This window comes from Mus musculus, chromosome 1 (assembly GCF_000001635.26).
Source record: "Mus musculus strain C57BL/6J chromosome 1, GRCm38.p6 C57BL/6J".
In the NCBI taxonomy this organism is placed as follows: Eukaryota; Metazoa; Chordata; class Mammalia; order Rodentia; family Muridae; genus Mus; species Mus musculus.
Genome location: NC_000067.6, coordinates 159,974,631 through 160,046,079, shown reverse-complemented (window position 1 = coordinate 160,046,079; position 71,449 = coordinate 159,974,631). Strand labels below are relative to the sequence as shown.

Sequence of the window (71,449 nt, the reverse complement as noted above, 5' to 3'; positions counted from 1 at the left end):
TTCTGTAGGCAAAATGTTGACAGTGCCCGAAATGTTGTTTTGTAATGGGCCTCTTTCCTAGAACGGTGTCATGGGTATAGAAGGGGAGGCAGAATTTCAGAAGAAGGGAGGTACCAGGCCAAGGGAAGACATATCAGACTAAGTGGTTGATAGATCTGAATTTTAGCTCAAAGCTAGGAGAGACCCTTGCAAAACTATCCTACCCATAACTATAGAATGTGAAAATTTAATTAAAAAAAATTACAAAACACAAACAAACCAGACACAGCTGCGTTTAACGCAGCAGTACCTTTCAGTTGCAGGGCTCTTTAGGTGGCGTTGATAAACTTTGTAAAAGGGTTAAGAACAAGATGCACCCGTGTCCATTTAAGACTTGTTCTTGGTCCCCAACAATACTTCAGAATGAAGATTCCCTAAAATTAGCTCCAGGTTCTCTCTCTCTTTCCAATGGTGGATGTAGCATAAAGGCTTTGGCAGGCAGGAGCTTGGAGTGGCTTGGGTGCTGCATTCCTAGCCTTCCTCATTGAGCAGACTGGGCAGAGCAGGCCTGCGGATTCTCATGGCTGGCTGGCTGGTGTTCATTAGGGCAAGCACTAGTCTTTGCTTTGGGTTCCCTTTCAGATAGGCAGGACTGGTGTTGAAAACAACAGCTATCCGGCTATCATTTACTTAACTACTGTTACACAAATCATTCCTACATAGCCCTTCAAAACAGGACCTGCTGTGTTTTCCAATCCACCTTTCTGGGTGGGAAGAAGATCAAGGACCATTTAGAGAGTTGGGAAAGTTCAGGAAAAAAAATGTGTCACACAAACTCTCTAGAGACTCAGAATGGCATACAGATCTCACTCCACCCCTTGGCTCCAGGCCACATTTTCAGTCTGGTAAGTCTTTTAGCCCCATTGAAATTATAGTTTCTTTTAGAATGAGTTTGTTTGTTTGTTTGGTTTTGTTTTGTTTTTAAATCCCAGAGGGTATGATTTTAGGAGCATCTCAAATACTGACTTTGCCCGTTTAGACAATGTCCATCTGGTCCTTTTCAAATGGCTCCTACCTGCAGCTGGTGTCAACTGGAGCTGAGAACTCCACCCCAAACTCCAGAGGAGCCCATGTGTCAGGCCAGGAGCAGAGAGAAGGTGAGAGACCTCTAGGAGGAAAGAATGAAAGCAACTGTGCAAACGGCTTCTTAGAAATAACCCCTTTATCTCACTTCTCTCAGGGGCGGATTCACTCTTCTATGGGAAAGTCCCCTTCCACAGCGGGGCAGCTCCCAAACTTATTTTGAAAACAACAGCACAAAGCGATACAGAAAGTTTTGAAACTCACCTTTGGGTCCGTTGGAAGGCTTCCCGCCGGCGGGACCGCTGGCTCTGTTCCGGTGCTCTGAAGTGACTTGGGCACAAGGGTGAGGTCTGGGTCCCTGCTCCTGCCTCTCCCTCCCACTGCCAGGTCCCGGGAGAGAGGCGGCGCTGCCGGTCAGTGGGTGCCACCAGTGTGATGTGGAGGAAAGCGCCCCCTGCGTCCCTGGCTGAGGTTTCACCGCACCCAGCTCTGCTACTGAGGTCAGGAACGCAACTTCCTGAATCTGACTGGCTGGCTCTGTCTCTCCTCAGCCCAACTCCTACCTTAAACTAGGAGGCACACGCCACAGCACACGCAGCGCGGGTGTCCTTCCTCCGGGTCTCCCGGCCAGTGTCCCCACTCCGCCCCACTGTGACGTTCTTTTGCCCCTCCGCCCCGAGCACGCCTCCTTCAGGACGCCAGAGCCAACTTTGCTCACAGACGCGCCAGTGTTCCCAGAGACGTGGGGTGTAAACTCCCAACCCTGGCCTAAGGAAAAAATAACAGCCCCGTGCTGTGGAATAAAGTCACCTTCCAGGAAAAGGGCTGGGGTGTCTAAAGGGAGAGCAATCCCCGGTGCCTCGTGACAAGGTATCTTTGTGTGTGCGCTCCATGGGAGTTACCTGGAGATGTTAGGAGCGCAGGAGGCAGGGACAACTAACTTCAAAAGTTCTCCCTTTTCATTTTATTTACTCCTTGTGAGCTTATATTCAGATCTCTTGTTTGTCTAACTCCGCCCCCAAATGTAAAGGTGGGGTGGTAGAGAGCTTGCTCAGTGCCTCCAAGGCTTCTGCAGGGAAGTTGGGAAGGTGTGATAGGCAGAAGCGGCTGTGGAGTATCTAGGGGCTTCCCCGGAATGACCTTGAGAGATCTTGCCATGATAAAGACCGGAGGTTCTACTCATTGGATTGTAGGTGTCAGGAGGGTGCGCAGCTGGTGCTTGCTTTCCAGTGGCTGGGCCTGAGCCATAGGGTCCTTCGGCCTTTGGGTGCCTGAATTAAAATGATTGGTGAAGCTAACTGTCACAACCGGGAAACAAGAGAGTTCCGGTTTACTCAAGAGAAGCCAGCTGGCTCTGGGTTGAAAGGCCAAAGAGAAAACCCAGCATTCATCCAGAAATGCCAAGGATAGTTGGTCCTGTAGTCTTCTTCCAAAGGCAGATTAAGTAGAGGTTTTCCCCCAGAAATCCCACAGAGAGAACTCGATCTAGATCTGTTGTTGTTCCTTTGAAACCGAGTCTCACTATATAGCCCCGGCAGGCCTGGAACTCACAATGTAGAAACAGGTTGGCCTCACAGAAATTTGCTGGGTTTAAGGACGTGTTTCACTATGCCCTACATAGATCTAGATTTGAATGATAATAAGAAGAGTGGTCCAAGTGATCTGTTGTGGGGGTGGGGTTGGGGGTGGGAGTAGTACGGTTAAGTGGGTAGGGCAGGGGGACGATCAGGCTCTGAAAGAAGACAGTTTTAGCAAGAGACAGCTATAGATGGATTCCACCAACAATTTAGTGGTGGATGGAAGGCTTCCATTGTGTGTCAAATCTGAAGCAGGGGTCTAGGGTCTAATGGACCAGGGAGCTGGAGGAAGACAGGCTTGGGGAATGACAGGAAACCTTAAGTGCAAACCCGGTGCGGTGATTGGAGACCGAGTCTCCCCCAGGACCTACACCGGACCTGTGTGAGATGTAATTTGCCCCCTTCCCCTGAGGATGGGGAGTAACTTTCTTCTGCAAGGTCATTGCTAATGTATAGTGGAGTTGAGATCTGAGTCTGAGTAGTTCTATCTAGTCCAGCCTATCCCTCATCACCATATCATCATCAGGAGAGAGAGTGGCTTCTATGGACAACTTCTGGGTTAACACCTGCTGAGCAGGGGGGAAGACAGTGGAAAATACTTTCCTGAACAACTTTATGGACAGGCTAGGCTGATGGTCACAATGCTTTCCAGAAACAACAACAACACAGAGAAATGAAGAACCTAAGGCAGTCACCATGAGCTCAGCACTTCAAAAACCAGATGCTTATCTGTAGGGCGGCATCCCAATGTTGTCTTAGTCCACAGGAAGACAGATCCAGAAAAAGTCTAGAACCTATCAAGTAGCAGCGACGTTGTGGCAGTCAAATCAGGGACTTACTAGATGACAAGATGCTTGGTAGGCTGTTATTGAGTTGCCAAGGCTACAGGGTCTATTGATGTTTTAACGTAATGAGTGAGCATCTGGCCAGCAGGTTTTCCTTTGGGGTGAATGACGCATCCCTTATGAGAAAACAAGTTAGAGCACCCACCTACTGTGTCTCCCCTTTGGCGGTGAAGTCTCAACTTATATGAACTCATGAATGGCCCCAGGCAACCACGGTGCTGGTGCAGTCTTTAAAAGCTTTCTTGTTTGAGGTAAGGATCTTTGAAGGTAGTCAAGAGGTGAGTGGACTCTAAGTGGAGTGAAATGGAGCGTTGACACATCTAATTAAGAAACAGAAAGCCCCCAAATAGCAGATTTGTGAACCAGGACTGAAAATTTAAAACCTTTTTGTGGGTGACCACCCCTCACTGGCTTTAGCACCTGAAGAGCTCTGGTTCCATATTAAGAGTGTTAAGGACAAAACCTGTGGGTTCCCTCTCTGCTGGTGTGGGAACTGACAGGGTATTAAACATCACGTTTTAGCCTGTGTTGAAGGTGAAGACTAACTGCACTCATTCTCTCTTTGTGCTGTCCTATTTCTGACAGGTCAATGGCAGTGTTGGCCAGGACGGATTCATCTGTGCAAGCCATCTGTGGGAGACAGTTTCCCATTAGGTCATACACCCTGAGTGCAGAAATCAGAATAGTGTTGTGCGGCAACAACAAAAGGGGGTGGCTTTTTCAGTGTGGGAAATATTTAACAGAGAATATTACGTTATTATCACCTAAAACAGGTGCATTCTTGCCTGCAATGCTCTACGAGGCTCGGGCATGTCCAGCCACTTACCACTGCGACACAATAATGCCGTCTACAACATTTGCACAGAGACTGAAATAAAAACACCTACACCTCTCAGTGTTTTAAGGCAGTTTATGATTTTGTGCTAGTCTGCATGTAGAGCTACCCTTGGCTACATATGGGAGCAGTTCCTGAGTTGGAGAGGCTTGGGAGAAACGAAAGCAGGGGTACCGGAAGAAGGCAGAAGGGCTGCTGGCCAGACAAAGGCTGTTAGGGGAAATGGCGAAACCCTAAGATGAGCACAGACTTGTTCTTCAGATCCTGAAATGCAGCAGCCTCTGAGAAAGGCAAGTTCAGGACAAGTTGGTGGGAATACTCCTTCACACAGTGGATAATGAATTTGTGGAATGGATTATCTCCCAGAGGTGGCTAAAGCTGGCAACGTAAGTGGATTTCGGAAAGCTTTGGACAGAGGTGTGAATGACAGAACTATAAAAGAGAGATGAGGAAAGCTGAGTAGACCTAGTGCTTGGGAGTTCAAGGTGGACCCACAGTATGGACCTCTAGTCTTTGTAGCCAAGCAATCCTAGCCTCCCAAGAGCTAGGATTTAAGCCAATGGGTGGTCCCAACACTCCCACCCCGTCTTACTGTCTCTGTAGCCTCTGTTTCCTATAGGCAACAAGACTGTTCTTTTTTTTTTTTACCTAAGTCTTATTCATTTAAAGCATGTTGTTCTTTCATTTTGCCTATCAGCTTCTGAAAAGATTTTGAATATGCCTCCAGACTCTTCATTATATGGATTTCTGGCAATCATACTTCTATCAGACTTTCCTTCTAAATTTTCAAATTTGGACACAAATGACTCGAATTTTGAAAGCTCCTCTGAAGAAAAACACTAAGGATAGACTTTTCTCAGGAATAGTTCCTGGTGTGACATACAATGTGTCCTCAGTGCTACATGGAGGATTCTGGGCAAAAATCTTGTTTTATTGCCACTGTGCCAAATCGTGACATTGGCGCTGGAGGGGGAGTTAAGGAAACTCTTGGTCCTCTCATCTAATTAACCCATTGCCCCCCCCCAGTGTTTCCCCCACAGTCCACCACCCCTGTGTTCCATGTACCTTCTTTAGTGTTTCTATATGTTATAGGAAACAGCTCTCGGCCCCACCTCCTGGAGAATAAGGGTGACTCCGAGGGGGTGGTTTTTGTATTTCAGGGAACTAAGGGGCTCAGTTTTCATTCCCAGTGTCTGGTTCATAGTAGCCCAGTGCTGTTTTCAAAGTAGTTCTACAGCAAGATGGCCAGCCTTTGTGAGTGGGCTGCCCGGCTGCCTGGAGCCCTTTGCAGAATTGAGCGTTGGCTTTGTTAATGTAAACAGCAGGTTTCTGGATTCCATTCTCATGTTGGGCATACCAGAGCAGGAGAGCCCACAGAGCTCTCATGTTGTCCCTTTTCCCGGTTTCCTTTGTCACCTGCTCTTCTTGTGGATGACTTTAATTATTGATTTATTGAGTGAGTCCACTGTATGCGGTCCCAACGCCTACACAGAGCAGGTAAAACATTTCTTGTCACTTTAGTGGAGAGATCCCTGGGAAACCCCAGCTTACTCTGCCCAGCTCATTCATTGTGGCATGAGGTTTCCTGAGACAAAAGCTGTTCAAGCCTCTTGCCCTGAGGGCCCATGAAATAGCCGAGGCTTTGAAATTTGCTTCCTTGACTACTGTAGTGACTCAGAACATCAATGTTGCCACAAACAAACTTCCTGTCCCCAGGCTGGCTCTTTCATAACAGGTAAAAGGAAGGGCTTGGAAGGAAAAAAAGAAAGAAAAAAAGAAAGAAAGAAAGAGAGAGAGAGAGGGAGAGAGAGAGAGAGAGAGGAAGGAAGGAAGGAAGGAAGGAAGGAAGGAAGGAAGAAAGGAAGAAGAAAGAGAAATGAGGAGAGAGCCCTCATTTACCAGGTTGTAGGAGTGAGTTTTAACTGCCGGTGATGTGTTGCTTTCTTTGTGCCAAGGTCTGTACTATGCGTCAGTAGAAAACTGTTTATAATGAAAGGTTACACTCTGTAATTTAGATTTAAGGGCAATGAGGCTGGAATACTCATAGAAATTTTCTTAATAAAGGTGGGTTGACCAAAATATAGAGCTACAAAAGAATCAGAAAATGCAGTGAGTGAGAGGCCGCTGGCTGGGTAAAAGCACGAACAAAGGTGGTGTTAAAATGGTTCAAACAAGGCAGGGCTCCCCCCGACCCCCACTGAAAAATTCAAGATTATGAAGGAAAAGCATTAGCAATAATTTTGCTACCCTGAAATAACTACTGCAGTATTTTGGTATAGGTTATTCTAGTCCCCTTATGAGGAGATTAGAGTTAGAATTTCTATGTAGGTAGTTAATGTCACTCCAGATTTTTGCTTATCATGAGGGGTAAATCTAGTGACTTGTTATAGCATTTATTTGAATGAAGAGAGACTGAATTCAGACACTTCAGTGGGTGAAAAGGACATCATATATTCTAGCTTTTGCCTTTATTTATCTATAACTTATTGATTGATTGAGTGTGTGTGTGTGTGTGTGTGTGTGTGTGTGTGTATGGCGTGGCACGTCACAGTCTGAGTGTGGAGGACAAAGGACATCTTGTGAGTCAGTTCTCTCCTTTCACCGTGTGGTCCTGGGTACACCAGCTGAGCCACGTCGCCAGTGCTAATTTCTGCTTTTAAGACCAAGTAATGAATACTATGAAGTTCCTTCACCAGTGAGGAATCTTCACACCGGAAGCACTTCACCCCTTCACACCGGAAGCACTTCACCCCTTCACACCGGAAGCACTTCACCCCGAGGCTGAACGAGTCCCTGGGGGGTGCTTTAGAGGAGCTGCTATATTTCAAGGGAGGATTCAGTGTGACTTCTTCCAACCCCCCAATTCTAGGATTTATGTTATTAGTTGTGGAAATTCACATTTACATAAATTATCACACCCTCTCCTCTTAAGATTTCATGGCAATTGGCTTATTTCATATGTGTAATTGAGCAACATGGTAAGTGTTACCGAGCAGTAGACATCAACTAACTTTGAAACACCAAGGCTAAGTCCCTCAGTTCCTTCTCTCTTCTCCCTTCCCCTCTCCCTTCCTTTCTTTTGTTTTTGAGACAGTGTTTTTCACTCTATAGCTCATGCTGACCTTGAACTTGTGTCTATTCTCCTGCCTCAGTCACTTAAGTGTTGGGATTACAGACACAACTCACCATCACTCAGCTTGCAAAATTCATATATATCAACACTACTATTTTGACATTGGAGACTTATCTTTCCACGGGGAACATTTCAGAAAAAATTCTGACAGAGTCTCTGTCATCCTAACTCCTAGCTCAGCTATGGTCTCTTCTAACACGATCTCTTTTGTCCTCCAAGACTGAGGTAGAAGCAGGTCTTTTGTATTCCCATGTTCTCCATGCTGGTCCACCATATAGCTACCCCACAGTAATGAAATTGGCCATGTATATATATATGTCCCCTACATTGAACTGTAAGACTGTAGGCAGGACAGTGTCTGGCAAATGGTAAGCTGCTTGGTAAATGTCAATGAATGAAGATCCTGGGCCACGAGGCTGAATCTAGGAAGCTTTAGAATCATTCTCTTCATATGGGCAAGTGTGAAAACCTTATTCACACACTTATAAATACGTTCCCAAAGCATGTGTTTCTTTTCTTCCTTAATATTGCTTTGGGGTTTGTGTTTCTGTGTCATTAGGAAACACCGAAAGTATAACTGGGACTGACCATGTGAAGGATACAAGTGGGAAAGGAAAATAGAAGCTATGGTTTGTTCAGGACCACTTGTTAGGAGCAAAGTAACAGAACAGGGATAGGGAGGCAGTTGTGGACAATATTAAAAAGTCTCTTCTGAAACCAGACGTGGTGCCCACTGTCTCTCAGACTGATGTACCATTAATGAGAAAGGACTTCCCTGCCTTTTCTTTGTATTGGAACACCCTTCTCTAGCATTCAGTCTCCTCCAGGGCTGCATCTCCAGTTAGCCTCAGTCTCCATTCAGCATTACCAATTATGAGAGTCCTGATGTTGTAAGATGTCAGCAGGCTGGGTCAGAAATGGCTGCTTCTACTGTACACAGGGAAGATGTTGGATCGGCGTGCCTGTGAGATCCACAGAGGTTCCACTGAGAGCCCGAGTGAGGAGGGAAAATATCTATCAGCATATTGTGCACTTGTTCAATGGAGTCACTAAGTAACCCAGTTTTCAGAAGCTCCTAAAAAACATGTGGGTGAAAGATTACTTCTATATATGGCCAGAGAACAGTCCGGTCGCAGGGCGAGCTTCCTGGTGGACATGCTCCAGTTTTTCCAGACCTGCAGACTCCAGAGACTTCCAGGCTGGACATTGGTTTCTGTGGTGTGCATAGAATGAGATTCAGCAATGGAAAACTTGGCTCTCAGCTTGACTGCCTCTATTTTCTTCATAATACTTCGCCTGCCCATACACACACACACACACACACACACACACACACACACACACACACACACACACACACACACAATCTTGCCTCTGCTCCCTTGGAATGCTACAGCTTAAAGCAAAGAATGACGCTCCCACAGCTGTGGCCCTGATAAAAATAGAAAGTGTGTTTATTTTTATGTTCATAAAACCCTTTTTCCTCCTCCTCCTCCTGCTGCTGCTGCTGCTGTTGTTATGAGTGGGACTCCCAGGCAGGAAGAGGAAGAGGATAGACTGACAAAGCTGGTCACCTGCCAGATTCTAGTCTCTCTCAGTCTCTCTCTGTGTGTGTCTATGTGTGAAATCTAGCCTTATATGGACCAAAGCACTAAGTAATCTATTTCTTTATGAGCTTTTTGGCTAGTAGGCATCTGCTCTGCAGAACTCGGGGGGAGTTCTTTGGTTTGGGAGTCAGCTGTCTGACTGTGCTTCTCTTTTAGGCTCAGCTACAATGGCCTGTCCATAGTAGAGGTGGAGCTAGAGGAAAAGGCCCTGAATTAAGAGGAAAGATACTTGTTTTTCTTAGGGTTCTGTTACTTTGCCCCTAACAAGTGGCCCTGACCAAACCATAGCTTCTATGTATCTTGGTTTCGCTGCCTATGGGTAGACGAGATGGTAGGTGCCCAAGGCTCAGTTGAAATTAGTGAGCATGAGACAATTCCTAGCAGGCCAAGGTGTCTGCGAATGAATTTTAAGTTCAACCCTCCTAAAGATGCTTAGGAAATAGAGATTTGCTTTTCTTTATAGGACTCCTGTGTATCCTTCCACAAAGAGTGACAAATGAGGTCTTCATAGGATGGTATCTTTTGATCACATTTGCTTCAAAATGTGCAAAACACAAGTTTGTACTGAAATACCTAAATGATGGTAGTTTAGGGTACTATTGCTGTGATGAAATACTATAACCAACCAACCAGCCAACCAACCAACCAACCAACCAACCAAACAAACAAACAAACAAACAAAAATCTTAGGAAGTAAAGGACTTGTTTGCTTTACATATCCTGAATCACAGTTCACTGAGGGAGTAATCCAAGTAGGAATTTAAACTGGGTGGGAAGTTGGAGGCAGGGGCTGATTCAGAGGCCATGGAGAGGTGCTGCTTACTGGCTTAGTCCTCCTAGCTTGCTTAGCCTGCTTTCTTATAGAATCCAGGATCATCAGCCTAAGAATGTGACACACTACCCATCATGGGCAAGGCCTTCCCACAATAATAACTTATTAAGAAAATATCCTACAGGCTTGCTTACAGCTTGATCTTATGAAGTCTCAGCTAAGGCTCCCTCCTCTCGGATGACTCTAGCTTGTGTCAAGTTGACATAAAAACTAGCCAGGACATATGGCCCAAGTGAACATAAAGAGTACTAGATTAGGATCTGGGAACTTGAGATAGGATGGTGCTTGCCTTTCTGTTAGTCTGGTGTGGACTCTAGAGGAAAGGTGGTTGTGTGTGCTTACCACTCTTCCCATTGCTAATAACGGGCTGTTCCAGCTGGAAGATATTTCTCCTTGTTCAGCCACCCAGAACACTGAGTTCATAGCACACACACAGTGTTGACACATGCTTTCTGGAGAGCGTTCTGGACGGCTGTCAGTGATTTCTTCCTTCTCTGAGATCTTAGCTGAGGGTGTGGCCATGTCAGCTATATCTTTGTCTTATTTCAAAACAATGTAGCTGGTTTTGCTTATATCTATATCTATATCTATATCTATATCTATATCTATATCTATATCTATATCTATATCTATCTATATCTATATATATCTGTCACACATTCTGGCAAATAATTTACATTAGATTCCAGTAATAATAGGTTTTGATCATAAATCACAAAATAATAGCTTTGGCTAATGGAAGCAGCAAATATTTAAATGAGGGCTTCTAACTTGTTTCCTTATTTAAAATTTATGTAATCTGGGCACCATGCATGATGATGTATGCCTTAAGTCCCAGCACTCAGGAAGCAGAGGCAGATGGATCTCTATGAATTTGAGGCCAGCCTGGTCTACAGAACAAGTAACAGGACAGCCAAGGTTACACACAGAAACACTCGCAAAGCAAAGCAAAGCAAAGCAAAGCAAAGCAAAGCAAAGCAAAGCAAAGCAAAGCAAAGCAAAGCAAAGCAAAGCAAAGCAAAGCAAAGCAAAGCAAAACAAAATTATGTTTAGATGGATTATTTCCCCCCACCTAATGTCCTATTTCCTTTTGATATTTTCTCAAGTTGTAAATGTACACAGTAAAGTAGGTATCTGTGACTTTATTGTACTAAGAGGCTATAGATACTTCTGAGACCAAACAGAAAGGTCCCGGACTCTACCACCAAAGCTTCCTTCTCTGGCTTGCACTGTTTCTACAGGACTTGCCTCAGACAACCAGGTCTCAAAAGCACAAGATTCCCACAAAGAATTCAGACTTTCCTGCAACCATCATATGGACAGAAAAGCCTGGCTTACTCTGACTATTACATGATCTTCCTGCTGGCGATCACCTCTCTACATGCCAAGTGCAAACAGACTCAACATGTATAAGCAAATCATTGTACCAAATGCAGGCCACCAGCAGAGAGCAAGGATCAGATGAGAGATAGTCAAAACTCCTGGACTGGCACGGTCCAAGATCACAAAGATTATATCTGACACCCCCTCAGAGAACCCTTCTCCATGTAGTGTCTTCCTGTGTCCATACATAAGTGCAACAAAATTTGCTTTGATTAGTATTGCTTGCCTCTTTATGAATTCTGCCCTAAATTAAGAAAAATTAATCCTGGATGATTGACAACATTTTTGGTGACCCAAATGATTTCCTCTATTTAGAAGGTCTCAAAGGGATGACAGCAGTGGTGATTGGCACGGGCTTACCTTGTTATCACAAAGTGGCTATTTGAACTTCTGCTTCAGGGTCACCACAACTATTAAGCTCTCCTCTGGCCACTTCCTGCTGTGCAGTCCTTCCTGCAATGCCTTCTTCAGTTTCCCCTACCTCTTATCCTGTAGTCAGTTTTAATTCCTTTCATTTTTAATAAACACTGCTTACCATTTAAACGTTCTGTATTTATTTTATTTCAAGTGTTTGTGTGTTTTGTCTGCGCATGTGTATGTGTATCATGTGCCTACCTGGTTCATAGGGAGGTCAGAAGAGGAAGTTGGATTCCTTGGAGCTGCAGTTACAGATGGTTCTGAGCCTCCATGTCAGTGCTGAGAACCGAGCCTGGATCCTCTGTAAGAGCAACAAGCATTTTAAACTGCTGAGCCATTTTTCTAGCCTCTGGCTCACCATGTTGACTCTGGTGATAATCTCTGTTGCACCTGAGACACCTTTAGCAGGGAGAAATTGGGGCTGTGCAGGCCTGGCTTGAAGAGCCCTATGCTCTGGACTGACAAATCAGGCTGCAGTCCCTCTCACAGTCTCTGTTTTGGTTTTGAAAGTTTTATATTTTGGTGTATCCCTTCTCCGGGATTTTTTTCTTTCAGTTCTTTCTCTTGTCTTTTTCTTTTATGTGGTTCCTGGCCAGTCACAGCCTCTTCCAGACCCCTTACTTTTGTCTCTGTGTAGACTGTACTCACACACTCTGAGAAGCATCCCTTTATAATGTTAGGATTTCTACCTTTCCTATTTTACTTGCCTTATAAAGCATTTTCTCCAAGCTTTTTAGCTAAGAGTAACCATGATCTTGAATTTAGTAGAATATGAAGTTGGTATAAAGTTGAGATTATTAAAGGTTTCTAAAACATTTGAAGATAGCACAGCATCCTGATGAGACATTTCTCCTCCTTCCTTTCTCTAATCTTGATCAATCATGTTCACCTACATCTTCATTTATAGGCCTTATGGGACCAGGAATGGTTGTATACTCAAGTAAGAGTCTTCTCAAGAGGTTTACACCTATTACCCAGATCTCAAATCATCAGTCACCACCTCTCTAGCCAGGAAGATTACTCCTGGTCGACCAGAAGGTCCTCCAGTAGGGTATCTGATTACTTTGGGACCAATTTAAGCTTGGTGGTCTCAAGGAGAAAAACACTGATTTTTTTCTTTTACAATATTGCCCTGCCTAAATACAAGCTGGAAGACAAAAGACATTGGCCAGACAACTGGTTCCTAAACTCTATGACGTGTTATCTTCCAACCCAAACTGATCTGTTAGAAGAAGTGAGAAGAAATCCTTCATTTCCATGAAGTTATATCAGGATCCTGTGCTGATGGACTTATGCTTGAGTTGAAGTGTCTATAGTTTCTATGGCCTCTAGCCCTATTGACCCTAACATTTTATCTGATTTCTACCTTTAACTCATGCATACCTCACTAGCAGCTTAAACTTCAGAATCTTAGACCTTCTCCATTTCTGGCACAATACCCCACTGAATTATCTTCAATGGCACCTTCTATGAATCTTATATCAACAGATAGCTTTGCCTGTCTTGGCTCCTTTTCTGTTGTGTGTGAAGTATAACCCTGTTCTTTCATGGCCATTGGACTACCTACCCACTAATCCTGTTTTAAATGGGGCTGAGGTTATGAAACAAACTGGTGCTTGGTCTTAATCAAAGGGAACCATGTAGCCATAGGAAATATCAGCTGAAGGCAAAAAAAGTCATTAGAGCATGTGTTCTCTTCTTAGTAATGGGAACAGCCAAGTGTAAGGAAAGACTTGGCAACTTCTCATAGATTGTTTTATATATCCAACAATGAGATCCTTGAGTTGACTTGGGAGGATATTATTGTGCTACTAGCTCATTGTTGGATGATGAAAGGTGTAAAGAAAGATGTGTTAAAAGAATCTATAAAAGAAGCTCATGTGCTAGTAGCTAGTGCCCAAAGCCATAGTATTCATGATCCAAGGAAGATGTGGTCACTAACATAGATATTTGTTGGATTCACAAAGATTCCACCCTTAGGACTAGAGTGGCTTATCTTATAGCTGTGTTTCTGAAGGAATGGGGAGCTGTCTAATCAAACTTATCTCATGATAAAGAAAAGGAAGTAACCCAAGAAAAGGAAAGAAAAATCCTGTGGCATGTAATTGCTTACCAGATGCTTTCTAAAGACATTACCATTCTACTCAGAATAGAGGGAGGGAAGAGCCTTATTGGCTATGCATTTTATGGTACAGGTAGCCATAGACATCTGAGAAAAGTAGCAGAAATTGAGGAGAGATCCAAAAACCCCACTCTCATCATGAAAGATGAGGCCTTTGATAACTAGAACAACTGAAGCCAGGTGAAGGAGGGGGAAAAACCCAAAAAATTGTGTAGACTAGAAAAAGAGATAGATGTAGCTCTTGGAGGTGCTGATTTGACAACCACAATAGGGGAACCCAATATCCCCCAAAGATTACTCAGGGAGAACAACAATGCCTTCACTGGGTTTAGTGTGAATACTGCCCAAGGGAAGGGTATAACACTAGCTGCTTTCTCTGGTCCCAGCAAAGGTCAGTGGAGCAACAACCAGCTCTGAGCCCAACACAAGCACAGTCCTGGAGAGAGAAAGATCAGCACTGAGGAGATTCTGGCATCGCATAGCAGAGCCCCAGGAGCCTTTGGCTTGGCAACAGGGAAGCAGAATTTTTTTCTGGGTCCTGGAGATGCCTTTTGTAACCTGGTCAGATTTGTTGGCTCTTTCTCTAGTGTGGAATGCATAGGTGTAGATGGACAGCCCAAAGTTAACAAATTTACCCATCCCCTTAGTTTTGAAATTGAGCTCACCGCCACTACTCATTCCTTTCTGTGTGTGACAAAATGACCTATGCTTTGCTTGGAAGAGATGTTTTTAGAAAACTGAGTCCCACCATCCTTCTTCAAAGGATACATAGGTCTTCAAAAAGCTAAGACAAGAGAGAATAATTTGTCAGCTATCTTTGGTGGGTGTGGATGCCTTCATAAGGTGTGAATGAAGAAGAATGAAGTCCAATGACATATATGTGTAAAAACATTAAATCCATTATTTTTGTATGCTTACTAAAATTTAATTATAAAAAGTGGAGCAAAAAGGAATTTTGGCACCCAGAGTCATTAGGAAACATCCAAAGGAAACTCCAGACTATAAAAAATGTTTGACTAAACTGTCAGGAGACTCAATTGTTCTTGATTCAGATGTTTCTCAGACTTCCACATTACCACAGCACCTGCACTGGGTTTAAAATTTACCCCCTTTGAGATAATGTATGGCAGGTCATTTGTCACTAATGACCTCTTAATGGATGAAGCCAGCTGGGTCCGAAGATGCATAATTAGTTGGAACCAAGTACAAAAAGCAATATAGGAATGTGGGGGCTAGCTACTCCTAGAAGGTACATGTCAGCACCTCTTCCTAAATAACTAGATGATCAGGACTTAGGATTTTGTGCCTGAAAATGCCTCCCCAGAACTCCTCTTAGACTTTGAATCCATCTAAGAGTGTCAGCCCAATGGCCCTACTTGATTTCAGCCTCCTTCCTACATACTGGGTCAAAACATAGCTCAAACTAGTGTTCACTGTGGATGAGTGAAGAGATTATTAAGTGGAGGCTCGACTGTATCCGATGCCATGCAGATCCGGGGTGATCATGGCATCTAAACATTCATTGCTGAGAGGAAGTCCTCCATCTCCTCTGTCTGCCCAGCCTTTGGTAAAGCTTCTAATTAATGTTTAGTTATTCAACTATCCACTGGCATGTTTGATCCTGGGGTGTCTATATCTTTGTGGTCACTGTCTTTGTCAGGGTTTCTATTCCTGAACAAGCATCATGACCAAGAAGCAAGTTGGGGAGGAAAGGGTTTATTCAACTTACACTTCCACACTGCTGCTCATGACCACATAAAATCAGGACTGGAAGTCAAGCAGGTCAGGAAGCAGGAGTTGATGTAGAGGCAATGGAGGGATGTTACTTACTGGCTTTCTTCCCTTGCTTGGCTTGCTCAGCTTGTTTCCTTATCGAACCCAAGACTACCAGCCCAGGCATGGAACCACCCACAAGGGGCACTTCTTTCTTTATCACTAATTAAGAAAATACTTTACAGGTGGATCTCATGGAGGCATTCCCTCAAGGGAGGCTCCTTTCTCTGTGATAACTCCAGCTTGTGTCAAATTGACACACAAAACCAGCCAGTACAATCACTCATTAATCTTATTACATTATGAGGAGAATTTCTGTTTTGTGTTTTTAACTCCCTACTAAGTATAAGCTTCCTACTACATAAGTGACACAATTTTAGGAAAAATGCATTATTAATTGCTAGGACCCAGGGGGAATAGGTATCACTTGTCCTGTGACAAGATCGAAGAAGATAATTGGGTTAATCCTATCAGAAGTCAGGTACATTGTGGGACCTATAGAGTTGCTTTATATAGTACTAAGCCACTCTAAAAAAAAATCTTAGTCCATAAGCTAGCTATCTGGGCCCAGATGACTGGAGAAACCATCACTGATCTCTCCAAGTTACTAGATGCTCTAGATTTGTGCTTGATAACCCTCTGGCTTTCAACTTTCTTTATTTTCACAGGGAATACACTTTGTTCTTTTTAATATGGCTTGCTACACTGAGATAAACCACTTGCTACAAATGGAAGTAGGCAAATGGCTATATACTTTTGGACAAGGCAACCCTATAGACATATCTGCGTGTCAGGTTTTCCCTACTCTCTTTATTTTGGTTCCTTACTTTCTTGGTTTCATTGATAATTATACTGTTGATAATGTTTTTTTTTTGTTTGTTTCAGATTAGCATTTTTGTAATATCTGGCTCTTCTAGGCTATAGTAGTTCCGAGTTAAATGAATGGTTACACAATGCTTCCAACCTGAGTTCTGGAGAAAGTGGGCTCATATAAGTCCCTAGAAAAGTCAATGAGTTTTTCTGTTTTTTTTTTTTTCAAGTGTTTCCAAAAAATCATATTGTCAATGTCTCTAATAGTAAAAAACAAAACATATAGGTTTTTACCCATGATCTCTTGAAATTAACAGGCTTAAAATATCATACGGGACAACGAGACACAATTCAGGTCCTGAATACCTGGCAAAGTTCACTTCCCTGATATAAGTAAGCTGTTTTTACCAGATGTGTCCACAGGCAATCAGGTCCAGGAGCTGGTAGCTTCTTCCAATGCTTGCCAAGAGACTTTCCCACAAGATTCATAGTCACACAGGACCTGATTCAACCACTGAATGATTCCCCAGGGGTAGTGAGTCTTCTGTCATTTTTCTGTGACCCAAATATAAACAGGCTCAATCCAATGAGAGACGTGGTGCTGAGAACAAAGATCAGATGAATCGTGTGCAAGAATCCTAGTCTGTGTGTGGCAAGCTCCACTGTGCCTATGCAGAGATGGCGTCCTGACTATTAGACACTGTGTCTGACACCTCAGAGTGCCAATCAGAGAGCCATTATCCCTGCTTGTCCTTCTGGTGCTCAAACACAAGTTCCTGTAAAACTTTATTTGGTTGGTGCTGCTGTGCTTTTCCTGATTTTTCTCTTGCATTGTGAGAAAAAAAAATAAAGCCATAGTCTGGTTGGTAACACTTTGTGTCACATTTCAGTTGATGTATATATTCTGAATATCATTTGTTCTTAGCCTAACTTCTGAACAACAGAACTTATGAGTCTTGCCAGTAGGTAAACTTAATTTAAGGTGGTGCAAATGCCATGCTACCGCACATTGGGGTTTTTTAAACAGTTGTATTTCCATATAATTTGTTTCCTGTATATTTTATTTTATACAATAAAAAATTCTTTCCAGTCATTACTAGTTCACCGAAGAGCTTATGCATATAAAAGAGTAGGGCCTTGACCTGAAGAATATTAACTAGGTTACAATGGAATTGGCTACATAATTCTTAGAGGTCAAACAAGGAGAAAGTGTAAGGTCTCTTGTTCAAAGAGTCTCAGGCACCAGCAGAACATTAAAACAAGCACAGAGCCCTGCTGGACCTGGAGCCTTGTGTGACCCAACAGAGAGCATACTGGAAAACTGGTCCTGCTTCGTAGAATTTCCAGAAGGGCAAAGGGTCTGGGCTCAGTGGCTGTACTGTATTCAGATTGTGATGAAGAACTACCCTGGTGAATGCCCATGCTGTCCCTGCTGGGCACAGATGCTTCAACTTGTCCCTGTGTCATGCTGACAGCAAATGCTGGCCACCTCCCTTGAAGCCGTTTCCACAGGCACATGCAGTAGACTCCACACAGCTGCCCCCAGTGCCAGAATGAGCTCTGTGCATCTCCTGATTTTTTTTTTTTGATCCACTAGTTTTGAATCTACACTTATGGGTTGTGTACTTTTGATTGGTGAAGTCTGGTTCATAGCCAGGCTGCCAGCTTCGGGGGATGGGAGAGTGCTGGCCAAACATGCTTCTATCGTTGCTAGCTTACACGGATGGAAATCTGTTCTGCCTCACCAGGGGAGGGAGTCCCTATGAAAGATACCTAGCTGCTAAGTATCCTAGGTGCATGAGAAATATCCCTGATGGATCCCACTATCTGAGGGACCCCTTGCACACTTTTGAAGAGTATGTGTCTCCCTTTAGGTAGTAGAGACATTTGAGAGAACACACCTTCTGTATGTGTGAAAGTATTTTCAATTTCTAGGACATTTGGATGATTTTAAAAAACACTGAGAATAGTTAGGAAAAAACTAAATTAAGAAAACTTGCAACCTGTCAGAGCAGGACACTGAAACTTGATTTCTTTTTTATCTCCCAAATCTCTATTCAGAACACCAGGCACAGCCTACACTGTCACAAACTGACAAGGTCTAATTACTACAGCTGTTTTCTTGAAGCAAAGGATGTCAAGTTAATTTTCATGTCAGCAGTCTTGGTCAGCCAAAGGGAGCAAGACTGGTTCTAGAAATGAGCAGTTCTGCTCCGTAGGGCTCTGTGGATCAGGGGTCTGGGTCTCTATACTCGGCTGGTGGCTTCAGGTTCTCTTGCACTTCAAACTGAAAAGCAAGGCAGCCAGCATGACATTTGCTTCTCTCTCCAACAGTGGGGGATGAGCAGTTCTTTAGAATGGAGTGCAGGGACCAAGCTGCCTGCAGGGGACTGGGCAGAGTGCAAGCTACCTTCTAAAAGTGGATGTGGAGAGGCCAGCGCTCACTGTCGGGGGCAGGAGGAGGGGGCTCAGTCACCCAACAGCTCCTCAAAAGCTGGAAACACAGGGAGGCTATCTGAAGAAGTCAGCAGAACACATGTTGTCCTCTGTAGAGGTCCCACTGGCATCTTCTCAATAGGGCTGACTATTGGAATTTTGAAATATTGCCTGTGGAATGTCTTAAGAAGGAAACTACCATGTATCAGGCCCCTGAGGAGGTCCACTCTTTGCCTCACTGTCTCTTTTCCCCCACAGGAACACTCAAGAGAGGCATACTAATTCTCATCTTGTAGATTAGAGAGTGCAATTTCCAGGTCTCACTTTCTCAGCATATAATGTGACAGGAGAGGAGCTGACCACTATCTTTTGCTTGACCTCTCTTAAAAGGCTGGAAATAGTTATTCTTTTCCCGTGTTCTTTTCTGGGGAGAGAAAAATAACAGTTATCCTCACCTGCCAAATAAAACCCTCTTCACCAACATAAAAGCCCACAAGAACCGTGACATATTATTATTATTTTTTTTTAAAAAATCTTGGGAGTAATTTTAGACTTTTAGAACAGCTGCACGGGGAAGTACAAGAATCCCCTGCACCCTTCCCGACCATTCACAGCACAGAGGTTTTGTTTTTTAATGTAATGCCTCATAATTTTAGTTACCTCTATTACAGTCATAATTTCAGTGAAGCAAATTACATATAAAACTCAATTTTACTCATAGTCACATGATTAGGAAACAGTGACACCAGGACTCAAACTTGAAGGTTTCTGTCTTCAAATCCAGCACTGTTCTTTTGGTTACTGAGACAGAATGTACAGGTGTATTAGGAAATACACATACACCTTCCAGGGCAAGAACTCCCTGTGCCACTTTCAGCAAATATTTATTTAGTTTCAGAAACCAATGATCTATACTATTTGTTGATTTTATTTTTTCAGATGTAAAACTCTGTGCTTGAGATAAAAAATAAAATCTGAGTGCTGGAATGGAAAGAACTCATGAGACCCGGAAGAACATTCTAGAGTCATCTCACTGATTTGGCCAACATTGTGGGACCTCGTTGGGCATCAAATGACTTATTTGGAAAGTGAGCAGGTGGGATTAGCCGAACTCAAAAACTTCTGCCAGTTCTTTGATTCCTGGCCCAAAGCTATGTGTCAGCGATGGCACAGAACAAATGCCAGATGGTATCCCTACCCTCTAGGATCATGAAACAAAACTTTCAAACCCATGAAGCAACAGGGGATGGCAGAGTGGTAAATTGTCTACCGTGGGCTGTGGGCAATCTGCAGGCAAGTGCCTACTTGAACTTCTACATACTTGCCAGTTTTAAGGATACAGACATATGTCATAAATTCTTTCATTAATGATTGCACAAATTAGTTGAAAAAACAGGACATAGGGGATTGGAACGATGTCTAGGACAAGGCATGAGATAATCAAGGACCAGACTGTGTGATCGGCTTCCTGTGGGTGTGGCTGTGGGTGTGGCGCATGGTAGCAGCTTCTGGACATGGTCAGGGCACGTCTGTGACTCCAGCAGTCTGGAGGGAGAGAGCAGGAGAAGCAGGCGCTCAAGGTCAGTGTGGATTGTTTGAGACTCTTTTCCAAAACAAATGAAAACAAACAAACAAACAAACAACAAAGAAACAAAGAAACAAAAATTTAACATCTAATACAATTAACTTTGCTGGTTTGTTGTTGTTTGTTTTTTCTTTCACACTAGCACACTAGGTGGTATTTTTTTCTAAGATTGAGCTATAGCCCCAGGCTTTATATTTAAAAATCAGAATTAGTGGGGCTGGAGAGATGGTTCAGAGAGGACTGGTTGCTCTTTCTTTCAGAGGATTCAAGTTCAGTCAGTTGTCAGAGACCACAACATAACCGTGTAGTCCCTGGGGATGGCAACACCCTCTTCTGGACTCTTCGGGCATCGAGATGCACGTGATGCATTGATAGACTCACAAGCCAAACATCCACACGCATAAAAATAGATACACATTTAAAAGATCAGAACCAGGGCACAAAATTCACAAAGAAGAAATGATGAACTGTATAAGAAAAGACTGGATCATTATTGCAGGTTTTCGCTTTTGTTTCAAGCTCCAGTGAGGCTCGGTGCTGGAGGTACGCCAGGCATTTCACCTCAGTGTTTTGTATTATCTAATAGCCCTCTTGCCAACCCTTGTTATTTGAGTCTATTGTTAGTGTGATTTTTATGGATGAAGATGCTGAGGCGTGGAGACCTCAAGTCAAGAGAGTGGGCCAATGGCAAGGCTCACTCCTGCTTCTTACTCTCTGACAGGAGCTTTTAAACTCTGCCCTGGGGTGCCCTTTACTTACATGCACAAGAGGTCCCTGCTCGGGGAAGGTGGTCCCTAGGTGCTGCTGCTTGGTTCAGTGAAACTGTGTTCTTGCACCTGTGGCCAACTGGCTGACTCCCTACCCCATGGGTTCCACTGGGGCTTAAACCACATCTGGGGTCTTACCAAAACCACAGCTCTAGGGTGATTCTCACAATATTAGGCCAGTGCTTCACTGATTGCATCAAAAGCTAGGGGTCTCCAGTGGAGAACATTCCAGCTGTGTTTTTTGCCTGATGACACACACACATAGATATACGCGCGCGCGTGCACAAACACACACACACACACACACACACACACACACACACACACAAGCAGCCGCTCCATGGTGCTTACTGATATCTCCCAGCAAAGGAAACTGTACTGAATTCAGTAGAGTGTTTGCTGTCCTGGGCCCCATCTGCAGCCCTGAGCTTTATTTCCGGAAGGAAGCAAAACCACAGAGAGCAAAAGAGATGTTGATTTTCGAGTTACTTCTTTGTGGCAGCCATTGTCTTGACTTCGGTGCATTTGAAAAAATTAGCAAATTAGGGCAAAGACACTAACCAGGGGCCCATCCAGCACTAAGCTGTTTGGATCTGCAACCACTCCTGTGCTCTGGGAGATTTCTAAAGCCCTAGACAATTGATTATTAGTCAGAATAAGGGTTTGAGATAACTAGATATTTGGCTTTTAAAAAAATCAAAACATAATTATAAACAGTCAGAATGAGAATTGACTTTGGAGTTCATGTGGTTATTTCATCATTTTATAGAAGAAACATTAAAAGCCCAGAGAAATAATGTGACCCTGTGAAAAGACATGTACCTACTTCGTGGCAAGCATAAGACATGAAACTGAGAAGAAAATATTTGAAGTCGTAGTTTTAACTCAGCTGCTGGAAATTTCCACAAGGCCTCAAATACGTGCTTATTTTATTGTTGTTGTTGTGTATTAATTGCACAGAATAGTGAGCTTCATCATGACACTTCACATATGCTGTACTGGCTAGTTTTTATGTTAGCCTGACACAGGCAGGAGTCATTGGTACCTTCAGCTGAGGAAATACCTTCACCAAACTGGCAGCTGGGAAATGCCTGCTGTACATTTTGAGTGATGATTGATGTAGGTAGTGGGTCAGCTCATCTTGGGTGGGACCACCTCTAAGTCAGTGGTCCTGGGTGCTATAAGAAAGGCTGAGCAAGCCATGGGGAGCAAGTCAGTAAGCAGCACTCCTCCATGGCCTCTGTAACAGCTCCTGCCTCCAGGTTCCTACCCTGTCTGAGTTCCTGTCCTGACTTTCCTCAGCAATTGAGTGTGACCTGAGAGTTGTAAGCTGAGTAAATCCATTCAGATGAAGTGGTTATGGTATTTATCACAGCACTAGAAACACTATGATATGTGTATAACATATTTTGATTATACTCATCCCTAAATTCTCCCTTTTCCTATCCTGATGGCTTCCTTCCCCCAAAATTCTACATCCATTCTTGTCTCCTTCTTAAACCAAGGTTTAACATGATAGAAAACATGCTCTGAGTCTGCCTTATTTCACCTGACACAATGAACTCCAGTTCTGTTCATTTTCTTGCAAGCAACAAGAGTTAATTCCCCTTTACCACTAAATAGTACTCCTCTGTACAGGTATCCAGCGTTTTCTTTATCTATTCATCTGTTGATGGGCACATAAAGCTAATTTGATAACTTGGTTATTGTGAACAACGTTTCCATAATTAGGGCTGTGTGAGTGTCTCTGTAAATAAAAAAAGAGCATTCTTTTTACGAGAACAATGAATAGTTTCACTCTTTTCTTTTGCTTATTTTCTCCTGGGTTTCCTGGGAAAATCGTGGTCCCCAAGTAATACCTTCTGTGGATGCCGTGTGTGGAATGATGACTATTTCCATGGCATAAGATGATCTATGGTGTTGTAGATCTCTGCCTGAGTTGGCAATACTGCCTTTGTGTTTTATGAGAAAATTTCCTTTCTCACACTGTGGATAAGGGAAGCTATTTCTTAGGCTTCATAAAATGAAGAACTGGCTCACATACCATCTGAAGATCCCAGGTTTTCTGACAATGTCAAAGGCTTTATTCTTCCAGGATGTTGGTTATTTTTCTAGGCCATCAAGTTGCTCATGATGAACAATTGAATTCCTTTCTCTCTGATCTTCATGCCTCCCACTCATCCCCAAGATCTGTGTAATCTGGATGTCCTTTTTCATATGAATTGAAGAACCTACAAGGAGTGAGGAATTGATGAGAGAGGCCTATTTAGTGACCTATAACCAATACCATCCTTGGATATTTTATTGAAAAATAATTAGATGAACCTAATGAACTTACAGAATAGAGACTGAATGTTATGGGACTTTGGGGCCATATACCACCCCACTGTTGTAATGGTTTTCCATCATCTTCACAGGCAGTGTATGGTATATTCATGCTACCCCACTATATCTCCCTTGAAAACAATCCAGGTCTTATGAATTACTCTTATTTCATCTTGTTATTTGGGCCCGTGGCAGAGCTGTATTCCTGCACAAACTGGTTACTGCTTGTTGGCTTCATCAGTTTCTTAGGGTCCAGCTCAACTGTTTCCTATTTCTGGAAGTATTTCCTTAGAGCTTTAGGTAACCAAACCATTCTCTTTGCCATTGTGTGTCTTGGACAATAACTCTAATATAGCTAAATATTCTTGTTTACCCCTTGTTACATTGAGGACTGGATCATGTTGCATCTGGCTGGCTGTCCCAGAGCCTTCTGCGGGTCCTGGAAGTGGAGCAGATACTCATAAGGTGAACTTTGTCATCAGGATGCAGATGCTTTAGATCTGCCATCAGGGTCTTCAGTTATGGGCTCATAGGAGGGTCAGGCTCTTTCTCTATGCCATTTGGAAGGAATTAGTCACAGACTTCAGAAGAAGATCACACACACACACACACACACACACCCCTCTGGATACATATAGTACCTTTGATTCTAACCTAAAAGTTTTGTCAGCAAGACATCAGCACTTTGGACACTGTGCTTTTGTGCCTATAGACATTCATATCAACTTGCAGTTGCAAAAGAAAACTTGATTTAAAAAATGACTTCCAGTTTCCTTTAATACTGCTTCAAAAAAGTAAAATACTTATTGAAGTGTAATCATCCTGTGTGGATTCCAAATTACCTTTTTATGCAGCTATCCCTTTCTATCTATATGATTTTATGCACTGACAACACATTTGTCAGTCCACAAGTATTTACTGAGATCCCTGCAGGGTGTCTAACATAACATTTTTCATGCATACCATACTTTCCCTAAGTATTCTCCTGGTGTTATAACTCTGCTTCTAATGCAGTTCAGAAAGAAGAATTATTTCACACGAAAGTGTTTTGAAGTTTATAACCCAGAGATTGGTGACTTTGATGAGGGAAGGGCCAGCTATAATTTTTATGCCTACCACATGCTGGGCATTATACCCTGAAATTGATGGGCATCAATCTCATTTGCTTCTTACATATCCTGCAGGCGCATGCTCTTATAACACACTTTAAAGATGAATTTTTCTACTGATTTTAAAGCTTTTGTATCTGTATAGATATGGGTATGGGTATGTGCATGTGTGTACAGGGCCCATGGAGACCAGAGGCACCAGCTCCCCTGAAATTGGAGTTAAACTGGTTGTGAACCTCCTAACATGGGTGCTGGAACTTGAGCTAGGGCCAGTCTACAAGAACAGTATGTACTTTTATTTGCCGGAATATCTCTCCAGTCCCTGATACTATACCTTATACTCAAGGAAAGAGATTCAGAGCTTACGGTATCCTATGGCCTCAGAGGGTCAGGCCAGGGCTTGAACTCAGGCCCATACAGCTAAAGCTTACACTCTTCACTACGTACTTTTTTTTTTTTCGAGACAGGGTTTCTCTGTGTAGCTCTGGCTGTCCTGAAACTCACTTTGTAGACCAGGCTGGCCTCGAACTCAGAAATCCGCCTGCCTCTGCCTCCCAAGTGCTGGGACTAAAGGCGTGCGCCACCAACCGCCTGGCCACTATGTACTATTTTAAACCACTCAAGTGCTAATAAAAGCAAACATCTGGATTCATTACAATTGAAGGTATGTTATCAATTTATCAAGGCTGAGATTTTGTAAAACTTAAATGTTCTATTTGTTGGCTCTGACATATCTCTGTCTCTATTTTTCTGTATTCATGAGGAATAGGACTCACACTGAGACCTTTCCTAGGCAGCTGGAGATGATGTGACGATTTCCCATTCTCCTTCCTTCCATTAGTCAGAAAGAACAACCCACAGGACTGAATCCAGTCTCAAAAGCTATGCACAGACCTTCATGATTTTGGCCACATGCTCATTCTTCATTCTCTTGCTTTGTGGAGTTCTTTATGTTTTATGAGTTTGGTGTGGCTCTTTGTCTCTCCGTCTCAGCATCTGTCTTTATTTCTCCAAGGTCCTAGAGAAAAGCAAACAATGGCTTTTATGTAATATCTGGGGTATGTGGTGGTCATCCATTTAATTGTTCATTCATTCATCAATCAGCTTTGAGTTCTTCCAAATGTCTAAAGGATGTGTAAAAATGCACACTGCCTACCCCAGGAGTCTATTAGGCTTATATGCACACAGATGACTGAAATGAGATATTTATTCTACATTAGTCCTTCAAAGGAATCCAAGAAACTTTAGGAAAGTAAAAATTTAATTAAATGGGAAGAATGGTGAGAAGGAAAAGGGACAAAGAAACAAATAGATGGAGAAATGTGAGGCCGGAGTTCAGCCATGTCAGCAGCATTTGCAGATCGCTTCATATGTATCATTTGAAGTGTTGGCAGTGCAATGGTGGAAAACAGTCACACTCCTCAAAGCGCTCATGGATATGAAGACAGGGAAGACATACAAGCAATCAAGGGGTGGGCACCAAAACCAAAATTTAACATCATAGCCACAGAAGCAAGGTGAAGGCTCTTAGTGTTGGTCCTTTGGGGAGGGACAGACTGAGAATTCCCAGAGGAGATGGGTTTAGAGTGGTGAAAAGTTGCTTATAGGTTATTTGTGAGGCAGAGCCAACCAGCAGAGAAGTACAAACCAGCAGGATACATTAAAGAAGTTCGAGGGTCCAGAACGGAGAGAGGGAGGTGTGTGTGTGTATGGGCAGCAGTGAAGGGTGACTTAGGTTGGTGTGCAAGGCTGTGGAACAGGGATAACATTTGAATATATTTTCATCGAAGACATAAATAGAAGTAAAGGCTAACAATTGAAAATTTAACATTGTTTTCATGTATGTTACTAAGAAGTGTTCCTAAAGTATTTTTAATCACGTATATGAAAAGAAATACAAATGATAAATAAATGAATGTAATTTACACTTTGTTGTGTTGGGATAATTATGCAGGTATGAGAGTGACACAGAAAGAACTCATACATCATTGACCTGTTTTCTTCTGTCAGTTATATCTTACATAACTAACTGGGACAAAGGCATTTCTACAGCCAAGATAACATTGCTATCTGCACTGGAATCTTTATGTCAGCCTTTCGCATGCAGATGCACCTTTTCTTTCATGTGACGCCTTAATTTTGAAAAATCCAACTCTATTTTGCATGGTACTTTTTGGTGTCCAGTTTAAGTGCAAGGCTATGGAACAAGAACTGCAGCCTGAGATGGCTCCGTCTATTGGTTTCTTTGTTCCTCTTCTTTCTCACCATCCCTCCTGTTTAATTATTTTCGTTGCTTAGTCCTAGATCACATTTTCCCTTCCCATTTTGTCCAAAAATTTATAGGTTTATGTTTTTTTATTTAAGCCTGGAGTACATTTGAGTTGGTTTTTAAACTAAGAGTGATAAGTGGGGTGAGGTTTTGTTTGTTTGCTTATGTATGTCCAGTTGCTCCTGGGCCGTTTGTAGAAGTTCTTTTTCTTTTTCTTTCTTTTTATTGGTTATTTTATTTATTTACATTTCAAATGTTATCCCCTTTCCCTTTTTCACCTCCACAAACCCCCATCCCATTCCCCATCCCCCTGCTTCTATGAGGGTGCTCTCCTACTTCCCCACCCTAGCATCCCCCTATGCTGGGGCATTGAGCCTCCATAGGACCAAGGGCCTCCCCTCCCACTGATGCCAGATAAGGCCATCCTCTACATACTCAGCTCTCCCCCTCCCCCTCCCCCTCCATCTCCCCTCCCCCTCCCCTCCTCCTCCCCCTCCTATTCCCTCTCTGTCTCCATCAGTTCTCACTAACTTAGTAGTTGTATATTAGGATGAATTGGATTGGGTCTTTCTGCTTTATTATTTTATTTCAAAAGCAGTTTTACGTATTGAATTTTCTTTGCCTTTCTCTTTTAGTTTTTGGGTAATTTAGTTAGCTTTTAAAATGTTGCTGAGATTTTTGACAGTATTTGTGCAAAATCTATGTATTTGGGAGAAGTTGATGTTTTGTTTTTTTGTTTGTTTGTTTTTTTCTTGCTGAGTGCTTTAAACCATGTATGTAGTATATCTATTTATTTAGATTTTTTTCCATTACTTTAATCAGTATTTAAGCTTTAGGGCACAAATCCTATACATATTTTGTTTCATTGACATCTGATTACAGCTAAGTGATTTGGGGGCTGGTATAAATGGTGTGCTATTTTGAATCAAGGTATCCATGAGTTCATTGCTAGGAAATGTAACGAAGTTGATCATGAGTCCTGTGGCATTTGTAAACACTTGTTAGTTCTGGATGCTTTTGTTTATTAGTTTTTATAGTTTCCATGGAATAGTCTATGTAGGCAAAGATTTAATTAACACATGGAGACAGTTTTATTTTTAATTTCGTCATTTTTTTTCTCTGTGTGCCTTTTATTTCCTTTGTCTTTTTACTTTCAAGAGCATGGTGAATAAGCATCATGGGCAGACATCCCATTCAGGCTTGGGATCTTAAGGGGAGAGCAGCTGGGTTTCCACACAGAGTACAGTGTTCGCTGTAGGGTGTTGGTAAGTGTTCTTACAGAGCTGGGGTAGTGACTCTCTCTTCCCATTTTCCTGAGAATCTTTATCATATATTATTTTCTTCCTTCAATCCTCCCACCCCTAAGGCGTTCCTACCCCATCTTTATTATTGTTACATACATATACAAACACACACACACACACACACACACACACACACACACACACACACTTGCTCACATGCATACATACACATACCACACACCTATAAGGCTTAATACATAATATAACTTATATATAAATACAGCCTGCTGAGTTGTTGCTTACAGGCACATGATCAGGGCTGACCACTTGCTACTGGATAACCAATTTAAGGACTCAGTCCTGGAGGAAGATTGCTTCTCATGCTCTCAGTATTCTCCAGTTACTGTAGTTCCTCATCTAGGAGTGGGGCCCAGTGAGATTTCCCCCTTCCATGATAGCATGTATTGTGGTATTGTCCTTGTCCAGGTCTTGCTTAGGCAGCCATATTGTTGAAGTATCATGGGTATAGCTTCCATGTTATTTCCAGGCAACCAATATCACAGCAGATCTCCTGGTGCTTTGGTTCTTACCATCTTTCCGCTGTGTCTTTCACGATCTTATCTGGTCCTTAGGTGCAGGAGTTGTGTTGTAGATCTATCCACTGGGGTCATGCACCCCACCGCCAGTTTTTCTATCCATTCTGACCAGTGTGGTTTTCTGTACTAGTCCCTGTTGTAAAGGGAAGCTTCTTTGGTGGGGGGTTGGGCACTATATTTATCTTTAGGTATGAAGATAAGTGTTTAGAAAGCACTTAGGAATTACGATAGCTAAATAAAATGGCAGTTGTACTGCTTTTTAAATGTGGAAGATGGCTTGCGTCGCTGGAATAAACTATACTTGGTTACCGCATATAATGGGTTGTTATCTATTCATGAGTTCTATTTTTTTTTCCAGGGCTCTGTGTTTGTATCCACGAGGGATGGTGGTTTTCAGTTTCTCTTTTCTCAGTTTTTGTGCTCTCTCTATCAGGTGTTGGAATCAGGCCGCAGTGACTTCAGGGAATGAACTGGGAAAGGCTTGCTTCTCTTCTATTTTCTGTGTAGAATTGGTATTGATCTGCTATCAAACAGCTGGTACAATTCTCCTGTGGAATGATATGGGCTTGGAAAGTTCTCTTTTGGAAATTTTAAAATTATAGATTCAACTTGTTATAATTCCGCAGATATGAAGTGACCTGTTTCATGTGGATGGCAGGTTGTGCTTTGAAGAGTTGATTTATTAAATTTAAGCATAAAGAATTATTTATGGGGTTTACTTATGATTTTTAATGTCTACTGTGTCTATAACAATATTCTACACCATCTGAACACTGGTAGTTGATGTCTCTTTCCATTTTTACTTTTGTTGTTGTTGTTGTTGGTTTTATTAGAGTTTTGCCAGTTCCAAAGAAATGTAATTGTCACTGACTCTTCTACCTTGTTTTCACTTATTTCTGCTGTTTTTCCTTTCTCCTCCTTACTTTACGCTATCTCACTAACTTTTAAAAGGAGGTTATAGATGTAGGGGTGAGAGTATTGATTTACAACCACTTCTCCTTACTATTGTTCTCTGTGGTAGAGTGCACTTCTCAACGTTCCTCTTTATGTTTTAATATATTACGCCTTTCATTCCTGTAAATGTATTAAAATTTTTCCTTTCAAATTGCATTGACCCAACAGTTATTGAAAAATATCTGGTTTAATTTTCAACTGTTCAGAAAAAAAAAATCACTTTTTCTGTCATTAAAGTCCACTTAGAGACCACTGTGCTAAAAAAAAAAATTCAGTGTGATTTGAATTCTTTGAAACTTGTTGGGGTTTGTTTTGATGGCTCAGGGCCTGATTTATGTTGCTGTGTGTTCTGTACACACTCAGAAAGAGTTCATACTCTGCTCTTGTTGGGAGAAGTGCTCAACCCTTCTCACTTAAGTTCTGTTGGCTGATGGTCTAGATAAGCTTATATATGCTTGATGGTCTCCTGTGAGGCCTTTAAACACTGCCGAGAAGGAAGTACAATTTCATAATTATAATTACAGGTTTGTCTGGTTTTCCATAGATCTATCAACTTTTATTTCACATATCTTGTGGCTCTCCTGTTTAGTGACTATATGTTTAGGGTTGTTCTGTCTTCTTAGAGAAAACATCCTTTTTTATAATTATGTAGAGCCCTCTTTGGGTCTCACATTCTTTTTACTCTTCACTCTAGCAGGTACTAACACGGCCACCCCAATTTTTATTTATTTAATATTTGCATCACAGTCCTTTCCACATCTTTTATGTTGTATCTGACTGTATTGTGAACTCTGGAGTGAGATTTTTGTACTCAGCATATACTTGAGTCACCTTTTTAGTTATCTTTCCCAATATTTGTCTTTTTGCTTACATATTTTGGCTGTTTATAGTTAATATAATTATTGATAGTACCAGAATATGATGTTACCTTTGTCTTTGTTCTACTTTAAATATTTTTCTGTTTTCTTTTCCCTGACTTCCTGTGAGTTAGTTGAACAATTTTAGAATTCCATTTTATTTACTTGTTCATTGTATATTTGAGTATATCACTTTGTGTAGCTTTAAATATAGTTGTGTTAGGGATAACTATATATACTATTTCTCTATTCTTTTTATCATATTTTAATATTTTGAGGTTTTGGTTTATTTCTGATCAATCACATTTGAAAATATTATATGGGAAAATTCCAGAAATAAATGCTTCATAAGTTTTAAATTCCATGTTGTTCTTGATATCATGGTGAGATCCCGTGTGTCTTTCTTTGTCATACTCAGAATACAGATTCAGTCATCTGGTGTCTTTCTGTTGTGTGTGCTTCCTGTTAGTCAACTAATGGCTATCGGATTGGCTGTTGCTGTTTCTTAATGCTTGTGCTCAGGTAACTTTTACCTTGCTCACCATTGGCCCCCAACACAAGACTAATGATGCTGACAGTTGTAATGTATCTCCTTTAAGTGAAAACTATTCACTTAATAAGGGTAGAAAAAGGGTGTTGAGGTTAAGAACAAATATTCTGTGCAATATTAAAGAGGGAAAAGAAACATGTGCTAGCTTTGTTGTTTTGCCTCAAACTGTGAAAATTATAGCTGAAGCACAACAGAGCTTAGATAAGGTGGGAAAGTCATTGAAGTATAACCCAATTGTTGGCAATATGTTTCACCCAAATATGTTTTACAAAACCTTCAGAAACAGATTTCCTGAAATAAGGGATACCAAACCAAACTACTTTATATATATATAATAGTCACACAAGCTTGGACTGAAAAAAGAAAATTAGTGGAAAGCTGTAACTGCCAATGAAGAAGCTGTTGCCACATTTCTAGCAATGTTGAAATTAATTAAGGGAAACAACATCATCCAAAGCTAGTCTTTAATTATGATTAAACTGAATTTCTTCAAAAGAAGATACCCCATAGGTCTACATTCATTACACTGTAAAAGAGGCACCAGCGAACTAAACTTGGAGGGACAGACTGACAATAGGATGTAGCAATACTCAGGACACAACAAAACCAGCTATAACATATGGAGGAGATAACACACACACACACTCCAAAACCAACTAAAATTAACTTTCTGTGTTCTGGCTTCATAATCAGAAAATATGAGTAATAGACATTTTGCTTATAGGATGATTCTAACAGTACTTCATTCCAGTGGAAAAAATTACTCAGAAGTCCTTGGAGAAATTGGAATATAAATTCATATTCATAATGGACAATGCTTTTGGCCATTCTGAATCTGTGCTATGAAGATGAGAATGTGAAGGATATATTTTGTATCTCTAAGCAGAACCTCATGGATTCATCTCCTTAACCAGAACATTTGGTATGTCAATGCTACATGTCTACCAGGTACTTAGGAGCATTTGATAAAGACTTCTTGTCTGAATATATTACAGTTCTAAATACCATTCTCTATTTCTCAGCCAATCTCATTGTATTAGCTAATACAATTCCTGGTTGTCAACTTGACTATATCTGGAATGGACTACAGTCCAGAATTGGAAGCCTCATCTGTGATCCTGATCTTGAGGCTGGGAGATACAAGTTTCTGACCTGGATCTTGGCATGGAGATCTTGAGGCATAGCGGCTATGAATCCCAGGAGACTAAGGCAAGGAGATCTCTGAGTTCAAGGTCATCTGGGACAAAGGAAGTCCCAGATCCAGGCTTGGTGGCGAACACCTTTAATCTGGGCCACACCTTCTGCTGGAGACCTACGTAAGGACATTGGAAGAAGGAAGATTCTCTTCGCCTGCTTACTTTGTGGGACTGAGTAACTGCTAGATCCTTGGACTTCTATTCCCAGCTGTTGCTGACTATTGCTGGGGAGTTGGACTACAGACTGTAAGTCATCAACAAATTCCATTACTATATAAAGACTACCCATAAGTTCTGTGACTCTGGAGAGCCCCGATTAATACACACATCCATCACATGGGTAAGTTAAAGCAGAAGAAGCAAATACCTTTTGGGAGGACCTATGAAGTGGAGTCAAGAATGCTTTCAAAGCTTCCTAGGGAGTGGATGGAAAAATGAGGAAAATCATTCATGCAGCAAGACAAATTGGTAGGGAAGGATTTGCCAACATGCTCGACGAAGTGGAAGTCAAAAAGTGTTAAGTGAGGAAATGGAGAACTTGTAGAGTCTTCTGCAGAGAAAGAGGAAGTGATGGTGATGAAGAAATTCAAGTAAAGCCAGTAATGTAAACATCATTAAAGAACAAAACAATGAAACAGGGTTCTTGGATAGAGGACAGCGAGCACTAAAGTCACCTGTATGGATTACACCCTCTACAGCTACACTCCCATGAGTTACTAAGAGACAGCTTTTCATTATCATGTCCTTCCAGTAGATTTTAGGAACAAGCAAGCCAGCAAGCAAAACAAATGAAACCCTTCAACTAACAATGATCCTAAACTATTATCGCCTTCCTTGAGTTTTAACCTACATCATCATCCTAGCTCAGTGATAAAGGATCATTAGGAGCAGACAAACCTCCCTTTGATTTTTTATCAGGTGCTCAACATAGCCTAACACTGTGCCACACACAGACATCCTTCTCCCGACTTTACCTCATCATGTAGGAGTTGTATCATCTCACATCACAAGCAGGATGAGACAGTGCAATAAAATATTTAGGGAGAGACCACAGTTACATAGTTTTCCAGAATATTTTGATAATGGCTCTATTTTATTATGACTGTTATTACTCTGCTATCCTATCTAACTCGCGAATGAAAGTTGTTATGTACATACAGAGAAAAACGTATTGTAAATAGGGTTTAATCCTATTGATGGTTTCAGGCATTTCTCGGAATGGTTCCCCTGCAGGTCAGAATAGGTCTAGTGTTTATACAGTTTACCAAAGTCAGTTAACTCACTGGAGTGAAGCATATATGTGTCACCTTCTCCTTATTTTCTTGCTGTTCCTCACTCGTAATGGTCATAAGCAACCCCTCCCTGCATACATTTAGAGTCATATCAGGGTAATAATGTTTACTGCTACCAACAGAAATAATTTAGAAATTTAGCAAATAGAAGAAAGCTCATTTTATTTATATGTTTACTGGAACCTTTCAACAGCCTGCCTCTCTTTAGTTATCAAAGCTCAATTATGATGACTTGAAACCCATCCTTTGTCTTCAGTTATTCCAATCCAGTCCTTTGGCATAGCCTGCTTGAAGCTATTCAGCTTTTTGCATCTGTAGGTTTATGTCTCTTTCCAAACTTAGGGTGCTGCCAGTCAGTATGTATAGATTTTGTTTGCGTACTTCCTTAGGTTCATCATTCTTCTCCTTCTTTATTCCACTGATCAAAATACTAGACCTTAGCTGGGTATAGTGGCATGCTTTTAAGTTGGAGGCTGGCAGATCTCTGTGAGTTTAAGGCCAGCCTGATTCACATAGTGAATTCCAGGCCATCCGAGGCTACAAAGTGAGATCTTTCTCAAAGAAACAAATAAGAAAAATTGACATCTTTTGTTTTGGTCTCACAGGTCTCTACACAATTACTTTCCCTCCCTAGTTAATTTTTTTTCCTGTGGCACAGTTTGGGTAATTTCTGTTGTTCCATCTCCTGCTATAATGTTTGTTCATTTATTGAACATTTAATTTGAGTTATTGTGGTTTTCCCAAACATTTATTTATTCATGTTGTTTGAGAGGGAGGGGCACACAAGCCACAGGAGTTAGTTGGTTCTCTCCTTTGAGCATGAGGATTCTGGAAATTGAACCTCGGTCATCAGGTTCAACGAAGACATCTCTCTGGTTCCTTTTTCTTTTGAGACCTATGATTTTTTGATTATTCTTTTTCAATCTTTTATTCCTTTACAGGTACTTTCAGTATTTTTGTTTGTTCCACGTGTGCTTGTAGTTGCCCCTGGGCACTATGATCATTGCCGCTTTAAAATCCTTGTCAGGCCATTGTGATATCTCTTTCATCTCAGCGTGAGCTTCTATTGATTGCCATTTTCTCGTTCAGTAGGAGATCTCCTTGGTTGTAGGATGACTGATTTTTCTATCAAAACCTGAACATTTTCATGGCTTGTTTGTTTTTGTTTCTGCCATTTGAACACTTTGTTTGCTTCTCTTGGTATGGTAGCAATGATGAAGAGACATTTCATTCCTGCCAGGAGGAGGTGAGACCCAGGTACTTCTCTAAGATATCTAAGAGAGCTGCTCCTCTTCACTGACAGGTTGACGTGGAGTTTAGCTTCCTCATATGGTTTCCATTGATTTTGCAGGAAGAGAGGCCTTGTTATAGCTCGGGGATGGTCAAGGTCCAGACCTCTGCTGGCCTCTATTGTTGCTATCTCAGAGCCTATGGAGGAGGCCTTTAGTTTTTGCTGCATGGAGGTAGAAGTCTAGGGTCTCAGACTAGTACCTATAAACATCATGACCAGAAGGCATAGGAAATTTATTACTGGCCAGCTAGGTTAAAAGTTCCAGGCTCCCTGTTTAACCTTCTCTGATACTCCTCCATGGATGTGCTGGGTACCTTGTTACATTTGCTCAAGTACGGGGAGCCTGGCTCACACTTGGCTTTTGCTGCCCATGAATGGAAGTGAGGTCAGCTTGGTTTGGTGGGAACAGAGTGATGATCATGTAAGGTTTCCGAATTGCTAAGAGGGTCCACTGTTGGGGTTTGGCTAGAGAGAGAGAAATGTTGGTTGAGGGTGCTTTGGTCTGAGACTGTTATACGCCTCGTTGCTGGTGTCTTCAGCTCCAAGTGTGAGACCCATGAATGAAGCAAAATGAAACCCCAGGGCAGCGGTTCTCACCCTTCCTGATGCTATGACCCTTTAATTCAGTTCTTCATGTCTCCTGTTGTGCTGAGCCCCGACCATAGAATTATTTTTGTTACTACTTCATAACTCCAACAACTCTGCTTTCTTCTCTTTACTCTTCAGTGTTTAATATTCATTTATGTATAATTCTCAAGGTCTTTAAGTTGCACTCATTGGGTAGATAAGTATATCTCCATCACCCTGGAAGGAGAAGAATCGAATGTAAAGCACGCTACCATTAAGCTAAAGCCTAGCCTTTACCTGCAAGCATTTAACATAAAATTCTCTAGTTAAATGTCAACTAAATTTTTTGGAAACTTAATTAACATATTTAAGCATTTTGATAAAAATAAAATGATCTTTAGTTGCAGCACTCAGTATTGAAAATGACTATCTCAGTTTACTCAGATACAAACGCAAGGGTAATAAGAACTGTTTAATGTTACAAAATATTTTTCAACTGTTACCTGGATCTTTTGCAAATGTTAGGATAACTGTGACTATTTCTGGAACCCTGTGTTAGAATAGAAAGAGAAGAATATAGACACCTGGCACTTCCTGGGAAACAGTAATCTAGCATGCAAAAACTATCGCATTTACACAGTAAGGAAGGGTTGGATGGATTGATTTGTCTCTGGACAGCCAAGCACTTCCACTGGGCATCTTTTCCCCATGGCTTAATGTCAGCGGGTCAGAACCTTCAAACCTTCATGACATTCGAATTTAGCTGCCTTCTGTTTCAAAGATATGGGCAAAAGATGTAAAGTGTTTCTCCAGAGAGTGTGGAGGGGAATTAGACACAGGAGTGGGTTGTCAGTCCAGAGCACAGTCCTGGGTGGCAGAGGTGTTCACACCATCTTCAAAAAAGAAACATATAAGACCTTCTAATGGATAGGTCCAGGGCAGGGTCCCTCTTGTATGGAACCTCACCGCTGGGTTGTTTTCTATGGTGTTAGTTATTCAGCATATTTTTAAAGATCTTTCTCATTTCTTTTCCTGTAATCTGCTATAAAACCATTAACAATGTAAGTGAGGCAAAACTAAATATTTCCACAATCAATTGAGAATTAATAGGAGGTAAACACAGCCCAGGAGATACTGAGAAGTCTTTCTGTACAATTTATGATATGCTTTGAGTGGCTTTGAACAGCTGTGCACATCTGGGTCTTTGTGTAGAGACAATATGTGGGCAGAAGGGTATTTTTCTTGGTGAAAGTAGACTTTTTTTTTCTCACGGTCAATTTCATTTTTCTAACTAGAGTCAAATGCTTGATATGATAATTAAAAATACATCAAGTCATCCAGAGCGGTGCAGTTTTGTGTTTGGTTAGATGGCAGGATAATTGCCGACCCTTATCTTCAATTTTCAGACTTAAATCTCTTTCCCATTTAGTTTTAATTGGCTCCAGGCTTCCATCCATACTTAACTCCGAGTTCATTTGTCGCAATTGTTTTATGTGAACTAAATCCTTTTCCAGTGGATTCAGTACATCTAGGTATCTGACTCATCTTTGTTGTGTGGCTAATATTTTAAAAGTATGAAGCCAGGCTCTTGAGAATGGGAGGCATAAAAGTCTGTTGTCTGTTACTGCAAATGATCTCCTAGGCATCAACTTATTGAATCACATTTGAAAACCTCCCCTCTCTCTGAAAAGAAAAGATTTTATAGTTTTATTTTCTGTGCTCTTAAAACTCCAGTTGACTTTTCACAACTCTCATAGCATGTATTTTTGAACATTTAGGTCTTTTCACAATGATTTCTTCAATTTCCCAAGCTGCTGATTACTTGATGCGGCTTAAGGCTAGCTTGCCACCTTGGGCAGTGATGTTGATCCAGAACTCAGCATGATCCTGATCATTAGCTACCAAACAGTGATTAAAACATTTTCAGAGGTGGGCATGGAGGGGTTGGGAGGAAGTTAGAGATGTCTATAAAAGTTATGTATGAGCTTTTTTAGAAAAACACACAAAGATGCAGATAGTTTGGAGAAATTGGCAGATAGCTTGCAGTGGTGTGTAGTTTCTTTATTCCTTCCACCCAGGCTAAAACTACCTGAGTTAGACAACTTGGTGGCAGAGGCCTTATAATGTGGTCACAGTCTGAATTACCTACAAAATGATAGTGATACCACCACTGCTTTACAGCAAAGGTCCAGATATGGCAGTTTGTGTGTTAACTAAGGATATAAATGAAGGTTTACAGCCCAAAGGACTGCAAGACAGACCATGAGACAAATGAGTAAGTGACCTTAGAAAGAGAAACCAAAGTTTCTTCCTCTGTGTTCTGATGAGTTAGAATTAACGCGTCTGCCTTTGAAAGCTCAAGCCAAAGGATCGTGGTCCCACTGAACACCCAGCTATGCAAAGCAGGAGAGAAGGGCAAATGCTGTGAGAGAAGAGTGCAGAGAATCCCTGAGGGAGAGTGGGAGAGAGAAGCCTTGCTGTTGTACATGAAGGCCTGGCCAGTGAGAAATCCCCAGAGAATGTTTAGAAATGGGACGGCTAGTATCAGATGTTAGGTTGTCTGCTGTTGGTGGGAGATTGTAACCCATCCTTCATGACCTAAAAACCATCAATAAAAATTCTGCTAACGTGCCATGCCTGTAGAAATGATTGCTTTTAGGGGAAGAAGATAGGGCTAGGCGAAGAAGGTGCGAAATTATGGAGAGCAGAGAATAAGAATTCGGCAAGGGCAGGAAATTGGAGCCAGAGGTGAGAAAAGAATACCGGTTCCCTAGCAATTTTCAGAAATCTCAGGGCAGGTATTTGAATTTTTTTTCCTGAGGTCATAAAAATGGAGGTTTGTGCTAAACAGAAATATATTTCAAGGAATATAATGATCTCTGCTGATCCCTGAGCAACTCCGTTCTGAAGCATTTGACTTTCTAGAGCGGGTTTTTTTTTTTTTTACTCTGTCCCCATTGTTTGTTCTCCTTTGACTCTGGGCACAAAGGCACTGTGACCTTCAGAGATGGATCGTGCTGACCTTCTCTTAGTCTTCTGAGACAGTGACTGCCCAAGGAGAGGGAGACCTGGGAGCTTGCTTGAAATAAAGGTGGGGAAGGAAGGAGTTAACGCAGCACTAAGAGTAACATGGAGTAAAATAAAAATTTTGGTCAGTTGAAAAGTGTTTATGAAACTTCACTGAGTCTCCTACTTGGTCACATGTAGTACCTAGGAATAACAATACTGCTTTTATCTGGCAGACAAGAGCCTATCACAGGATGTTCGGGTGGGGAGTGGGGTGTTCAGCGAGAGATGGGAGAAAGGACTAAAGAAGGGGTACTAAGTTATAGTCAGATGGGAATGGAGAGTCCTTGTGTGCTGTTGAGGACCAGGTGGGTATAGATGGCAGCAATGCACTCTACATTTCAAAAAGCTTGAGGAGAGTGTTGGAGATAGGTATCTATTCATAAGCTGCTTTGAACATCATGCAAACAGGAGGCATGCGTGCAACCAGATAACCCACGGAAACTCCCTGACACATATAATATTTGTTTGTATGTCTCATGTAAAGATAAATTTAAAAGTCATTTGAGATTCAGACAGGAACATCAGTGAGTTTGAAACCAGCGTGGGCTATGTTGTGAGACTCTTGTCTCGAAAGCTAATTAATTAAAACTGTGAGGCTCTGATTTTCAGAGAACGTGAAACATGTTCTTGCCCAGCAATGTGATTGGGCAGAGGAGGGACAGGAGTGAGGCAGGGGTGGGGCAGGGAAATGGCACTATGTTAGTTCCTTCCTTTCACCTGGTGGCTAGCTAGGTTTGGCCCTGGGATTTAGTGTGTAGAGTTACACTGTTTCAATTGAGAATAGACTGCACAGCGGAGCACCCCTGCCTGCTAAGTATACCTTATGTGTGTTTTGACACTGCGCAGATATTCCTTCCTGAGGAACTCTTTGGTGCTTGTTAAAGGGACTCTATGGGAGGCTAGACAGAGAAGACTAATGCAGAGCCACAACGGGAGGAGTCCTGGAGGTAGAGCCTATAGATAAATACACTCATTTCCAGCTTAATTTGACCATATAGACCAACATTCCCAAACTCTTTCTCTAAGAATTTGATATGCAGTGGACTCTGGAGGTATGTGGTGTCTCCCTGCAGGGTGGGAGAAGATGGAGCTTTACCTGATGACCATGCCAAGTCTTATATTTCATTGGTGGTGTCTCTAGGGCTGCGTGGTTCTGTGGGAGTTTAGGAGAGGGGAAACAGAATCTGAAGGTGATGACTGTGTGTTGGGGCATCCTAATGAGAGCCTTTCACCCCTAGTGATTCATCTACCAAGCATTTATAGGGTGTAGGTAATATGCTAAGTACTGTGAACACAGAGATGAAAGTATGCAGACCCTGAAGGGATGGTGCTCACCACAGTTCTGTTCTGAATGTTGGTGGATTACACACACTGCGGTGGCTTTTGATGTTCACATGACTTGGTTCCATGACCTCTTCAGTTCATCAGCTACTTTGTCCTGTGCTCCTCTGTGCCGCAGACACGCTGGCCTCTTTGCTGTCATCAGAACACACCATCATGTGCTCCCTTCAGGGATTTTGGCAAAAAATGGTCTTCCTCATGACTTTCATTTACTCAAACATTACTTCATTCTGTTCTCTCTATTGACGGTGCAACTGGCTCTCTTCCAGTATGCCCACTCTTCCATCTTTCACTCTATTTTTGATACTATCTTTGTTATTACCTGATAGAATCTAAGGTCCAAGAGCACGAGAAACATTTCAAGCACACACCGGAGCATAACTGACAATAGCACTGAATAAGGGACTTGACCAAAGTCATCGCACACAGCTCTACATTTCTACAACAGGCCTTTGTCAGGCTTTGCTTGAGCTGAAATATTCCACCCTGCCTTGAGCATCATCCTTAGCCTTGTATCAGGAAGCCCTGTCAGGTGCTCCAAGTGACCCTACTGCATGAAGACCTTCCTTCCTGTGCTGCTGCTGGAAGACCAAAGCAGCCAAGAAGGAGAGGGGACATGTGACTTTGGTGGCAGATGTTTCAGGAGCACGATTTTCCTAGCTTTGTCAGAACTGAGCAAGGGGAAGTTCTTCAGAGGAGCCTGTCTTTTGTTTGGGATCCTGTTTGTAGTTTTCTAAATATGGCCTGAGTTCCACCCATGCATTTAGTTCTCCTGCTCCTTCTTGGCTTCTAGACACATGTGGCCACCATCTGGTCTCCCTGTCTTAATGGCTCAGGAATTCCGCCTCTTCCCAGGGTATCTCTGAAAGTCCCGATGAGTAAATATCTTTGCGTTCCACATCTTCAGGCCTTCCCCTGTCAGGTTTGATTGTTTTGCTGGTCAGCCATCTCTGGCCTTGTTCTAATAATTTCTCTAGAATTTCCATGGAGAAACCATGGTCTGGATTCCCCCAAACAGCTATTTCAGGGCCATATACATGTGATATATTTCACTGAGAACCTGGTCTGACCACAGGAAAATTAAAAAAGAAAAAGAGAGGAGTTTAGTACTTTATTCCATCATCAGGGTCTGTTGGTCATGCTTCTTCATGGGTGGGCACTATCTTTAGTTGGTCATCTCTCTTCTGAGGCCCAGCCTGATCCATCACTCCAGGACTGGATTATCTGACCTATGTTCTTCTCATATCTCATCATTATCAGAATGGATCTTGTTTTATTATTTTATCATCAATTTTGATGTAGTTACAGGAGTCCATGCCTCCAACACGACTGTGCTTCAATTGCTCTGATATAACAAAAGTTGGAACCATGTCTGTCTGGTGAACATCATATAGCTCTAGAGCCTTCAATACTATTGTTGGCACATAACTGTTTACTAGTAGACACTGCAGAATGAGTGGATAGCTCAGACTCCATCTAAAGGACCTGGTTTTCTATATTTTATGGGTTTTAAGAATCTAAGTCATGTATGATGGTGCATCTCTTTAATTCTAGCACCCAGAAGATAGAAGCAGGTGGATCTCTGTAAGTTTGGGGTCAGCCTGGTCTACATAGTAAATTCTAGGATATCCAGGGCTAGATAGAGAGACTCTGTCTACAGAAAAAAGCAAAACAATAATGACAGCAACAATAACAACAACAATAACCACACAGAAAAAACAACAATGACAATAACAACAAAATAGGAATCAATTCAAAATAAAACCACAAAAATATGTATTTTAAAGAACATTTCTCAATGTGGCAACTAATTTAAAATTTTTAAGATGTTGTATTGTTATATATAGCATATCGTTAGGATTATGGGTGCTCACCTTCCAGCCTGGGCTCATCACTGGAGGCCCATCTCAGATACTATGCTAAGCATCCTGGGGGTGGAAAGAAAGATGGTAAGACCTTTGAGGGGAAACTGATGCAACAGGAGGGAGGAGAGCTACCTTTTACTCACTCCCCCAAAGAGCTTCTCTCCTTGATAATGTCTTGGGAGACTCACCAAGATTTTAGGAGAGGATAGGGCACTGAGGAAGACAGAGCCCTAAGATCCAGAGAACTGGGGCTCTCATCCCCCTGTAATGTAGCAAGTTGTTTCAGAAAGGTTAGAATCAAGTGGACCTGTGGAGGGAAAGCAGTGCAGAAAGCAGGTACAAGCAGGAGGAAGCCCTGGCAGAAGCAACTCCAGAGCCCTACGGAAAGGTGTGCAGTGGTGACTGGAGAGAGGGAACCCATGGTCAGATTATAAAAAAATGTGTATAAAGGTGTATTGAATTGTACTGCTTTTTAAGAGTTTGCAACCATGGCACTTGGCACTTACAGCCTACTATCCGGATAAAGCTAAGGTGTCAGAGGACTCCGTGGGTCTGATGAGGGATTATCAGTGCCAACCTGATAGCCCCTCCACTGTGACCTCAATACTAACAATGCTTGAAGGGGGGTTCCTGATATCTGGGCCACAGCACTTGACCCTTTTTTGTACTCTGTGAGCCCATTTCTCAGTCTTCCTCTTTTCTTGTACTCCCTAGGGAGAAGGAAACCAGTTGGTTCAAGCTAGTAGACAGTTGGGCCTTTCATGAAGAGGATGTCTCACAGATGGCAGCCATGAGTTATATGCAGATTGATGCTGCTATCTAGGAGCAGTTTCTGGAGAACCAGTTGCAAATGTACCAGCCTTCTCCCTCGCTCTCCAGTCTTCTGGTCATAACCATAGAAATTCTAACTACTTGTGCATGGGATTGCTCTGTGATGGAATAGTGTCCATTTTCCCAAAGGAGGTGAGTGCATGCATGTGTACGCATGCACACACACACACACACACACACACACACACACACACAGAGGCAGTCTTTTTCTGTTTGTGTGTCTCTGTCTGTCTGTCTGTCTGTCTGTCTGTCTCTCTCTCTCTCTCTCTCTCTCTCACACACACACACACACACACACACACACACACACACTAAAAACATAAAGTTCCCACCATTGTCTTGGAACTAGCAAAACATAAGGCACATTGTTTGCTTGAGCCACGGAGGAAAAATAATGCTACCTCTTGATCGTCCCTTCTTCCACATTTCAAAAACCCTCCTCACTGCACATCCACTTCTTGGAATCACAGAGTGAGATGGGGTAGGAAGGAAGGTGCTCCAAGGTCTATTTGGAAATGGGTTGATAAGGAAACAGGCCTGAGACTGTGAGGCCCTCTTTGTTCCAAAATTCTGTATAGCTTTCTCATGAAGACTTGAGACCTGATCATGCCAATCATTGTTTGCAAGCTAAGGTGTGCTACAATTTGGACACTTCTGGGCACCTTCTGCAAGTTGGTCCCATGAGCTAAACAGGGACTAGGAGCCCTAGAAGACACCTCCTAAGGGAGCGGGAAGCAAATACTATCATCTTGGTCTAGGAACCAGGCCAAGACTTTGGAGTGAAAGAGTACTAGCCCAGTGTCTGTAATATAGGTTTGCCCTTATCCTGGCCTGGTGCCCCAGGAGAGGAGAAACATCAGAAAATGCATGTAAACACTACAGGACATAAGGTATGTGACAGTCTAGGAACACCTCATAATACCATGTAGGGAAGGAGCCATTCTCCATATTTTGTCACAGATACCTAAGTGCCTCATTGGGGTGGTGGTGAATGGCACTGGGAAGAGCAAGTGGTGCTGATTCTGGTGTTGGGGAGCACATATCAGACAACCCCTGTGGACTCGAATTGCTCTACTTGGTGGATTTTGGTCAGCTGGGCTTCTGGGCCCCTCCCACCACATGCTTTATATCAGCTACAGTGGTCTCACTTCTCCTTTGTATGCTGGGATCGACTTTATAGGATTGTCTAAACATGTTGTTATTTGCTCCTCATAACCTCTCACAAACTAGAAACAAGCACAGCGATGCTTTTCAGCACCAAGAGGGATTAGACTTGCCGACTTCAAGGCCACTTCAGCTCTGTCATCCAGGTTTTGGGACTTAAAGGTCCACTGTGGGCCATTAGTTGGATATGCTTCTGAAACTGGGAAGTCAAGATGCATATGTGGCCAGGGGCTTTTCCCTACCAATGGTCCTGAATAGGAAACAGGGCAGTAAATATGGAGAAGAAAATCACCTTTGTTATTTTGTGGTACAAAGTCAGAGACACAGCTTATAGTGTGAGATAAATGGCCCTATTTTATGAGCACAGAATTGGGTAAGCCTGCCAGCCTACTTCGAGATGGCATGGCTGAAAATTTCTCCAAATAAAACTTAGAATATAAAAATGCAAGAGAAAAAAAGCAAAGAGAAGAAGCAAAACCTGGGTGACTGTCAGCAGCCAGGACTGGGAGACTGTTAGCAGCCAGGAGAGGTTTCAGGGGGCAGTCTTTTGTTTCTGAAACAAAAAGCTTGAGACAGGCTAATTTTTACTTTATTTTACTTTTTAAAAAAGGAGACTTAGTTGGCTCAGAATTTGTGGGTTGAAATTCCAAAAGGCAAGGGCTCCCTTTTAGCCAAATCTCCCCATGGTGGACTGGAGTAGGGCTGGGGGGGGGGGGTGGGGGTGGGGAGGGATGGATGTCTGCAAGTGAGAACTTACATCATGCTGTGAACAGGAAGTCAGAGAAAGACTCACATCTCTCTCAGTTAATTTTTCATGGCTGGGATGAACCACAACAACCAAGGTAAATTATGAGAGATATAATTTAATTTGAGGGCTCACAGTTCCAGGGGTCACAGTCCGTGACCATCATGGCAAGGAGCATGGCAGCAGGCAGGCAGGCATGTTGGTGGTGTGGTAGCTGAGATCTATGTCTCATCCTCAAGGCCAAAGCAGAGAGCGGGGAGGAGAGTAGGGAGAGGGAGAGCAAGCAACAACTTGGAATGCCTTGGGCTGTTGAAACTTCAAAGCCCACTCCAAGTGTCCCCTCCAATAAGATCATATCACCTAATTCTTCCCAAACCATTCTACCAACTGCAGAACAAGCATTCAAACATTCGAGACTTTGGAGCCCTTCTCCTTCAAACCTCTAAGGTCTCATAATTCCTTTTGAGGGCATGCGCTTAGTGACCCTAAGACCTAACTCATCAGACATATTTCTTAGAGACTCTTCACCTCAGCAATGCTACACTGAGGACTAGATCTGTAACAGTCACTCATACTCGTGGGCATCCAAGAGCTACATAAGGTGTGTGGAAGCTCCCCCAGGCCACAGATTTACCTTCCAGAGCTCCAGTTGTCAACAGCCAACTGATACATGAAAATGTTCAATGAAAAATTCCTGAGATAAGCAACTCATCAGTTATAAATAACTTATATTTCCACATAGTTCTCTGCTTCATTAAGTTATTGTTGTTACCCTCTTACTGTGACTGATTTGTTAATGTAACTTTATTGTGGATATTTATGAATATGAGAAACAGTATATGTAGGCTTCAGTACTGTAGCAGTTTCAGGCATCACTGGGGGTGGGGCTAGGAACCTATTCCCTGTAGATGTGGGGGAATGTTGTATAAGAATATGTATGTATGTGTGGAGGGAGGAAGGGAGGGAGGGAGGGAGGGAGGGAGAGACAGAGAGAGACAGAGAGAGACACAGAGAGAGTCTCTGTGTGTGTGTTGAATGCATGTGTGTAGTGAGTGTGTGTGTGTGGTGAGTGTGTGTGAGTGTGTGTGAGTTTTTATGTGTGTGAGTGTGGTGTGTGTGTGCTGAAACCAAGACAAATCCGGTATCTGATATTGTTTTTGATTAGTAGCAAACATGTATCCACCACCATGTGCAACAACCTGTGTGGCGGAGTATGCGCAGAAAATAAAGTACTGCACTTGTTTTCTGCTAGCTCAACCATAGTGTGATGAGTGAACTCAAGAAGATGTAAGCACGGCGCTTCCAGTGTTTGCAGAAGGCTGCTCCTTGAGGTTCGGTTTAAATATATTTGAGTGAATAGAATTTTGACAAAGCAGAGATTAAGAAAAAGATATTCTAAGCTTCATTATATTTGAGATAAGTTGATAAGTCTAGCCTTCCTTCCTAATGTTCTCTCTCCTTCCCCTTGACCCATCCCTCCCTTTTCTCTTTGTGTGTGTGTGTGTGTGTGTGTGTGTGAGAGAGAGAGAGAGAGAGAGAGAGAGAGAGAGAAAGAGAGAGAGAGAGTGTGTGTGTGTTTGGGATAGCAGATGCCTGTAGGTGCTTTCTGGGGGGCTTGGAGGAAATAAAGAAAAAAAGGAGACAGATCAATTGAGCAAGATAGATTATGATTACCTTGGGAGAGGCATCCAGTGCCAGGCTATGGCATTAGGACTTCACACAGAAGATAATGGTGGATGTCTGACTGCTTTTAAAGAAGGGAGGGGAAGCTTGGAGTTTGAAGAATCCTCTGGCAATGCATGAAGAATAGACTGGAAGGTAGTCAGAGACTTGTGAAAGAGTCTTGGTTATTGCTGGATGAGGACTGAACCGTTGCAGAGGAGTTGGAAATGAATGTGAGAGGATTCACTTAGGAGAGGCAGAACCTGATTCCAGGTAGCAGAAGTCATTTTGGCTGGGAAAGGAGAAGTGGATTATGCCTTTACTCCCACTCCTCGATGGCAATCGTAACTTCTCTGCTGTGTCAGATGCTCATCTATCTTTGGCTCACCTACTCATTTGTTGAAAGCTGGGAGTCAAAGCTTTCATTTCTATGAGCTGGAAGATTCAGCCCTGCCATGTGAGGATGGTACTTAAAGGTCTGTGACAAAGAAGTGATCCCTAGAGTGTAGGCTGTGTTATGCCAACTGCAGGAGAGAGGGACTGTCCCTTGCTGTGTGATTCTGCCTGGTATAGAATTGAAACTGCAAAGAACACGTGTGAGGCTAGAGAACCCATGTGGGAACCTCAGCTAAGAGCAAGGAAAGGGTGAGCGCCATCAGTGCCAGCTACTTGCAAAGGGAACTCTGTGTAGTCTTGAGGTTGGGGAGGACAGGGGAGATCCTGCACAGCTGAGGAGACATGAAGTTAAGGATTCACGGTGAAGGTAGTTCAGACTTTATCTGCTGCCTAGCCCAAGATTCCTGTCTCTTACTGCTATCACAGGAGTCACAGGAGTATTTATGAAGATTTTATCATGGGATGTAGGTTTCTAAGACTACCAACAGGGTCACTTGTTATAGTGATGAGTATGATATATATATATATATATATATATATATATATATATATATATATTACCTCTTCCCTTTTGAAAAGGGAACTCCCTGTAAAAACTATAGAGTATTTAAAAATCCATACAATATGGATAGATAAATAAAAACAGTAAAACAGTTATCCTACCAGTAAAAGCAGGATATTTTTGTGATTGGAAGGCATACTGTTCTTTGCATGTATGTGTAAGGTGTACACATGAAAGTTCCACTCTAGACCCCATACCATCCCTTGTCAAATGCCAAACACATGGTGCTTTGTATTTCATCAGGTCATTATGATTCCTGTTTGTATTAATTTGTAGATGTTCAGAATTTTTCCCAAGGCCTACATCTTCCACCAGATCAGGACCAATAGGGAGTCAGACCTATCTCTAACATAACGAGTAACAAAAGTCCAAAGGGAGGCCTATCTATCTCTATAGCAGATGACAGGAAGGGTCTGTACAATCTGGGTACTTGTTTCTCTGGTGGCCACATGGTGTCACTTTTCAGGTCTAGACTGTCTTCACTTCCCTTAAAAACCAGCAGGCTTGGGCTCCAACAGAACAGACCTCTCTCTTCACATGCTCACTCTCAAGCTTTGTTTCCAAGACACTGTTGCAGTCCTTGTGGCACACTGTGAGGCCATTGCTGCTTCATCCATGAGGTGTCTCATGGTCTAGCTGTGTACATCTCAGGCTCCAGTGAAGACCCAAGTGACTCTGGAATATTCTATGGCAACAGAGTATGATCTTTTATTTCCTGTGCTTTTTCATTTTATCAACTCCTGTAACATTAAGGGACTGCACCTTTGATTATGTCTGAGAGCTGTTTCCAGAGAAGATTTAACAGAGGGAGGAAAACCTGTCCTTCAAGTGGGTGGTGCCAATCTCCTATGCTGGAATCCTAGTCTTGATGTTGTGGCCGGGCTGTGACAGATGAATACCCACATTATTCTTCTTTGATTATTGATCCATCAAGATGTAAGTGAGTAAGTCCCTGCTGCCACTGACAAGAGCTGGCCCCAATGGCATACCTATCCCACCAATATGAACTGTATCTTTCCTTCCTTTCATTTTTTTTGGGAAGGTCATTGGTCACAGCATCAAGAAAAGTAATTAATATGTCTTAGTTACTTTTTGATTGCTGTGACAAAACGCCACACCAAGGCAACTGTACTGTCTGGTTTTGTGTGTCAACTTAACACAAGAGAAAGGAGCCTCCCTTGAGGAAATGCCTCCATGAAATCCAGCTGTAAGGCATTTTCTTAATTAGTGATCAGGGCTGGTAGGGCCCACTGTGGGTGGTACCATCTCTGGGCTGGCTACCATCTCCTGGGTTCTATATGAAAGCAAGCTGAGAAAGGCAGGGAAGCAAGTCAGTAGGTAACATCCCTCCATGGCCTCTGCATCTGTTCCTGCTTCCTGACCTTCTTGAGTTCCAGTCCTTACATTCTTTGTTGATGAATAGCAATGTGGAAGTGTAAACTGAATAAATCATCTCCTCCCCAACTTCCTTCTTCCTCACGATGTTTGCACAAGAATAGAAACTCTGACTAAGACTAATTGGTACCAGCCTAGTGGGGTATTCCTATGACAACCTGACCATGTTTGGGGAGGACTATCTAAAGGACTTTGGAACTTTGTGCAAGAAGAGCCATTCGGAGTTAAGAGCTCTGGGGGATGTTCTGTAGATGCTTGGAAGATAATGTTGAGAACAGTGCAAATGATGGAGGCCTGGCTTGTGAAATTTCAGAGGGAAGAATAAAGACTAATCAGGGCAATTGCTATTTTGATTGAGAAGATTCTGTGGTTTTGGTTAGCTGGGGCTGAAGAATCAGCTGTGATTAACAAGATACCAGAACTACTAAAGTGAAACCTTTGCATTACTGGGACTATTGATGTCAGCTAGCTGGAACTAAGAAATTAGCGGTGATTAAGAAGAGACCAGCATCATTGAAGTGAAATCTGGGAAGTATTTTCTGAGAGCACAAAGAAGCTGTGTTCCAGAGAAAATCAAGTTTGTACCTTGTGCTGCGTGTGGACTTGGTAATGTGTAAGAGTCACCCAGGTGGTACTGGTTTGAAGGCATGAAGGGGTCATGCAGAGCAGCTGAGGCTCAGTACTGTGAGAGGTCATGGAAGGCCATTGGTGAAGGTGCAGCCTCAGTTGCAGTTGATGGCCCAGTACTAAAGGGGTCATGCAAAGTATTTGAAGCCTGGCACTATAAAGAGAGGATATTGGTAAAGCCTAGTTGCAGGGGAAGACTCCAGTGTACTATAGATGCCATTACTATGGGATGATCACCAAGAACAGCTGCAGTAGTGAAGTAGATGAGCCTGAACTTAGAGTGCTACAGAGGGCAGAGTTGGAGAAGTGACCCAAGCCTTTGAAGGACCCCAGAAGATTGTGAATGATCCCAGATATTGTACAGTTAGAGTTTGATTTTGCTTTTGATTGTGACTGTGTCCTGATATTTTTCCCTCTTGAAAGAATAAAGTATTTTAGTGGAGCTCAAAGTTAAGAGACTTTGAATTATAAAAAGACTTTGAATTTCAAAAGAGAGTAGATATTTAAAAAGGATTGAAATTTTAATATATAAGAATGTGTAAAGACAGTGGGATTTTAAAGTTATTTAGATCTTGGGGATGAATAAGAAAGTAAGGGTTGAGGCTTAATAGTGATGTGTTTATGTGTCAAGTTGACAAGGGGTCAATTGTACTGGTTGGTTTTGTGTGTCAACTTGATATAAGCTGGAGTTATCACAGAGAAAGGAGCCTCCCTTGAGGCAATGCCTTCATGAGATCCAGCTGAAAGGCATTTTCTCAGTTAGTGATTAAGGGTGGGAAGGCCCATGGTGGGTGATTGTGCCATTCCTGGGCTGGTGTCTTGGGTTCTATAAGAAAGCAAGCTGAGCAAGCCAGGAGAAGCAAGTCTGTAAGTAACATCCCTCCATGGCCTCTGCATCAGCTCTTGCTTCCTGATCTGCTTGAGTTCCAGTCCTGATTTCCTTTGGTGATGAACATGAATGTTGAAGTGTAAACTGAATAAATCCACTCCTTCACAACTTGCTTCTTGGTCATGATGTTGGTGCATGCATAGAAACTCTGACTAAGACAGCAAATTATGAAAGAAATCATTTCACTTGGAACAAATAGTTCCAGAGGTTTAGAATCTATGGTCATCCTAGTGGGAGCATGGCAGCAGGCAGGCATGGTGTTGGACTGGTAGCTGAGAGCTCACATCTACATCCACAAGCACAAGACAGAGAACTAATATGGGTTTTTTTAAAGCCTCAAAGCCCACTCCATGATATGTCTCCTAATCATTCTCAAACAGTTCCAATAACTGCATTCAAACACAGGAGATCATGGGGAGCACTCTCATTCAGTTCACCAATACAGGTTCCTTCATTTCTGTACTGGGAGAAAACATATAGAAGTGTAGGTACTTCCTCCTTAGGAGATTCTGTTTTCCTTCAATGAATTGGTTCTACTTCCTGATCCTTAGAAAGCAGAGCTCAGAGCAAGTGCTACATGTCCAGCTACAGAAGGCTTGATTGATTTTATTGCTCCTCAAGGAACAGGTCGGAAAACCAGGATCTTCTGCACGATGGTGAGAAGGACAAACCCTGCAGAGAGCTGTATGGATGACTAAAGTTATTGGGTATGTCAACCTATGTGGAGAAATGGGAGGCAGATTTAAAAGGTTAAGTATTGCCTCTCAGGGCATTGATGAAGACCCCAGCTTAGTTCTTTGAATCATCTGTTTATAAAGTGAAGTGCTTTCAAATCCCAGAGCGAAGGACTGCATCTGAATAATGACTTTGTGTTTGCAGTCGAGGTATTTTCATCTCAACCACATCTTTCAGCTCATCACTTCTTACCTCCCAGGCCCAGGTCATCAGCATCACTCATCCAGACATCTGCAATCACCTGAGCTATCTTTTCCTCTAGAGAGTCTCATCCTCAACCAGCATCCAGAGCCAATCACTCACAGCATTTCAATACCTTTGAACAGCACACTGCAATGAAGTCCATGCTCCCTTCTTTGGGTTTGAGGCAGCCCACCTCGACTCCCGGGTATGTCTTCAATCTTACCTTCCTTCTCCTCTCCACTCCAGCTACCCCACCACTCTTGGTCCTCCTCAAATGCCTGCTTCTCCCTCAGGATCTTTATACAAGCTCTCTCCCCCATCTGGAATGTCTCTCCTCCATTTCTTCACCAATTCATCTGATTCCTTCTTCTGAAAGCCACAATTTTGGAAAGAATGTAAGAAATATACACTACTTGCTGCCCTCCTCTCCCCATCGTATTTTATCCCTGAATCTTACTAATTCCTTCTATTTACATCTGACATTTTATACATTATTTTTGGAGACAATCTGACTTATCCAGTGAGGCTGGCTTTGAACTCCCAAGTCTTCTGCCACAACTTTCCAAGGATTATAGACACGTGTCATCACTCCTGACTCAAATGATTATTTTTTGTTGAATTGTTTCTTTGCATGCTCTTTCTTGTCCTAACATCATCACGCCAGCAGGGATATGTCTTCCTTTTCTGTGGCAGAGTCCACTGAACCTATAATGGTGTCTGTGAATGCAGCAAGTGTATTTTGTATGCATTCATGAACAAATGAATGAATGAATGAATGAATGAGGTTGTTTCCTAAATTCATGGAGATGGAACACTGGAAGTAAAATTGCTTTTTGTCCTATAGAGTTGATTCTTTCCATTATAGGGCACTTCTTGGCTATTTTCTGACATTTCTAGCATTGACTTTAAAGAAGACATTAGACATAAGTGTGTGTGTACTCTCTCTGTCTCTCTCTTTTTTCTCTCTCTCTCTGGCATTCCCAGTTCCATAGAGCTGGCCATGATTTCTCACAGCATGGTGGCTTCAAGGCAGCTGGACTTTCTGTGTGGAAGCAGGGTTCCGGGGAAATCCATTAGCTCAAGCCCTGAGTTCTAATCTTGACACTACAACTCATTTTCTTTGTGATACTGGGCAAATGACTTCAGTGCCTCAGGCTAGCCTTCACTACCTGTAAAATGGTGACAATAATATACACCCCACAATGTCACCATGAGAGTTTAAAGTGACTCCTGTGAAAGCAGAGAATTAAATCTCAGCTCATATGACACGTGCCAGGGACAGGGGGAGAGTAACTTTTGACTCCTTCCCTTCCCACTTACAGTGAAGAAGAATAGCTGAAGAGAAATGTGATCTGGGTAAGGTGCTGAAAAAAATCACCATGTCAACACCATTTCATAACATGTTTCATATGGTTTAGGGTAGAATCGACACAAGCCCATAAATGGACCTTTAATGCCTTTTGCAGGTAAAACCCAGAAGAGACAGTGTGAGATAAAGAGACCCCCCAAGTGTCCTGCATAATAAAGCAATAAAAAAAAATTTGTTGAGCCCCAGAGCTCAGAGAAAACAACAGGAAAGAAACTGTACTATGAGAAGCTGCAATACCAGGGATCTATCAGTGTGAGCTAGGACCTGGAAGAGGAGGGCCAGATATGCTTTATGTGACAGTAAATGTCAGTCAGCTTCCTCCTCTGCTGTCAGCAGACCTTTAAGAAGAGGCGTGATGTTGGTGTTACATGGAGGCCTAATGAGAAAGCGCCATGTTTAACCTTTAGTGGGAGAGCAAAGATGGCACCTCAGGAAGAAGATGGAGACAGGAGCTAAGATAGGAGAGGACCCCCGGGAGTTGAAGAACATTTGAACCTACCTTAGAACACACAACTTGTTAGGGAGGTTGAAAGGATGGCTCAGTGGTTAAGAGTACTTGTTGCTTTTGCAGAGGGTCTAAATACAATTCCCAACACAATCTAGATGCTCAGACCATCTGTAATTCAGTTCCAGGAGATCCAACATCCTTTTCAGACCTTAGAAAGCACTAGGCATGCAAGTGGTACACATGTCTACATGACAGCAGCACACTCGTACACATAAAATAAAAATTAAAAATCTCAAACAAACCCCATTTTAATTTTGTGTGTTAGGTGGAGACTCCAATTATTTTTTTCAGGCGAAGCTGACCCTGGGAGGTTTGTAGAATTTGTTTTTATTTGTTTGTTTGTCTGTTTTTCTGGAGATATGACTAAAAACATCAACTCATCTATAGCTCTCTATAAATTTTACTGTCTACTGTCGTTATTTGGAGTTCACGTACTTGCCAAGGGAGGTTCAGCCTAGCATGGCAACCAATTTTGGAGCTCAGACTTGCCAAGCTACGTCTTAAGGCCTTTACTCCCAACACACATTTCCTTCAAGTATGGAGTATTTGCTACTAAGAGTTTGTTTAGAGTGTTCAAGTCAACCTGGAGGCAGCTTGCAGCCAAATTAAATGATGACCCACCTTAGGTCAGTCAAAGCAAACCAGGGGTAATTTTAGGGCTGACTAAAGATTGCCCAAATGTCCTTTGCCTTGATTATTTTGGGGTCATGTCTCTAGGCATCAGCAGCCTGTAAAGTCTTTTTCTGTTCCAGTTCTTTTAAAAACCTGTTTATATGCTAATTGTTCTCCATCCTCAGCTGAGGTCCTATCATCTCTCAAGTAAATAGTGACCATAATGAGAAAAGAAAGCAGAAATGCAAATGAGAGACAGCCAGGTACGGGTGAGCAGGAGCCAGCTGAGCAGAAACATAAATTCCTGCTCAGAGCCACATTGTCTCATATCTCAGCTCACACCTTTATTTTTATTTGCTCGGGCAGAAGAAGTGTTCCTTGCATTAGTAATGACACTGTTAATGTTTTATCAGGTGTAGAAAGTCATGGTCACTTTGAAACTCCTCCCTTGGTAGATGGAAGACTTAGAAGTATAGCAACAAGCTCTGAGTTTGAGACAGGCTACCATCTGTCATTGTCAAATGTGTTGAGAATCCCTTGGGGGTGTTGGTAAGTTAGTTGGTAACACCCAGTCATCTGTGTCCTCAGAGAACAGAAAGCTCTCAATTCCTTTTTTTTTAACTGAGGCCTGAAATTCTCCCCCTCCTGTGCTGTTCTCACCAAATTGCTGGCCATTCTTCCACACTCTGTGTGACACCTGTCCCTGAGAACAGTTGCTAATGTTCTGACTCCACTTTCAGACCCTCAACACCCCTGTGGCAAAGCTCTTTGTCCCTCCAAGCCACGTGGTCCACTTGCCCTGTGTGTTTTCCTCCTGGTCATTGGCATCTGCTCATTTCCTGGTTATTCTCCCCGCTTCCTTGTTGATTTTGAGGCCACCCATGTCAATCATCATCTTCTATTATTTCAGACACAATATTAAGATTTCTTAGTGTTTGTCAGAAAACCAACCCAACACTGTAGTAGTCAAATTCCTGGGCAGCGTCCCCTTCATTCAGCCCCTGGTTCAATGTCACTCCAGTGTCCTATTCTCCAATCACAGCTTTCTGTCCTATGTCACATCTCTCTCAACACTTTATCTTCATTTACTTTTCTGACTCTTAATCACTCTGTTTTCTCAAGCTTTATCAGCATCTCTATGACTGTTTAGTACAGAGCCGAAGGGTTATGCAGAGATATGAACCACTCTTTATAAATGTCTCCCGGTCTCTTATGAATCTGTATTACCATGTGGTAAGAACCCTCTTAGAACAAGTGTATTGTTCTTCTTAATCTTCTTTGTTCCCTTACCTGAATATAGGAATGTACTAGAAAAATAGGCACCTGGAGAAGTTTGTGCTTCCCCATTTTAGCTTGCTCCCTTTGCTAGTCAATATTTTTAGAGGTCTATTATAGCCTCAAACATATACTTCTTTTGCTTATGTTTCCCAAGTGCATGTGCCATTATGACCATCTCTGACAGGCTTCGCCTCTCCTCTCCTCTCCTCTCCTCTCCTCTCCTCTCCTCTCCTCTCCTCTCCTCTCCTCTCCTCTCCTCTCCTCTCCTCTCCTCTCCTCTCCTCTCCTCTCCTCTCCTCTCCTCTCCTTTCCTGTGATTCTCAATCCTCGTCTGTTTCTGCAACTTCACATTCAATTGCTGTTCCTTCTGTTTCAAGAAGTAATGAAGAAAACTAAGCATATTTCCTTTTCCTGCTTATAAATTATAAATAGCCATGGCTAGCACTTTTAGTTGCTTATCTGACAGCTATAGCCACTGTTATTCTAGTCTTCATGTAAAAGAACTCTGATTTGAAACCATGCAGACTCTTGCCTACTCCAGTATGTATCACAATCATTTCCAACTCACTTGTAGCTGCTCAGTTTCCTTCTCAGGATTTGGCTTAAGCTTATGAAAAAATCTTGACCATTGTGTTAGTTAGGGTTTTACTGCTGTGAACAGATACCATGACCAAGGTAACTCTGATAAGGACAACATTTAACTGGAGCTGGCTTACAGATTCAGAGGTTCAGTCCATAGTCAAGGTGGGAACATGACAACATCCAGGCAGGCATGATGCAAGAGGAACTGAGAGTTCTACATCTTCATCTGCAGGCTGCTAGCAGAATACTGACTTCCAGGTACCTAGGATGAGGGTCTTAAAGCCCACTCCTACAGTGACACACCTACTCCAACAGGGCCACAATTTCTAATAATGCCACTCTGTGGGCTGAGCATATACAAACCATGACAACCATCGAGTCAGTTTCTATTAAAAAAACAAAAGAAGGAAATCTAGGGAAAGTGTTTTCCTTGCCAAAACAGAACCCTAAAGGTAGCTCTTTACTCTTAGACTTCTGATAGTTTTCTGTGTGAACTGGAGCCTCTCATCATGGTGGGAGTAGATATTTGTTGAGGACGCCAGGCATTACCAAGTGAACCTGAGTCTTAGAGTTGTAGGTAAGCCACTGGATTACCCAGTCCCCATCTATAATCACTGTTTGGCTTAGATGATGACTTAGTCTTCTTATTGTTTAACTTCTTTGTGTTACATTTTATGTTGCTCATGACGAAAGCATTCTAAACATTGCTGTAGGTTTTCCTCTAGACCTTGAGGGATCCCTCGGTCCTGGACTCTGGATCTTACTGCTTCTTACTTTCCTGGAGCTTGTTGCATATCCACCCCTCTTCATCCTGTGTTTTCTACCTCTCCTCTAAGTCTTCAAACTTACTCAACTTGTCTTCAGTCCTGAAAGCTTTCCTTGAGCTTAAAATTTCTACACATTTCAACAAATGTTTTTTTTTTCTCCATTCCTCGAGTAAACTTTTTGAGCAGACCTACTTTCTGATTCTACTTCTTCACTTTGTTTTTCTTTCTAAGTCACTCTACTCAGTTTCTCTGGCCAGTGATTTCTTCACCGCTGTGTCAATCAGGATGTGTAAATCTTACATCACTGTACCTCTGCTCCATATGATGCAAGTCATCTGATATCTCTGGTAAGTAAACTTTCAAGCAGCATCCCTGTTCTCCACATTCTCTGTTATCCTCATCTTTGTAATTCTTTAAGTTTGTTGCAGATAGACATGCTACCTGCTTCTCTTGTCTCTTAAATTTTGGGGCTGTTCAAGGTTACACCTTGAAGCTTGATTGGCTTCTCATTCTGAGTATTCACTTCACTAGCTTCAGTTGTCCCTGGCTTGCTGATTATGATGTCCAAATTCTAGGCCCTTGGCCTATCTCTGTGCAATGGCTGTGCAAAAACTTTAAACCAGGAACCCACTCAGTTTACTCAAACATAGCAAGGCTTCCAGATACATTCACTAAATCTTCTTCCTTATAATTCTTCAGTTCTATTTGTAGCCCTGTCACCTACTAATCACTTAAGAAAGCACTTGAGTGCTTGAAGGCCATTGTGAATGTTAACTTTTCTTCCCATCTTCTCATTCAGTTCACTACCACATGTGATTGGCTTTTCCTCATACATAGTTCTGAATTCTACTCTCAGCTCTTCATTCCTAGCTGGCCTCCCAGAGTGGACCTCCTTGCCTGTTTCTTAACCACATGATGACATCATTGTCACTTTTTCTATCTCCAATTTCAAATGTCTCCAATGCCTGCTCCACACAAACTGTAGAGTGCTTCATCTTCACAAGAAAATTTGATAATGATATATCTTTGGCTAAATTATGTCAATGGCTTCCTAGGTTTCTTTACAGAGTGAGTGAGTGAGTGTATATTAATATGGCATAAGACTTTTTCACCAGCGACAACCCTTTTCCTCTAGTTTGAATATTTCCCTCACAGCGTTCATATGTTGGAAGTTTAATCCTCAAATTCACATTGCTAGTATTTGGAGGTGGGACCCCTGGGACTTCATTGAACCAAAAGTCATTTGTTTTCCCGAATTGATTAATTAGTGGATTAATGAGTTACTGTAGGAGTGGCTCTCCCATAAAAATGACTTCTCTGTGGCTTACTTTCTTTCAGTTTCACGATGCAATGCCTTCTGCTGAGTTGGAGTATAGCAAGAAAGCCTTAGCCAGATGCTAAACAAATTCTAGCACCGTGCAAGTGAGATTCTCAGCCTTCAGCATGTTATTGGCCATTCAGCTGAGACCAAGGGTAGAGCCATGAACTAAATAAACCTCTATTCTTTATAAATGATTCGCTCTGTGGCATTCAGTACAGCAACATACAATGAAGGAAGATACCCTGGTTGCTTATCTGTGTTCATCTGCTGTAATCTTGTCTCCCAGCTTACTCTTCAGCAAAAAAGTAGGTTTCTTTTCCTATGCCTACCATCTAACTCGTTTATCAACACACAACCACACATACACACACTATTTGCTCCATCTATTTATCCAAGTTGGATGCTGTTTGTTAATTCTATCACAATTCTCTGTCTTTTGAGAGATGTCTTACTACTGTTTGGCTGTCACTTGTTAAGTCACAGTAGAGATGTATTTTTAAGTGTGTGTGTGTGTGTGTGTGTGTGTGTGTGTGTGTGTGTACTTGAGTGTATGTGCCTGAGGAGGCCAGCAGATCTAGTTGGTTCTTCTGGAGCTGATGTTTCAAAGGGTTCTGAGCTGTCCGATAAGAAAACAGATTTCAGGTCTTTGGCAAGAGCAATGAGGTAACTCCTAACCACTGAAACATCTCTAGCCTCTTTTTAAATCCATTAAATGAGTGAATGGATAAGTTAAATGTTTTCTCAGGGGGACTCCAGATCCTGTATTTGTCTGTAGCTTGGGCTTCCTTAATGTTTGAAGGGGGGCCCTTGTCTTATGCCTACAAAGCTCTGATGCTGCATTTTCCATCCTGTCATCATTTGCAACTTGTTTTTGTCACTTCTGGTGTGAATGAAAGTCCCTGGTGGGAACCTCACCTCACACTGAACCTTCTACAAGGCTGGTTAACTGATTACAACATTGATGATCATGGAGCGTTTGCAGTGTTGCCTGTCAAGAAGCACATTATCTCGGGTCACCTTTGGTTCCCTCAACAGCTGTTGATTGTCCTCCTCTGGGTGTACACTAGCATCTTCATGGCTGCTGGGCAGATCCTTTGAAACACACAAACATAATCCCCGCCAACCAAAAGGTTATGAATCAAGTCAGATCACGTAGCATCCCAGTCTGCAGCTGAGATTTCCCTGGTCTTCTGCAACCCACTTATCTGATGTTTCCATCATATGATTTGAAAGGTGTGAAGTTTTCTGTTGTTGCTCTGTTATGTTAGAAACATGATGAAACTGTTAATAAGTTGGAACATGAACTGCAAGATAACCCAAATCTGTCTTCCCAGGCAATGGTCATAACTGGCTTAAGACTAAACCATCTTTTATCCTCTTTGAGGTGAAAGTTGTGTTTTTGTGTTGACACTGCCATGGGAGCCTAGACAGATTTCTTCACATGGAGGAGACAGTACAAGCAACTTGTGATTCTGGGGTTATTTGTCAAAACCCAAACGTGTATAAACAAATTGTGCTATTTATTTTCAGGCCACCATGGATGTTGTTTCTGGTTGTCTTCTGTCTCCATGCATTACTCATTCTCCCTCTCGTATTACCTATGGCTGCTGAATGCGAGCGATCCCCCATCAACAGAAGGGAAGGTTTGGATCTGCAGGAGACTGCGAGATGAACTCCGCTTCTTCTTGGACTTAAGAGAGTCTTGCATAAGGATAGAATCTTTTCTGGTCTGGAGAAGGTCCTACCTCTGTGCTTCCCTTTACTATATACAGCCCCCAAGCTTGCAACGGCCAACTAGGACCCTTTGTAACCTTCTAAACACATGTGGAAAATTGAAAGTAAGTGTAATTTTGGACAAAGTAGAATACATGGATTCTTGTGCCTTGTCTCATGACCCTGCCCATTCTCCCTGCAACAAGAAAGCAGAGGAAACTTCTACCAGTAAATTAATGTCAGGATTTCAGATAAAGAAGTGGGAACTATATGGGAAAGGGGCCTTCTGTTTGTAAATGACTTCAAGTTACATTAGAAAACAATTTTCTACTTTCCTGTTTATTAGGACAAGGAGAAATTTGTCTCTAGAAGCAAGTTTCAAGAATTTTCTGACATCTTGCATATTTCTTAGCTTTTTCTGATCATGAAAATTTCTCAAAGCAAACAAAGATGGAGAGAGAGAGGTAGTGGGAAAAAATTAGGGTTTTTGCTTGTTTGTTTCAGAAACATTCAAATGTAGCTGCTCACAAATCTTAAACTGGAAATGACAGTGTGTGAGGACAGGAACACGAGGAACACTTGCTAACCAGGGGCAGATGTCTCTTTCCCTTTTTGCTGGAAATACATGAGTCAGAGCCATGCCCTTCAGGGAGGGCCTCAGAGTCACCTGCTGATGTGTGTGCTTTGTCAGGTGGCCAGAGTGTCATTGTGAGCTATCCATCTCCTTTCTCTCTACCTTTGGGACACTGAAATGCAAATGTCCAAGAACTTTTGTAGACCCTAAGGGTCCTAGGCCAGGTCTCTCAGCTATAGGTTAAAAGAATCAGGGGGGAAAACACTAATGGAGACTGTATCGGTAGTAACAATGGGTAGAAGAACAACCTCCAAGATACACAGGGCTGTGGACTTCAGAATGCAGCAGGGAGACAAGGAGTCAGGGGTAGGGGTCTGAAAGAGACATTTATTTTTTTCTATACATCTTTATTTGTCTCATTCCTCTCAATGTGCTTTGGAAATTTCCAAGGTGAAATCATGGTGTATTCTGTCTTTGAAAGTAGAAAATGGCGATGATATAAAAGTGTTCAAAATTGGAGTAAGTCATAAGTAATAATTTCCCATATCCCTGACTTATGGGGTCCATAGGTTCTAAAATGGACTATCAGACTCTCCATCCTGTAAAGCAATTGTAATGTAAATTTCAGTATTTTAGCCAAGAACTAGAATAAAATCAAGTTGAGACTATTTTCATCCATTTCATTTCAGTCATTTATTCTAAATAAAATTTTAGTACAAAGAGAGACTAGTTAATAATTAGCCAAGGGCATTGTAGGGGGGAAATGGGAGAGGAAAATAAGGCATGAAAGACAAGCTCTACTGAATTCATTTCTTGGAGGTCCTAGTGAGAAAATTGAATGAGCACATGAAAGGGAATAAGGCTGCAGAAAAAAATATGAAGCTATGTTAATAGATTGAGCTGGGCATATTGGAATACACCTCTAAATCCTAGTGCTTTGGAAACCAAGACAGGAGAACCACAAGTTTGAGACCAGCCTGGGCTATGCAGTGAGACCATAATTTAAAATAACAAAGTCATAGTAGATGAGACAAGATGAACTTGAAAACTAAATACTGGCGTGTGTGTGTGTGTGTGTGTGTGTGTGTGTGTGTGTGTGTTGGTGTCTACCAATTCACATGGAAGTAAACTCTTGACAAACTAGTTAAGCATAAAAAATGGATCAAGAGTATTTAAGAGTTAAAGTAGTACATAGTTAACCCAAGAAACCTGGGTGGGGTCTAGTACGTCTCAACCACTCACTTTAGATATACTACTTCTCTGTGAAATGAGGTGGTATTTCTACAACATTTACTTTCAAAATCAAATGGATGTTGGTCACTCCAGAATTTTGTTGAAATGAGGATCTTCATGTGGGTTGGGATTTCTAATAGGCCGGTAAGGCTATTCCAGTGTTACTAATCTACCTATTAGATTGTGTTGGTTACTTTATGTCACTGTGATCGAATACCCAAGAATGACAACTTAGAAGGAGGAGAGATTTATTTTGGCTTGTCATTTCAGAGGGATTAGGTCATGCTTATGTGGCTACATTGCTTCTGAGATGTCCGGGAAGGCCGAACATCACAGTGGGAGGACAGCTCAGCTCACAGTAGACAGGAAGCAGAGAAAGCCGAGAGACAAGATAAATCCTTCTAGGGCATGGCCTCAGCGATCTCCTTCATCTAGGTACCACTTCCTAATGGCTCCTCAGGGTTTGAACTCATCAGTGTGTTAACTCACTGAAGTCAGCATCTGCATGTCCCAATCACCTTTCAATAGCACCCACCATCTGGGGACAAAGCCTTCAACACATGAACATTTCCCAAGGACACTTCATATCGAAAACATACTGCACACTTGAGTGGTAAGGATCTAGGTCATTGGTTCTCAACCCGAGGGTCACATCCTCGCTCTCTCTCTCTCTCTCTCTCTCTCTCTGTGTGTGTGTGTCTGTGTTTGATCAAATCACATTTTCACAGGGCTCACTTAAGACCATCAGAAAACACAAATATTTATATTGTGACTCATAACAGCTGTAAAATTATAGTTGTGAAGTAGCAATAAAATTAATTTTATGGTTGGGGGGTCACCACAATGTATTATAGGGTGTAGCATTAGGAAGGTCGAGAACCACACTGGTCTAGATGATTTCCCTGTCTCTTCCAATTCAATTATATCTGGTTTCACAGACAAGCAGTTAAAACATTGTCCTAGAAGAATGAAGGTGAAGCAATTACAAGAGCTTTGTAGTGATTACAAAAAAAAATTAACAGACATTGGGGCAGTCCATAAAACAAACCTAGCTGTACACACTGAGTAAGAGACCTATAGCCAAGTTGAAATCGGGGAGCAAATGTTAATCAAAACGATGTGTCCAGGGAGAAGGAGGCTCAGGGGTGAGAGGAAGATGACCAGGGACCCCGTGAGAATAGCAGCACTTAATGAAGCATCCCTTATACTACAAAGGAACAAAAGGAGCTAGTGCCCTCTTAGCCCTCTTTGTTTCCTTAGCTATCCCTGACTATTTTGAGAACAGGCTGTCACTGTATTCTGTATCACTTCCTTCGATGTTTGCATTTGAAAGATAAGGTTCAGGTAGATCAATTACAGTTCCATCTGAAGAGCCACTTGGAGATTGACTGATAGACACCCGAGTGCTGACTTTAGATTAGGCATAGAGAGTAGAAGGTGTATAGCACAGTGGCAGGTGTATATAAAGACTGGGGGGAGGAAGGAAAAGATGGGGGGCAGCAAGATGAGCACCCAGATGACCTTCAAAACCAAAGGTATTCAATGTATTCAATGGAATAGTGATTTCAGTTTCATGTCAATAACTGTTCAGTAAGTCATTTGATAGTAAGAAAACACTGAATGCCCTTAGAGGCATTGTAGGTATGGCTGCTGTGTCACTTGTGTGTCAGTAGGTGACAGAGGCTATGCCTATGCTCAGTGCTCTGATCATGATTAGTAGTCTAACACTCTGGCGGAAAAAAAGCAAGCCTGAGACAACCACCCTTCAGTCACTAGGGGGCCTGGACAGGGGACTAGCCTGAGATGATCACCAGTTGAGTACCAGGCGGGCCCAGATAGCTTTCCAGGATGGGGAGCAAGCCAGAGATGAGAAGAACCTCACCTGGGAATATGAGCCCCTCCTGGGAGTGAGCTGGAGACAGACGACCCTTGTAAAAAGGTCACTCATGTGACCAGGTGAGGAACAAGCCTAAGACAACCACTTGGCCAGCACCATGGGGTCCAGACAGGGAGCTAGCCTGAGTAGCCTGAGATGACCATTAGTCCGGTGCTGTACAGGCCCAGAAAACAGAAAGAGCATACCCAAGATGACCCGTGCCCGATGCCATGGCGCTGCACTTCCGGGACCACTCCTGAGACAACCTCAGACAGTGAGACCCCGGGTACCACTAAGAGGCACCAATAAGTGGTGGAGAGGTGGAAGAGAAAGTGAAACAGAAGGATGTGGGCACAATGAAGAGAGGCAGAACTGGAGAGTCGAGGGTAGTGAGGAACAGCCTGATGTGAGTAGCCAGTGATGCCACCTGGGGCGGTATCTGGGTCCATGGCCCTCCTGCAGTAGGGGTCTGTTACCACTAAAGGCCAGGTGGATATCCCTGGTCTGAGCTGCTACGTGGGGATTTGTTGAGATCTGAGGGCTGTACAGAACTGGGCCCACTCCTCACCTGGGCTTCATGGGAGAGCTGGCCCTGGAGGCATGAGAATAGCAGAGCTGACTCTGCCCCTAGCCAGCTGCAGTACTTGCTGGTGATTCAGCCTACTGGCCCTACCTATGAGCATGGAATAACTCACTCTACCATTCCTTTCTAGAGTGGGTATTGTGGACAAGGAAGAGATACCTACTTCCTTGATACTTGGGACAAGCAGGAAACCTGGCCCCGCAACGTGCCTGAGTAGCACAGTAGAACCAAGCCTGGTGGTGGTGGTGGGGCATGGGTTAGCTGGTGTTAGGTGATGAATGTAGGAGAAGCTAGCCCTGACTTCTCAGTGGCACAGATGAGGGAAAATAAATGGCCTGCTGAATTGACTGTACCGATGGCTGTCACTACTTCTTGAACATTTATCCTTTCTTCTTTTGTTGTGGATTTTCCTTCTTGGAATCCCTCTCCTTCTCTCCCCTCAACATGCAGGCAGAAGAGCTGGCCCCGGGATCACAAGAGCAGGAAAATTGGTCATGTCCCTCACCAGTTGCAATGCTTGGGAAAGTGAGTCCCGTACCTTGCCTAGACAGCAGGGTATTTGCTGGGAAGCTGACCCTGAGGATAGGAGAGCTGATGGTCTGACAAGCTCAGATCCCTCTTAGATCCAGATCCAGGGCTCTGGGTTGGCCCAGCCCAACATCTACCCTATAGATGAACTGCTAGAGTACATCAAGGGACTGGTCCTACAGATCCAAAACTACAGGATCCCCATAACACAGGGTAACAACAGAATATCTGAAAGGAGTCCCAGTGAGGTTCCAGTATTGATAGAGTAGCAGAAGCCAGAGGCCTCCTACTAGACCAATGAGTCATTGCAGTGAACATTTGCAAGCACAGAAGTGTGGGGAAAAGGTATACTTGTGGGACATATTGTGACAGACTAAAGCTTCCACAAGATTCTTTTCTCTATTGACAGGGAGGTTGTAAGGGTGGAGAGCAAATATGAGGAGAGGGGAGATAAATGGGATTAGGGTGCATATGTAAAATTCACAAAGAACCAATAAAAAATTTAAAAAAAAAGAAAAGAAAAGAAAAGAAAAACTGTGACAAGCATCACTATCCAGTGTGACAAGGAAGATCACAGCCAAGCAGGCTGAGATCACCTGGTGAGTTAGTGTTAGAGATGAGGTAAGAACTCAGTTCTCTTTATGCTTATAATTTCACCTTATAGCACTATATACATTTAATCATATTGAACCATGACCTTTGCCCCCCCCACCACCACTTTTCATATCTCGCCACACAATTATTAGATACTGTGCTTCATTATTTCATACTAAGATGCTTAGAAAATAAATGACCTGCTGAATTGGCTGTAGCGACAGCCATTGCGTCTTTCATATTTATCCTTTCTTCTTTTGTGGTGGATTTTGGTTTCCTTCTTGGAATCCATGTTTTGTCTTTGTTTTTGTTTGCAGGGGCTGGGTGGCCCTTTTTCAGACTTTATCTTGGACACTAAATCTTGATTGGAATGAACAAATCACGACCCGTGAGTAGTTGCTGCGAGGATGTGTTTAACTGGGTCTCACAGGGCAGGAGGAGGTGTTGCTTTTACTTGTACAGCACATACATTACGCAGATAACAGCATTTCTCCCACTAAACCTTGTGAAGTACAGGAGAACTGAGGCTGGAAACAGTAGTAACATCTTGTAATTAAGAACAGATGATATTGGACTCAATGCGAGTTGTCTGGGGGAAGGAGACAAATCATAACACTTGCCGATGTCACTGAGGATCAATCAAGCTCTTCCTCTGAACCTTTACCTAGGCTTTCATTTAGAAACACTTCAGTAATGCAGAGCCACGGGGATTCATTCTATCACACCACCAGCAAATAGCCTGAGTTGGAGTCAGTCTCAGCTGTAGGACCAGCCAGCCCTGTAAATGGAGATAATAAGCTATCCATTTCACAAGGTGAAGTTCTACTGCGAATCATGATGCTCCTGAAACTGCTATCGATCCTGTTGAATTTGTTAGTAGTATGTGATATGCAAGTAGCAGTGCCACCGTCAGGTTCCATAGGCACCAAGCATACTGTGAAACCTCCTGGCACTTCCAGGAAAATCACTGCATGCAGAGACTTTGTCTCCCCCCCCCCCCTTTATTTTTTTCTTAGAGCACATGGAAAAGTGCAGAGTCCAGCTTGATCATGAAAGGGACAGTATGACATGGTTTCCTGCCCCTGGAACAGAGCCAGCAGGGTGTAGGCCTGCTTCCAGGAGTGTTGATGGTTACTGTGGGTGTAAGACTTGTTTATATACTTGGGTTGCAGAGTTCTTTAATGGATTGCAGAAGTAACATCTTTGGTAAGCAAATGGGGATTTATCAAGTTACTTCTGGGGCTAACATTCCACAAAAATGTTTCTAGCATCCCAGTGCTTATGTGACTGCAATGTGTGTGTGTGTGTGTGTGTGTGTGTGTGTGTGTGTGTGTGCGTGCGCGCACCAGGCAATTCCCACTCTCCTTTGTATTGAGCAGTGGGACACCACAGATTTCAGGTGAGAGGTCCTGGCTTCGATGTATGACAGAGAAATAAATTTAAGAAGTAGACTTGTCTTGTAATATGCAGCTTTAGTTCCCCAAGCAGAGCTTTGTAAGGTACCTTTATCTCTTCCACAGCGTTTATCCTCCTTGGTGCCTTGTACAGGCAACTATCTTTGAGTTGCAATGAGAAGTGTTGTGAACTGGGTGACATCTACACAATAGGAATTTTCATTTGCTTCTTAATAATTACCTTTAACCTTCGCAAGGTATAATCAATGAGGGGGAGAGTGGCTGAGAGATTGTTTCTTTTCTTCATCATTCCTCATGCAAACCCAAATTTAAGTTCTTTGGAATAATAACACAGGCAGTAATTCTCTCTTCATCTTCCCTGTGCTTTTCTATTCAATCTTGGCAGCCACCATCAGAGAAATCATTAAGACACTTCCTCTCATTCCTTGACACACCTATAGTGTCAGCCTTAGCACCAGGCAGGTGTTAGATATATCAGACATTTACTTTTTATGTTTTTTAACCGTGGGGCTTCTGCATAGAGATGCTTCATCCATTTATTAGGGATACAGCTATCTTCCTCCCAGAGGATACAGTTAATGATTCATCACATCGGGGTTAGAGTTTCAGTGTATGGAGACACACAAATGCTTAGTGCTGTGCAGCCCCTTCATAAGTCTCCTCTAAACCCTGTGAGGCTTGGTGTCCAATCACTGCCATTTTACCTCCCTGTTCCCAATTTTGTTGCAAGAGCAAGGGCCAGAAGTTCTATATTTTGTATGCATTTGTAGTAGAGATGCTGAATATAAAGATGTTGTGATCCTGATGAAGATGACACTTTAGGAGTCTCTCCTGCCTGTTTGTTGTGGAAGCTCTGGAGAGGCCAGTATTGGGCTTAGCCTACATTAGGAGGAGGAAAAACCCAGGGGACTCTTGCTTGGCCCCGTTCCATCCCAGAGCTCACTAATTTTATGGAAGGTCAAGAAAGGAGGAGCTGAGCCCATGGACATCTGCCTGAAGTAATATTTTCAAATTGGTCTTTCTCCTCTAGAGGTTCATTTTCAAATTTAATTAGCTAGCTAATGATGGTAAATTATCAAAATTAATTGATGGATGCGGAAGTGCTTTGACTATACAAAAAACACTATGCATAATTTCTAGGGTAGTTAATGTCTGATCTAACTTTAAAGACTAATCTAGGAAAAGATTTTTATAGTAGTGGCAATAATACGTTTTTTAATGGCTTGAATTGAGGTCTTTTATTGGCCAGGAACATTGCCGTGGGGGAGCATCTCCTACAGTCTCTAGATTCCTACTTAGTGAGAAGTCTTCTCCTTTTGCCAGAGGCATCCCTGGAGGAAGAAGTCCGGTGAGAAATCTGTAAGCATGTCTTTATAGTCCAGAAAGTAAGACAGGAAAATAAACAAGCATTTATGGCTATCTAGGAAGATGGGGGATGTGGTGGGGAGAGGCTGAGGGGGATGGATCTGGACATAAATGAAAACTACTAGAAGGCAACTTAATATTGTGTCATCTTAGTTAAAGAAGAGTATTTGTCCCTCCCCCAGACTTATTATTTCCTTCAGAGTGGGTTTTTGGCCATGTTGATAGTACCAGGGATAGAGTCCTTTTTGTGGAGTGTGGGCATCAACTCCAGTCATAGAGCACTTGGCTGCTACCTCCATCATAACAATAAAGCCACCACTGCACAAGTGGGCACTCCTTTCCTGACAGCCTAGTCTTACAGTTTAAAGGATTCATAGCTCTCAACCACAAGTGATCTCATTAAAGATATGTTTATCACCATAGAGGTTGCAAGGTTTAGGTATTCTTATGTCCAAAGATCGAATGTATATTTTATAATATCCCACTTGTAAGAATCAGGGTACATGGGCAAAGTGATATGTTTCTTTGCTGGATACTCCAATAGTGCATCAAATCTAAGACGTTTCAACTTTTGTGACTTAAAGCTCTGTATTCACTCATCTGTACACATTAAAATGAATTGGATTTACAGCCATATTCCAGACACCAAGGCTTAGAACTCCATCTTTGACAGGCAAGAGGCCCCTTGCTTCTAGGAGTTTCTCTTCACAGATATTTCTAGGCCTTCTCTCACAGCTTTTATTAGTACATCTCAAATGTTTCCCTTGGTTTTGGGGGATCACCCTAGGGAGGCAGCAGTCTCTCACAGTTGTAATCAGGGCCTCTGCCAACAGTTCTGACAGGCAAGGTCATTAGCCAATGTGGAATGCAGTGCATTCCTTCAGCTGCCTGTGGCCTCTGGCAGGCTGCTCCCTGAGAACGCCTTTCTCTTCCCTCTTCCCACAGATCTGTTGGAACTTCTCTACCTGACTGAGCTGCTGAGCCTCTCCTTTGTCCTGTTCCCCACGCCTTCCAGAGTGATTATCAGATCTAGGATGGGTTCTGGGTATTGTCACAAACTACACTCTGCTCCTCTGAGACCTTTGATTCTCTGAATCCTAGGCTTTTGCCAGCACCAAGATCAGCTTAGCTCTGTTGATGATTCTAAACATGACAGTACTTCACTAGACAATTATATGAGCTCTTCTGAGGAGAATTCCTATCACCCAAATCCTCTCATGATTTGGGTGGGAGATCATCCACCTGCTCACTAACCCTTTAATTATATCATAAGTTTCCAGAGCTAACTCAGAGAATACCAAGAACTTTTAGATGAAACAGGGTAGGCTGTGGTGTGCTCATGTTGGTTAGAGGTTAGGAGAGGAGGGTACGTTTACTTGTTATTGACTGATATAAATAGAAAATTGTTTAGAAGGTTTTTTATCCTAACCTACTCCATGAGATGAAATAGAATCTATACCTGATATGGTTAAACTGTCCAAGAACTTGAGACTAGAGAAATTATGGACCCTATGGGAAAACATACTGCTATTACTCTGCTAAAGAAACATAGCCATAGAATGTCACTCCTAACAACATATTTCTATGCCTATAGATCAATGTCATATTCAGCCTTCATCAGAAAATGGTCTTTTTTCAATGGATGCTAAATAACACAGAGACCCACAATATTATGAGACAATGGACATTAGAGACCCTGGACATTGTGAGAGACTTTGGAACAGTCATTCCTACATGGGATGTCTTCACCAAACCTTTCCCTTCAAGGCTCAGGGATCTATGTGGAAGAGGAGGCAGAATGGTCACAAGGAGCCGGATGTGATGGATGATTCCAAGGAAACTGTCTTCCAGCTACGATAGGACTGATGCCCATAAAAACTCATGGAGATGGTGGCAGCCTGCATAAGACCTGCATGGGTCCATACCACACAAAGTTCCAGCACTGAGAAGAGGTGGACACAAAGCCCCACAGCTAACCAAGAGGCTATTTGCAGTCAATGCCTGCTAGAAAGTGTTGGGAGCCGCGCCCACATTCGCCGTTACAAGATGGCGCTGACAGCTGTGTTCTAAGTGGTAAACAAATAATCTGCGCATGTGCCGAGGGTGGTTCTTCACTCCATGTGCTCTGCCTTCCCCGTGACGTCAACTCGGCCGATGGGCTGCAGCCAATCAGGGAGTGACACGTCCTAGGCGAAGGAGAATTCTCTTTAATAGGGACGGGGTTTCGTTTTCTCTCTCTCTTGCTTCTTGCTCTCTTGCTTCTTGCACTCTGGCTCCTGAAGATGTAAGCAATAAAGCTTTGCCGCAGAAGATTCTGGTCTGTGGTGTTCTTCCTGGCCGGTCGTGAGAACGCGTCTAATAACAATTGGTGCCGAATTCCGGGACGAGAAAAAAAAAAAAAAAACTCGGGACTGGCGCAAGGAAGATCCCTCATTCCAGAACCAGAACTGCGGGTCGCGGTAATAAAGGTTCCCGTAAAGCAGACTGTTAAGAAGGATTCAACTGTATGAATTCAGAACTTTTCAGCTGGGGAACGAGAGTACCAGTGAGTACAGCTTTACGAGGTAAGTCTGATCTTGAACTTTCTAAGGAAATTCAAGACAGTCTATCAGAAGTAAAGTGGAATATGTTTGGCCTTGAATTTTTTCTGGTGTTAGGAGCCCTTTTGTTCCTTTTCACATGTTATCAAGTGGTTAAGATAGGGAGGATTCTAGATGAAATTCAGGACAAGCTATCAGAAGTAAAGCGGGGAGAGAGAGTAGGAGCAAAGAGAAAATATGGTACACAAAATAAGTATACAGGCCTTTCCAAGGGTCTTGAACCTGAGGAAAAGTTTAGGTCAGGTAAGAATACCTGGGGAGAGATTAGAAGGAAGGAAAAGAAAAAAGAAAAGAAAAAAGATCGATTAGCGGAGGTCTCTAGGAGATACTCGTCACTAGATGAGCTCAGGAAGCCAGCTCTTAGTAGTTCTGAAGCAGATGAAGAATTCTCCTCTGAGGAAACAGACTGGGAGGAAGAAGCAGCCCATTACCAGCCAGCTAATTGGTCAAGAAAAAAGCCAAAAGCGGCTGGCGAAAGCCAGCGTACTGTTCAACCTCCCGGCAGTCGGTTTCAAGGTCCGCCCTATGCGGAGCCCCCGCCCTGCGTAGTGCGTCAGCAATGCGCAGAGAGGCAGTGCGCAGAGAGGCAGTGCGCAGACTCATTCATTCCCAGAGAAGAACAAAGGAAAATACAACAGGCATTTCCGGTCTTTGAAGGAGCCGAGGGTGGGCGTGTCCACGCTCCGGTAGAATACTTACAAATTAAAGAAATTGCCGAGTCGGTCCGTAAATATGGAACCAATGCTAATTTTACCTTGGTGCAGTTAGACAGGCTCGCCGGCATGGCACTAACTCCTGCTGACTGGCAAACGGTTGTAAAAGCCGCTCTCCCTAGTATGGGCAAATATATGGAATGGAGAGCGCTTTGGCACGAAGCTGCACAAGCGCAGGCCCGAGCAAACGCAGCTGCTTTGACTCCAGAGCAGAGAGATTGGACTTTTGACTTGTTAACGGGTCAGGGAGCTTATTCTGCTGATCAGACAAACTACCATTGGGGAGCTTATGCCCAGATTTCTTCCACGGCTATTAGGGCCTGGAAGGCGCTCTCTCGAGCAGGTGAAACCACTGGTCAGTTAACAAAGATAATCCAGGGACCTCAGGAATCCTTCTCAGATTTTGTGGCCAGAATGACAGAGGCAGCAGAGCGTATTTTTGGAGAGTCAGAGCAAGCTGCGCCTCTGATAGAACAGCTAATCTATGAGCAAGCCACAAAGGAGTGCCGAGCGGCCATAGCCCCAAGAAAGAACAAAGGCTTACAAGACTGGCTCAGGGTCTGTCGAGAGCTTGGGGGACCTCTCAGCAATGCAGGTTTAGCGGCTGCCATCCTTCAATCCCAAAACCGCTCCATGGGCAGAAATAATCAGAGGACATGTTTTAACTGCGGAAAGCCTGGGCATTTTAAGAAAGATTGCAGAGCTCCAGATAAACAGGGAGGGACTCTCACTCTTTGCTCTAAGTGTGGCAAGGGTTATCATAGAGCTGACCAGTGTCGCTCTGTGAGGGATATAAAGGGCAGAGTCCTTCCCCCACCTGATAGTCAATCAACTTATGTGCCAAAAAACGGGTCATCGGGCCCTCGGTCCCAGGGCCCTCAAAGATATGGGAACCGGTTTGTCAGGACCCAGGAAGCAGT

At 42.7% G+C, this 71,449-nt stretch overlaps 2 protein-coding genes, 2 long non-coding RNA genes and 1 pseudogene across 17 annotated transcripts in view; 3 read left to right on the top strand and 2 right to left on the bottom strand.

Annotated features, from left to right (window-relative positions):
• 4930523C07Rik (RIKEN cDNA 4930523C07 gene) overlaps positions 1–1,700 on the bottom strand; it is a 34,208-nt gene extending 32,508 nt beyond the window's left edge. For 2 of the 4 annotated variants that reach the window (NR_028111.1, NM_001162896.1), the window contains exon 1: positions 1,327–1,700. The gene's annotated coding sequence lies outside the window, so the exon portion shown is untranslated. Of the gene's footprint in view, positions 1–1,054; positions 1,146–1,326 lie in introns of all 4 variants that reach the window. The other 2 variants (XM_030242454.1, XM_006496968.3) reach the window with 2 other exon arrangements.
• Positions 1,701–1,762: 62 nt separating this feature from the next.
• Positions 1,763–4,379, top strand: Gm37294 (predicted gene, 37294). The gene is made up of 2 exons (NR_168324.1): positions 1,763–1,932; positions 4,070–4,379. It is a non-coding gene; the product is annotated as a predicted gene, 37294 (long non-coding RNA).
• Positions 4,380–20,184: 15,805 nt separating this feature from the next.
• On the bottom strand, positions 20,185–21,264 carry Gm31667. The gene is made up of 2 exons (XR_373649.2): positions 21,177–21,264; positions 20,185–20,377 (listed from the first exon to the last, which is right to left on the bottom strand). It is a non-coding gene; the product is annotated as a predicted gene, 31667 (long non-coding RNA).
• Gm31493 (predicted gene, 31493) lies at positions 20,317–70,115 on the top strand. Of its 11 annotated transcripts, none has more exons than XR_865674.2 (7): positions 20,317–20,412; positions 50,602–50,687; positions 50,915–51,103; positions 58,866–59,173; positions 64,754–64,824; positions 68,162–68,261; positions 68,811–69,526. XR_865674.2 is itself a non-coding variant. In XM_011238891.2 (3 exons), the coding sequence occupies exons 1-3, from the start codon at positions 20,328–20,330 to the stop codon at positions 69,036–69,038; spliced, it is 621 nt and encodes a 206-aa protein (XP_011237193.1). In that variant the 5' UTR covers positions 20,317–20,327; the 3' UTR covers positions 69,039–70,115. The 11 variants fall into 11 exon arrangements, 1 of the variants encoding a protein (XP_011237193.1); XR_865673.2 differs by lacking the exon at positions 20,317–20,412 and adding an exon at positions 42,409–42,672; XR_003948743.1 differs by lacking the exon at positions 50,915–51,103 and having other exon boundaries at positions 50,608–50,687.
• Positions 62,475–62,584, top strand: Gm24719 (annotated as a pseudogene).
• Positions 70,116–71,449: the final 1,334 nt, after the last annotated feature.

What these genes read in the sequence shown, in the direction of transcription:
- Gm31493 (XM_011238891.2), top strand. Translation starts at nt 20,328, where the DNA reads ATGGTAGCAGCTTCTGGACATGGTCAGGGCACGTCTGTGACTCCAGCA. An exon ending in AGGAGAAGCAGGCGCTCAAG is followed by an intron (nt 20,413 to 58,865) that starts GTCAGTGTGGAT and finishes ATTTATTTTCAG; the next exon opens with GCCACCATGGATGTTGTTTC. An exon ending in ACACATGTGGAAAATTGAAA is followed by an intron (nt 59,174 to 68,810) that starts GTAAGTGTAATT and finishes CTATGCCTATAG; the next exon opens with ATCAATGTCATATTCAGCCT.